General features: G+C 42.8%; 1 protein-coding gene across 1 annotated transcript; it reads right to left on the bottom strand.

The window, feature by feature from the left end:
- Positions 1-26,331: 26,331 nt before the first annotated feature.
- Positions 26,332-60,536, bottom strand: mrpl23 (mitochondrial ribosomal protein L23). Its single transcript, XM_083974472.1, has 5 exons — positions 60,416-60,536; positions 58,621-58,743; positions 49,692-49,774; positions 44,420-44,493; positions 26,332-27,334 (listed from the first exon to the last, which is right to left on the bottom strand). Exons 1-5 carry the CDS (start codon positions 60,433-60,435, stop codon positions 27,170-27,172), a joined length of 465 nt encoding a protein of 154 aa, XP_083830598.1. The 5' UTR covers positions 60,436-60,536; the 3' UTR covers positions 26,332-27,169.
- Between the last annotated feature and the right edge of the window lie 11,553 nt (positions 60,537-72,089).

Raw genomic sequence — 72,089 nt, 5'->3', positions numbered from 1 at the left:
TGTCTCATAGCTTCTGGTCCAACAGATGACAACAGGCACTTATCTCCATAACGTGTATCTGTGTGTTTCTTCCAAACATTTCTTTACTGGTTCCTTCAGGGATGGGAGGAGAGGGTGTTTACACAGACAGTGATGAGAGGAGAGGAGGGGTCCCCCTACAACTCCCCAACATCATCCAGTTGATGACTCTGTTGTGACATCGCTGGACCTTTCAGCGCCAAAACAAGAGCGGGGCTGCACCCAGAGTGATAAGTGCATGATGGACCCTATAGTTTGATGTGCATCCAGATTCATCTACAGTCTTGTGAGATTTTGATCAAAACAGGGAGTGGTGGAGAGGAGTTGTTGATGGCCTGGCCTCCCTGTGAAGTGGATTGGCCCAAAACAAATAAATCCTAATATAATCTCAGTTGTGGTTAGACACAGCATGAAGAGACTTTTGATCTACCCCTGAAATAAAACACTACTGTACATCTGCCTCAGCGAATGATCAAACCCCTAGACATTGACTAAATGCCAAAAAATATCACACTGACCACAAAAACACATTGTCGGCTTTTGGATCCTATGTTATCCATAGTGGGACCCGCAGACGGGGCAGTCTGGAGATGAACAACCTCTCGTGACATGAAACACCCGCTTAAATGTAGTGAATATGTCTTGTTAGCCTAGATTCCTTCTGCGGCTAGAGAGACCCTTGCTAACTCTGAGCCGTTAAAACAAACACGGAGGTCCCTGAGCACAGCACTTTGGACAAAGGTTAAAGCAATATCCCCCAGCACTATTCATTTCAGAGAATCCATCCCACTCACTGGCTTTGATCCTCTCTCTTTCTCTCTCGCTTACCCTGAGCTGGTGAGGAGGTGGTTCTGTGCGTGTCTGCGTGAGTGTGAGATGAGAAGCAAAGTTCATTGTGAATCCTCGAAAACATCATCTCACCGGCTGCAACAGCCATCGGCGCCCGTACGGCACCATGGGACCTTTCATCGCAGAGAAAAGCCCAGAGCTGAACCCGCAATGATAAGTGAAAAACAGGCGGCGCCTGCACCCAGATTTAATGGCATATGTGTATGCACGTGCCTGTGTTTGTGCGTGTGTGTGAGTGAGCGTGCATGTGTGTGTGTGTGTGTGTGTGTGTGTGTGTGTGTGTGTGTGTGTGTGTGTGTGTGTGTGTGTGTGTGTGTGTGTGTGTGTGTGTGTGTGAAGTTCAGCTGCTGAAGGCCCCAGAGGAAAGCCTATCCCTCAGGCTGTTTACCTCCACCAGAGCTGTTTACTTGACCCCTGATGATTTAGATGCACAATCAAATAAAAACAGCCAGGGAAGTTCAAACAGCTAGTGACGCATAAAGGGTGCATGAGGTGGGACAGCACTGTGTTCGATGATGGCTCACAGCTGGACCTCCCCACGTCACCTACAACATTAGAGATGAACTTGGACAAGCAGCTACTCATAATCCTATATCAAGTCCCTTTTCAAACACTATGAGCTTCTTGAGGTCTTTATAAATTTTCATAACACATAATTCTTAAAGGGTTCCATGGAAGTCCATGGGTGCCAGCCAAAAACTTAATTTCATGGAGTTCAGCATTCATGGAAGTGGACTATGATTCATAAATTTGCAAAGAAGAGCCTTTTGTAAACTAGTGCAATCTTCCCTCGTGTGTATACATATAATCATGTATACCACCTCTGGGGTGGATTTCATCATATTTCAACATTGTGAACATTTGGCCGTTTGTACAATGTTGTTTATGTTTTGACAGGAGGAGCATTGTTGTGTAGCAACGGATCCATTTACATAATTTGTCGATGTTGTAAGCACTTACATAATGCCCCCATTCATTTGGATTGAACTGCAGCTCCCTTGAAGGCCCCTGGACCTGCAGACTGCAGGACACACACCCATGCACTCACTCAGGTCTCACAGTTTCTCACACATATACAGTTGGATCACAATCAAACAGTGCAGTGTGACGTCAACAGAGGGTTGAAGGAATTAAAAGAATAAGATTTTAAATCCATAAAATTACACAAAAGATATCACAGGTTCTATGGTTAAAATAAATGCCATAAAAAGGAAAACCTCATTCATTTAGGCATGGAAACGAGCACTACATTGTAATAGGTGTATCAGGCATGCACGTATTATGCTATGGATCAGATGACGCACTGTAGAGTCAAGTTGCTGAACTTAGCCGAAGGAGCATATGCCAAAGTGTAATTTGTGGCGACTACTGCAGCAAGGGAAATATCTGAGAGGGTATAGTTTAGATCGTGTTCTCACACAGGATGATGTCACCCATTTCAAATTAGCAGTCTTCACTTTGCACGTCACCTACACATTTTGACCACACACCCACTCACAGATCCTTTCTAGAAGACTTTTAAGAAAGATTTACATTTGCCTCCAAGGTATGGATTAATTTGTAGTTAGCGCAGGACTGAGTTCAATGCTGTTCCACCACAACATCACTTATCACCAGGTCACATTGTGAATGTTATATATACTCAGTATACTTAACTACTGGCAAAGGCAGGGAAACACGTGCAGGCGGCATACGAGGCAGCAGGTATTACACTGTATCCTTATCAGCTGATAGTCAAGGAGGAGCAGACAGCACTGTAACTTTCCCATTTGGATTCAGTCCCAAACCAGATTAAATATCTTTATCAGTGTATTGTTTATGACTCTGCTCCTCCACGTGGCATCTTCCTTAAATGCCACATGGAGCCATCAATTGAGGTTATCACAACTGGTTTGGTGTAGTGTGTGCCAAATTGAAATGGAGTGGAAACCACGCCCACTGGTGTCAGCCGGGTTTTTGGAGCGCCTGCACTTTTTTTTTTTTCTTTTTTTTTTTTTCAGAGAGAGAGGGCAACAGAGGGAACAGTGGGTTTCCTCTGGAAATTCCACTGAATCACAAAAAACAAATTTGGCTGGCCACTGACAGAGAGACAATTACTCAGCCAAGTAAATAAGACTTCATTTACTTGTTTTCAGTCGCTTTGTGAAAAAACAAGCAATGATCTAGGTGGACTGGAGAAATTGAAAACTGCTGCAAATCACAGATGAATTAACAATTACGTCTTTTAAAATTAGTAAGCTCCTCTTCATAACACACAATCTTATCATAGAAATATCTCAACAAAAACACAAAGCAGCCTAACTTCACCATTCATAAATTTTGTTATCACCACGTGGTATCTCCATAGCGCCTATGGCTGTAGGAGGTGTAATACATCTGTAGACTACTTCATGTGTAGCCTCTGCAAAACCCTGACCGAGACATAAAAACCTCCGGCCTTACGCTCACACAGTGCTTCTCTCCCAGTAATGGGCCTCGGCTGTGGTAAGCTGCTGGAAATAGAAGAAGGAAGGAAGAGAACCAAGGAGAAGAGGAGTAAGACGAGGAGGAGATAACAAACACGTAGTTACAGATGCATTTAGCAACCCAAGGTCGTGTTGTTTCACTCTGATAGTAACCCCCCCGTCAGGAACAAAGCACCATCAAAAATGATCAGCCAACCGTAGCAGGTGGCTAAATTTGGACATGCGTGCGTTGGACACTGACACAGTGAGAACCATTTCCACGGAGGCAGCAGGTAGAAGAGACGAACTGCGAACATTATGAATACGAACCCTCGTAATCCCGTTACAGACCTCACAAAAATGCTCTCGTGGTAGGTGATGAAAATGATGTGAAAACTGATATATAGGCAACGCTCCGCTGTCTCTAATGTGGTGATAGAAACATGAGAAGGGTGGAAGAGCCACTAAAATGGTTTTGAGCTTGAAGTGTGTTGAGCCCTGTTCCATGACTGCAGCGGTGACCTTACAGATGAATCCTGTGTAAAAATCTGTCTGACATCACTCACCGAGGCTTTTCCATCGCACAATTTGAGCACTGTTTTATTTGGAGAACGTGATAGTCTCGCACTCTATTTTACTTCCACACACTCACTCTTTTATACCATAATGTGCAATCACACAGACACATGCACACTTGTGCACGCACTCAAACACACTAAGTGCTCTCAGACAGGGCGAGTGAGTGATATTCCTGGTGTGGTTGAAGGGTGGAGTGGGAAACAGTGGACCAAACCTGGTTTAAAGTTAGAATCATGTTGCCATATGAAAATGACCTCACTTCTAAATTGAGGGAAACCCTGATGGATACTTTGGAACACAATACAGTGGCAGGGCACCCCAACATCTCTGTCATGCATGATAATAATCTCATAACACTGAGTGATATGATTTTACAAAGACTTGGCAAAGGGGGACGCCACATGATGTCAGCTTATGACTCCATGGCTCCTTTTTGGTGCCAGTGAGTCCGCTAATCACATGACACTGATGGATTTAAGCAAAAGGATCTCGTTGCAGGGCTCCTATCACAACACAGGCAGTGTGTCTTACTACAGTACAGTACTGATGTCTCATAGCTGTTTTGACTCAAACTATATGATGAAGGAAGGAACATCTTTGTAATGGCTGTCATGGAATAAACCAAGAGTAATCAAGCAGATTACTTGGCTCTATATTGTCTTGGCCTTGCCAGCAGTGCGGCTTTTGTGCTGGTAAATATTTGCTGTGAGTTGAGTAGCATGGCATCGGCACATCACAAGGACATTTTGTCTTTCCCAAACATTAGGCCGGTGACGTCAGGAGGCCCTAATGATGTTTAACAAGCCCACCCAGTCCAGCATCACCCCATAAACAACCCTGATATACCCTTAGTCCCCTGTCCAACTGCTTTGGAGCACAATAGAATCCAACACCCACTTAACCTGGCCTTCCTCCATGTTGTTTTAAGGTAACAAAAACAGTCACTGGGTCCCGCGTAACCTTTCAGAGCCTCATGTTGACGTTCACACCTTTCACCTGGTTGCGGGCAAAAAGGGCTCTTCAGTGACGACCTACTGAAGTACATGGCTCAGCTGTTTTGATGTGGGGAAACCCTGTTTGATAATTGCAAAAGAAGAAAAACGACTGACTGGAAAACCCATAACATCACCACTCCAAATGTGAGAAAAAGAGAAAGTGGACACACCTTAGAGAGAGAACTGGCTGGAGGCAAATAGGATGAAAATGAGGAAGGAAAAGTGACAGTAAAAAGTCATAATTTGTGACTGATTAGCAACCGTTTCCAATTAGAACACAGGAAAGGACAGGAAAACCAGAGGGAGGGAGGGACGGGGTCGGTGGGGTTCATTTCCATCCGGCAAGCCTCAAAAACACACACACACGCACACACACAAACAAGAACTTGCATGGAGCAGAGTTTTCCAGCAGGAGCCCAATTTGTGTTTGGGCTCACTTACGCTATTATATTGGTCCAGTATGATCTCAGCTCAGACTGAGGCTAAATGTCTGTGTCTGTCTGTTTGTAGGTGGGATTTTGTGTTTGTGTGTGTCTGTGGGTGCGTGTCTGAATGAATGTGATTGCACTGATGTGCATGTGTGCATGCATGCAAAATGTACACGTGTGTGATATCAATGTTTGCATGTGTGGCGGGGGCCGTGCATATATATATATGTAGGCGTGTGTATGTGTGTTTGTGTGTGAGTGCATGGGGCTGCCAGTGTGTCTGACAGGAGAGCAGAGGTCATGCTAAGGTTGGGATGAAGTCAGAATGTAATTATGCTTCAATGAACCAAAGGGGAAGTAATAAAGACCAGCTGCATGTTGTGTGACTCTTAAAGTTCCACTTAAAGCAAGCTGCACATTCTCTGTGCTCTCCCGCACTGTGCTGAGAAAGGGAATACACGGTATGCTAATGCTTCTGCCACGAAAAAGGGATACAAGGAGAGTTTAGAAAAATACACACACGCTCGCACACACACACTCGCACACAGAGACATTATTAAAAAGCACAGCGTCAGCAGCAAATAAAGAGATAATAAAAATGGGCAAAATATTTCCTCTCACATTCTAATGGGGCAGGGTTGCCAAGGTGACCTGGCGTGCAGCCAGGGACAGAGATGGTCACTGAGTGCATATATGGGAGGAAAACGGGGGTAGGAAGGGAGGGCGACACACCAGGTGGTTTCACTCGGGTGATCCAGTCTCGACTGCCTGTGTCAAAAAAAAGAGAAGTGAAGGTAAAGAAAAAACATCAACTGGCCCGTCAAAAACAAGAGGGAAAAAAGGGAGAGCTTTATCTTCCCCTGAATGAGCCTCCCTCTTTTCTCTCTCCCTCCTGTGAGTTTTCCCCCTCTTTTCTCTTGCTCTCTGGTTTGCTTATATCCGAAATTGTTCTCATTCTCTTTCGCTTCTTTTCCTTTTTTGAATTTTTCTCTTTCTCATCCTTCTCTCCCCATCTGTCTCGTGTTTTCCAGGGCCTGCCATCCATCGATACGGTATCCACCAACAGTAGCCCGCCAGTGCCTTGTGGAGAGCCCCATGAGGAAAGGTGGAGAGCAGGGGGAGGGCCTCCAGGGGGGAAAGCCTGCTGGGTACAGGGTGATACGGGTGAGTTGGAGGGGGAGGTCATGAGCCATACTTACCTGATAACCGCAGTGGCTTTATCTGGAGATGCATAGATGGAGAAACACATTGACAGAGTGGTTAAATTTAAACACACGGATGGTCATAACAATTAAATCAGGATTATGTAGCAATTGTCTTTTATCTCAAAGTCACTTTACAACAGAGAGAATAGAGGACAAATAGTGATGATATAATATATTTAGTGGGAGGTATAGGCAGGAACAGTATTTGAGGATTACTGATGGTTTGCCGTCTCCCCCGTTCAGTCATTATAACCTGAAAGTATGTGGTTTGACACTGATTACATGTGAATGGAATATACTATATTTCCAGTTTTCAGCTGCTTTTAGACATCTGTTGTATATCACATGTTTCTGCATTTAAAAACAAGCTCCATATGACTTCAGTAGGTGGGGGTTTTAATATAATCTCCTTCTTACATGTAATGTTCCTGTTAAAGTGTTACAAGTTTTTTGTTTGTTGTTTTATGGTTCATTTTCATGTTAAAATTTTTACATGACAACAGTTAAACAAAAGTCATGATGTGTGCCAGTTACTCTTTTAATTGTATTTTTTTTTTTTTTTTTTTTAAACAAACTAACATTAAACACAAGTAGAGCAACAGTAGCTTTTTTACTTCTCCCAGCTTAATGCTTACATTGTTGTGTAAAATCTCCTCGTAATGTGTGGCTTATGGGGTCCCATGAAAGTATTTATGAGTTATTGGGAACTTATATGAAAGAGAGCGAGAGGTACAGCTTGGCTCTCACAGCTCAGCTTCCCTGGAAAAAAAATGCCTGGATTCCATGAGCTTCCCAGGGAAAAACAAGCAGGACTTTATCAGGGAAAGTACAAGTCACTAGGTCCTGATGTGGCAACTGGAGGCTGCTGTCAGAAGTGAGCTACATTAACAGATACTCAGCAGTCACCAGTCATCCACGAAACATGTGGTTCCTGTAAAAACAACCCACAGCCCCCCATGAACCCCTGCCACTATCCAGTCACACTGCCCAGAGAGGGATGTGTTTTTTCCTGAGGGTGTCCCCCTTGGGTATGATGTATGCATGAGTGAGGGTGTGTGTGTTTGAGTGTGTGCACGTGTAAGACCGGGGACGTTCATTATTTTGGTGTCGAGGCCCTCACCACAACACAGCAACTGGTACTCATTTAGATGAGCCCCAGTCAGTGAGTGGTGCTGTTTGTCAGACAGAATTTCATACCAGTCTCGTCCGACTTCACTATTAAATGGAAACATTTAAACATTTATATTACAGTTTTCAGGAATGTTCCTTCTATTCTTCATCCTGTACAGAAAGGCAGGGATGACTGGAAATGAGGGGGATTGCATGCAACAAAGGTCCTTACATGGGACTATAATTTAGACCGACCGGGAAAAGCACTCACAAAAGTGTCAGTTTTTCTTTTTTGTTTTTTAGTTAGAAGAAGAATCTCACATTGATTTTATGAGAATTATATAAATTCAGACTCTAATCCAAAAACATTACGAGCAGCCAATGAAAACATAAGGTGACATAGCTATAATCAGATAGAAGTGACAGAATTTTGACTTAATTTCCAAAATGGTCCTAATGCAAAGAACAGCAGCATCAAAACAATATTTACGTGGCTGTGGTTCTAAACAGTTTTATTGCATAACTGATCAAATATTCTTTTATCCAAATAATTAAGAGAGTCCACAAGGAAACTGAATGCTAAGCTGTGTAATTTGAATGTAATTTGAATAGGCACAAACTGGGTCTAATAGACCAGGAATAGATTAACCTCATCCAGAAAAAAACATAAAACATAAACAAGGGCAATTAAATAGATTTTACAAATGCACATTTATCTAGTATGAAGAACAACTCTTCTATTATCTACTATTATATTACTATCTACCACTATCGTGAATATAAAATTAGTCAAAGTTAAAGGTCCAGTGTGTAATATTTGTCAAGGTTTATTGGCAAAATCTGAATATACTACCCATGAATTATTTGTACAAGTGTATACTCTTGTTTTTTCTTGTTTTTTTATCCTTATAATTATTATTTCATATATGCATATGGCAAGGGTCTTGCTTTAGAGAGTGTTGCCATCTTGCGCCGCCATGTTTGTACGGCAGCCTGAACAGAACATCCAGCCAGCCAGAGAGCGCATTCCGCGAGTTTTGCTTTCATAAATAAACCAACAAAGAAGAAGGCGGAAGGAAAGAAGAGGGAGGAGGAAACAGCAGAGAGAGTGAGTTATCAGTAGAGAATAGTGAGAAGGGTTTTACTCAAACCATCACTATACCTGAAAGTTTCCAAATGTATTTGTCCTCGCAGGCCACCGTCACTTTGCCGACGGGAGGGTGCAGCGAGTGAGCGCTGCAATGTAGAATCTGAACGCTAGATGTCACGGTGTTCTCCCCATTTTACATACTGGACATTTAAGATTAATGCTTTGTTTGAGTTTGTCATTTGAGTTTTATATCTTTTTACTAAGCTTGAGTGTGAGTGTGGCATCGTGTCGCATGCTCCACTTCCAGTACGTCAACAGAAATAGCAGTTCAGAATACTTTTATTACATACATAATAACTTCTCAAACAACTATTAATCTTAATCACATGACTCGCAGGGCAAAGAGTGAAATAACAGGTGTTGATATTCTCTGTTGCAGGGGTGGGGTTTCAGTTCATGCTGGAGGATAGGGTGTGACTCGGTATGCCTGAATGAATTTTCAAGGTCATTTCAAATATTATAGGATATCAGGGAGAAGAATTTGTCAAGGCCGGTGGACCAGGAAGTGGAAGCGAAAAGCTCAATAGTAGCAATATGAATTTAGCAACTATTATGTCCATGGTTTTCCATTTAACCTGTGACACTGCTCCGGCAGGGAACGTAGTGGCGTGCCAGAAAGTCACAAAAATACATTTCATACTTTGTCTTGGCAGTGATGTTTCATTTCACAGCTTTCACTTCTCTAAGTACGTGACAATCCAGAGCCATGAAGTAGTAAACACATCCTTTTGGAAAACTCAACACCTCTCTGCACAATAGAGCTATATTAGAAAAAAAAAACAATCCTGGAAAGCCAAACAACAGACAGGAGGAAAAAAACACACCTCCTGAAAAACACATCAGGCTTTAAAAAAAAAAGAAAGAAAAAAAAGGCACTGGACAAAAACACATCCTGTCTCATATTTAAACCTCATTGACCCAGCGGCTGACAAAAGCACATGGCAGGTTGGTGTCAGGGTTGGCATCCTGGGGTGCATACCCAGGGAGGGAGAGGAAGAGAGCGGATGCAGGTGGGTCTATAACCCCTGGGCCACCCTATACCAAAGAGTTGTCTACAAAGCGGAAATCCTCTTTAATAACCACGGGAAATCAGACTGCCTGAGCCCAAAATATCAAATGAGTGCATGGCTCAAGCCTGTGTGCACTAAGAGCTCTTTTAGAGTGACAGTGGCACTGCGGCAAAAAGCATAGGCTTCCTTATTCATGTCAATCAGACCACAGCTTCAAAGAGCCACTGCAGAAGACAAAAAACACACCGAGATGAAGAGGATGCTCCTGCTTCGCTTTGTCCACAGCACAATTAATATCAACAGGCATACTGTATGTGTTAAGATAAACCATTAAGACAGAGCACAAATAATTATTACTTTGACATCTTTGTGGTGTTTTTCAATCCTACAGAGCATTAATAACTGTGCAGTGTCATTTATAGGGCTTTAGACTTTACCTGTATCCTGTGGCAATATGCTACAACAATGCAATCCATTGTGTTGTTACCTGTTCTCTGATGGCTATAAGGTGACAGTAAGAGACACATGATCTCTCAGACGGACAAACCAAAACTTGGGTTTTCACCTTAAATAAACTTCCCTATGAAGGGAGGTAGTATACACACAAGTGATGCTCTCCTCATCCACACTCTAACCATTTGCTCTTTATCACACAAACACATTCACATACAAAAACTGCTACAACTAATAATCCCGCTCCTCTTCCACTTAATGGGCCACATTAATCAAAAATAGCCTGTGTGTTTCATTCAGGGCCAAAAAACATATTTAATAAATGAACCAAGTGCCAAGTGTTTTCATCAAACTCTCAATTCAACAAAACCTTGCAGCTGAAATGTGTTTCAGTGCATACATTAAAAATCCTCTCTGTATAAATGTGTTAGTATTTTGCTTGACAAATGGAAGCCCACTGAGCGATGGTCCACACCACAGCCGAGTTAAGATGAGGACACAGAGTGGCTGATGCCTAAAACCAAACAGCGAAACCCCTGAGAGTCCCCCAACTCCACTATAAACCCTGTCAAAGATTTGTTTGATGAGTTGTGTGTGTGCGTGTGTGTGTGTGTGTGTGTGCGTGTGTGCGTGTGTGTGTGTGTGTGTGTGTGTGTATTTGTGAGTATGTATATGTGTGTGTCCCACCCCACATTTTAGAAAGTTCTGCCAAACACAGATCCATGTAAGGTCATTCGCCCACCTCGGACGTCTCTGCTTTGTGTCTTAATGGCAACTTCCCAAACACTCAGCTCCTCTCTTCAAGGGCTTCCCACAACTCACACGAACACACTCTGTTTCATGTAGACACGTACACACACACACACACACACACACACACACACACACACACACACACACACACACACACACACACACATACAAATACAATACAACCTGGCTGTGATAGTGTAGGCAGCCTGGAGGAGCCTAGATGTCAGTCTATAAATAGTGATTGGTATGATTGTGTGGTGCCCAGAATGAGAGGAGTGACCTGACTTCCTTTGTTGCAGACTCCAATGGCCCACATTTTTAAAAAATTCCGTATTTTATCTTTATTGGTTGAATTACATGACTATATACTGTATATTTATCTTTTTACATCATGGATTTGTATTTTGAAGTCCCAGTATGTGTCAGCAACTTATATTGAATATGTTTGTGTGTAACTCTATAATGTGGTTGTGATTCATGTGCAACCACAAATGAACTTGTGACTGGTGATCTTATTGTATGAATGGGTCCAAGCAAAACCAGGGTTTGGTCTCAGTCTCACTGCTGTCATCAAAGTTTGTATTATAGCCGTCATTTTCGGCGAGCACCGTTAGCAGCTAGCTTGTGAAGAAAGTTGATCATCGAGAAAACACAGATGAGAGTTCAAAACAGAGCAACAGGATAGCTCAGTAAATACTGAACTCATGACTCCAACACTATGTTAAAACATTAGCTACAACAACTTTAAAATGCATGTCAGTAATGGCGACTTGTTTTGGAGTATCTGTACCCTCTAGTGGCCAAAGATATTTTGCAACAGAAATTGGGCTGTTACCAATTTGGTGTGATGTCAGATAAGCTTTCAGTTATAAAAAGAAATAAACCATTTGTACTTTCAGTATTCTAAAATGACCCTGGTCTTGAGACAGTGCAGATCCCTTCATGTTTATTAGATTTACCCTGTCTGAAATAAATGGGGGGGACTTACTGGCTCTGGATAGGGGAGTTAACTGTCTTGCCTTTACGGTCCTCTGATCTATTGGACAGGAATACTCAACCCCCATGAGCTGCATGTTACCAGACTGATCGATGTAGGCCAGACCGGCCAGTTCCTCTCACCTGCCACCAAACAGCCACAAATACTCAGAGGAGTCTAGTAAAGAGGACAAGTGTTTGGACAGTCTCTGTGTGTGGCTTAAGGTCTGTGAGTAACAGAGTCTTGTAGCACAGCTCCCCTCTCATTCACGATTGTCCTGCCCCTTCTTGTAATGTAGTAGGAGCTGACCACGTCACTATCGATAAGGCAATCTGCTCTGAATAAGAGAGATATGCTGAGATGAGATCACTTTCGGAGGAGGCTGTGGGAAGGTTGTGTTCTTCCTCGGAATCCAACTATTGAGACAGGAGCCTGCTGTTCCTGACATTCCTGCGTGTTCACACCTCCTTCACTGCATCGACCTATTTCATTCATGTCAGATATATGGACGCCATTTCACTGACGTAATTGTGGTTTCAACTCTTGTACTGAACTGCCGCCGCGCGTACTGTAGCAGCGGCTGTTTTGTTTCCAAATTGATTAGGGTTTGAACCACACAAGGTTCCTCAGTGGGAGATTATCCTTGATACAGAAAATCAACCCGTTAATCCGCCAGTCTTAACAACATACCTATGCAGTGAAACCAAATGGCAAAGTTGTTTTCGAGTGTTGCTGTTTTAGAGTGCAGCGCTGCACTCATCACCTGCAGTGAATTTATTAGACCCCTGCATGGATGAGGTCAGTGTGTTTAAGGCAAGGGATATGCTGGGTATTTTAGTAGCCGAAGTACACACACAGTCACGTACGCAGAGGAATACACAGCATGCATGCACAGAAAACATGCACGGAGACAACTTTCACTTATTGCTTTCACACATGCTCTCTCTCTCTCTTTCTCTCTCTTACACACACACACACACACACACATGGACACACAGTATGACTCAGGCCAGCAGAATGTGTTTGCTGCCTGCTCAGCTCTCATCTGGAAGCTCCAGACATGAGATAACGTGGATCCAATGATGACTGTTTGTCTGACCGAAGGAAAACGACCCCCTGGGCTGAGTCCTGTTACCTACTCCATGTCTCATGCACACACACACACACACACACACACACACACACACACACACACACACACACACACACACACACACACACACACACACACACACACACACACACACACACACACACACACACACACACACAGATGTACACAAACAATCCCCAGCCAGCTCTATGGCATATTCCATTTAATCCCAAACAATCACATGAGGTGGTGTGTGGTTGATCCCTTGCATATGGCCGAGGGGAAATTTAAACACGGCATTCATTCATGTACTTGTTGTTTATCTATGATTTATCAGGACACTTCATCCTGCCACTCCTCTACATAACAACTCATATATCTGCTTTGATGGAATTAAACACGGAAAATTTCAGAATGGGGAAAGCGTATAAAAGTGGATCCCATGCAGAGCACCGCTGATGTGGAGGATGTTACGCCACGTGTATGTCCATGCACACGTTATTTGTAATCAATGCAGCAGATAACTTGCATGTTGCAATATTTTAGAATGGTGTGCTGTTCAATGATAGGAAAAGCCATGACTAAGATCACAGAAATACTTTGAATTTTACCTCAGCAGGATTGTCATGCCTCATGCACCACATGTAGTATACACCCACATGCACACACACACACACATAAAGATACAGTAAGTACTTTCTGGGGTAATGCATTGCAAGTTACAGCAGTAGTACATAGCAAACGACTACACACAAGCACCTGTGTTCTGAAATCGCACACATACTGTGTAAACCCTACATATGCAAGTGTCCCATTACAGATATAGCCATGTTATTTTACCCCTTTGCAATTTTCCTCCTCGGCCAAATGCAACACAATTTGGAAACTCAACATGGATCAGTTCCCATCATTGCCATAGTTGCCATTTTCATAGCGTTAGATTTTTCCAGAGTGGAGAACTTCTGTTTGTTTTTACTGCTACTGTCACACATTCAGCTGCCCTGCAACCTGGTTCAAACTGCCTAACCTGACAGAGCTCCTTTGTATCATAAAACTGGCACAAAAACTGTACATACTACATACTTCAAGACACACGCACATGGATACACACTTTCACCTGAGCTTAAGGAAAATGTACATTCTCATGCATAAATGACAGATAACAAAGGTGTCTCCTAAAACACACACACAAACACACAAATGTGCACACATGCACTCCTGACAGTAAGAAGGTTGAGGTGGTTCCTTTACATCAGAGTTTCCTCCAGTCTGACTTGTTGGGAAATAATAAGTAGCATTTAACAGGCACAAAAGGAAACACACACACACACACAGAAAGAGAGAGAGAGAGAGAGACAGAAAGATGGAGTGAGTGAGAGGGAGAGGGAGAGAGAGAGAGCAGCCGCTGTGTCCACTCACACAAAGAGTGTGTTTGAGCGCCAGCGTTGCAGATGGAGCAAGTGAGTGCGCAATAACAACGCTGATGACTGATATTTCTTTAACACTGGAGCCTTTCCTCCACATGGAAAAGAGCAGCAGAAGAAGAGGAGGAGGGGGAGTGGGGGGGTTGGGGTGGCTGGGGAGAAAAAAACACTGTATTCACCTGATGCCAGACCATAACATTATGACCCAATCCCTGTTATGTTTACTGGTGGGGAACACTCAGTGGTGCAGGAAGCAGCTATAACATTGTTTTTCCCTCCTGTTAAAAAGCCTGTGTTCTAGTAAAACTTTGGGGGGTTCGAACCCACAGCTCCCCTCAATCTGCTTCCAGGGGGAAAGCTGAGTCACCTGAGCCCGCCTCTGCCCTCTAGCTCTCTCCATCTATCTATCCATCTTTTTTCCTTCTTTCTCTTTGTTTCTTTCCTCTCTCTACCTTTGGAGGTATAGCCACAGAGTTCGGACAATCTGAGCCAAAAGAAAGAAGACAAAAAAGGACTTTCTTTTTTTATTATTATTATTGCAAATGCACTGGCTGTAATGGATCCAAAAATGTAACTCACAGGAGAATCTGCTTTCACACATCTCTGGCCCACTTAACTGCTGTTAAGTGGGCCAGAGATGTATATAGCAGATTTACTTGAATGGGAAAGTGATCTCACACTTTTTGGACCCCACTGTACATTGAAATATAAGCACAGGTCTATTGTGATTTTGCCTATACAGCGCTGTTATGTAAGATGGTTTTAAGACTCTGAGTCTGACTAAGAGAGAGGTCAGAGAAATATAATAGAGTGGCTCTTTTGTTGAGTCACTTGGTGGGTCATGGGCTGCCTTCTCAAGATGCCATCAACACAACAGAGGGATCATTCATACAAACAGATATTATGTTACAGGAACAACAACCAAGAACAGAAGGGGAAAGGAGGAAAAAAAAAAAGGAAAAAGAAAACAGGCCATGATCATAGCAAGGCCAAGGCAAGATGGATCTGTTGTTGTCTGGACTGGGACGACACAGAGCAAACTTTTTAATTACAAATAGATTAGACCACTGTTGTTGTGTGGTCTCTGTGTAAACTCCCTTAATATTTTGTTTTGAGACTTGCGTGGATTCCTTCCCTTTTGTTTGTCTTCAGGAGACCCAGGAATCTCTCTGCAATGAGGGCCAGCGCCGATTTGTGTACAAGACAGAGAGACAGAGAGACAGAGAAAAAAAAGGGAGGGGGGGGGGATTTCATCGCTTAGGCCTGAGTGCACATGTGTCCTAGACTGGTCTACTTTTGCCTGGACATTACACTAACTGTACACTTAAGTGTTGAGTTTAAGCGCCAGCAGCTAGTTCCAGTCACTTCAGGACCACAGATGAAGTGTCCGACTGGAACCACAGTGTGCAACATTAACAGGGCATCTACACAGCTCTTCCCCCCAACACACACACACACACACACACCCGTCTCCCTCCCGAACTGCCTCTGACTCGGGTCCAGCTCCCAGGGCTGTGGGCTGATGTTGTTATTGTTGTTTTTCGTGCTGAGAACAGGAGTCCCAGCCAAAACGTACTCCTGTTACAATAACAAGACCTGGAGGGCCCCTGCTCTGCTCTATGCTGGGCTTTATTGGTACAGGGGAGCACCAACAATGATGTCTGTGGACAATCAACAACCAATTTGCTAAGAGGTGGGATGGGAGATCAGCCAGATACTGTTCTTTTTCTTTTGTCTTTCCTTAGGCGCTGAGTCTCTGTCACTGCTGCAGACAATGATCTCTGCTCACTTCCTCTTGTGTGTCATCGACCACCAGAGGAGGTTATATTAGCGGCTATCTAACATGCACGCTAGAACACTGTGGCCCATGTCAGTCGTGTAGGGAAAAAAAACATGGACGTGGGGAGAGCAAAGCACTAACTAAATAGACACGAAACACCCACAGCACACATTGATGTGCTATCCACACAACGTATACATATTACACACCAACATACCTTAGAGGTGGAACAATGTGCAAAAATTCACAGTTGGGTGCATATCATAATCTTTGGATCATAAATTTGACATCATAACCAACAGTGTTTCCTGGGTTATAATTTTTTATTATAAACCTTGTAAATATCAAGGCAGACATTGTAGCTCAGAGAATATGTGCATGTGAAGGAGAGCGGGGGCTCAACCATCATGAGCATGTATTGAGTTCTGTTTTCTATTGGAAACTCAAATTGGTTGCTGCTTTGGTCTGCGTTACAGCTGAAACAGACATCCTAACCTTGGGCCCTGACGTTGACACACAATCTGCTGCTCATCTGTATGAGTTGTTGTAACAGCAAGCAAACCAATCAGAAAGACAATGGAGTCTTCAACCCCACCGTATCAAATTAAAAACATGGTATTTCCAGAACTTCCATCACCACGTTACCTGACCTGACTGGTGTCTGACTGTTTGGCCACGGAGGCTCTGGCAGGACGTTTCATGAGACATATTAAACCTCAAGTCCAGTCAGTGTGAAGTAGGCTTTGGGAGACACGCGGTACACGCACAAGCTCTCTGCTAAGATGGTTGACAAAAGCGTTACTGATACAGATGGCAGGGATTAGGACGGCAGTGGAACCCCTCAGACCCCGCTATGCCCCCACATACTGGGGAAAGCCCGTTCATTCCATCAAAACTATTTACATAACTCCATGGAGAAAATTGGCCCGTAGCAGTTAGCTTTTCCATGTGCGCCACACAGTAGAGACGCTGTTACGATAATTGTCCTCTTACACGAGCAGAGTGCATATACAGTAGAATATTTACAGTAAGAAAATAAAGACAGGAGGGGATGGTGAGAGGGCGAGAAGAAAAAAGGAGAGGGAAGGAAAGTGAAAGAGAGAGAGAAAGAGAAAACTGCTGATCTGGATAGAGAGTGGGGTTCCACGGATATTCCCCCAACACAAACACATCCAGTGTTGATTTTTGTCATTTTCTTGGCTCTGTGAAGTACAGTAGTTGGCAGAACAGTAAGCTCTCTGATGGTTTGTATGACTGGCTGTCATAGTCTTAGAGGTGGCTTCCCGCTGCCTCAGCGTATGCCCCCTTCCCTCCCTCAGTGGTGACCCTTGCTTCTCTTCTACCTACTCTCTCTTCTGTGCTTTTCCTCATCCACTCGTCCGCCATTTCTTCTCTTTCTCTCCTCAAGTTGAAAAAACAATCAATCTGGGCCCAGTTGTTCTGCCTGCTACACCTTCTGCCCAGCTGGCATTCATTGTTTGCAATTAGTTCCAAGGCGTGTGTTTGACAGCGTGCTTACTTGTATACGTGCAAAGTTGCTTGTACATTTTTGCAGCCTTGCACATGCGTGTCAGGGTGCAAATGTGCCCGCACATCTGAGCATAAACACATTTTCTTTGCATTTTATGATCAGCAGAAAAATCAGGCAGCCTGGGAAAACCATGGAAGGACACGAGTCTGAGCAGGTCCAATTATTGAGAACAATCCATCAATATGCAGAGCAAGTCCTGGAGCAGGCTCAGCAGAAAAACATGGCAAAAAAAGTGAAAGCAGAAAAAAATGTGGTTCTTACGAGGAGGGAGAGAAAAATCTGTCTTTACAATCCCCCTGTTTCGGCTTGCCAACTTTCTGCTGGCTGTTGGTAGTGCGGAAATGAGAGCGTGCTAGATTCTCCCCTCCCGAGAATAACACAAACCCCTCAAAGCTCAAATCAAACACACAATCCACGTCACAGGAAACCATTTTGAAGCGTAAAACCTCCCAATGGGAGCTCCATTTGAATGCTGCGGGTATGCGCTGCCTTCCTCGCCCCCTGCGCCTCCCCCTCTCTCCCCTCCCGCTCTCTCAAGGCTTCAACCACAACCTAACCCGAACCACACCACCTCTCAGACGACAAGACTCCCTTTCTCTCACTCCCTGTCCATTTCCCCCTTTATTCCTTCCCTTTTTTTGCTTTGTTGTTCTTCTTTGCTTCTCTCTCTGTCACTGCGCTACAATTTCATCATCGACAAATTATAGATAGATAGATAGATAGATAGATAGATAGATAGATAGATAGATAGATAGATAGATAGATAGATAGATAGATAGATAGATAGATAGATAGATAGATAGATAGATAGATAGATAGATAGATAGATAGATAGATAGATAGATAGATATTTTTGTGGTGATGGACACAGTTTAATCTGGTTAAGGGTCCTGAGCCAGCTCTCTGTTGAATCTCCCGCCCCCCACCTCCACCTCAACCACAACCTCTCGTACCCCCACCCTGCTCTCCTTGCCTCTCTGAGCCACCTCTTCCCCTCACCCTCCTCTTTGCCTGGCATTTGAAACGCAGAGGTCAGGAGGGCATATGGGAGGCAATCACAGTAGTTTGTTTTGGCTCTCTCACCCCCACACCAAGTCCTTGGCTGTGCAGGAGCAATGCCGCCACCTTGCCTGCTTGCTGCCTGGGAAACAAACACATCCTTAATCACCCAGAGGCCCTGTATCCGCCAAGGCCACACTAGTAGAGCCCCGTCTGACAAGCTCAGGCCAGAAAAGTTGGACTCCATCTGATGAACTCAGGCCATACAAGTCAAGCTCTGTCTACTGAACCCAGGCCACATCAGTGGCAGCCAGACAGTCAAATCCAGGTCGCACTAGTTGAGTACCCTTTGTTGAAACCGTGCCAGTGAGGACATACTCCTCAAGCTCAGTGTCTACTCAACCCAGGCCACTCTAATCAAGCTCCGATGGTCAAACCTAGGCCAGGGAAGTCAAACCCCATGGAGTAAATCCAGGCCACTAAAGTTCAGCCGTGTGGGTTGAAATCAAGCCAGAAAAGGCTGATCTATCTTTGGCTGGCTGAGCAGTTCTGTCATTATGTTGGCTAAGTGTTGGCTAACAGTGGGATTGTCTGACGTAAGCGCTGCGCAGCTGAGGGCTGGCAGCGAAACAAGATGTAAGACAGGAGGGAAGATGCTTTAAATGAGAGCCAGTGGCCAGCAGCCATTCAGACCAGAGATGAGTTAAACGAGTTGTGTTACACCATCCATCCCCCCTAATCCCTAAAACCAAGACCTATAGCTTCTAAATCTCACTCTATTTTTCTCCCTGTCCATCTGTCTCTCACCAGTTTCACCTTCTAAAATATTTTCCTAAACACTCACTGCGTTACCACACTTTCACCCCTTACTCACACCTCCCTCGTCACGTACACGGTCTGAATGATCAAGATCAACAAATTGAGCATATTCGAGTCTGAGAATGTGTTTGTGCAACTTTCAGTGTGTCAACAATACTAAGGGTACGAGAACCAAGCCAACATTTTTGCAGCTCCCCCACCAGTATCTGTTTGACAATAAGAGCTTAAGGCAGGGCTTGAGATCTGTGTAATACTGTAAACCACAGCATTCTCAGACCTTAAAGAATCTTCTTACTGGGATGTTATTAGCATGTTCCTTGTTAGCCTGACACACACAAACACGCACTATGTCACGCTCTGTCTCCATCAGGATGTCGGACAATTAAGCTCAAGACTCCGCTCCCTCTGCGATATTTAGAGATTAGTGACCCCGGTTTGATCGTGGGTGATGAGAAGAAACTTGTGTTAAAGTACATAAGATCTCATCGCTCAGAGGAAATGAATTCACCCAATCTCCAAGGTTCATTATTCCCATGGTCTCTCCTCTCCTCTGTTCTCCTCTGAACCGTGTTTCAAGTCAGAGTGACCTGGAGGCAGGCAGAGAGCAATGATAGACAAACTGATCCCCATCCAGCCCACCGTGCAGCCAGGCGGCAGCTGGAGCGCTGAGCAGGTACATGAAGCACTGAGAGCAGCCGGGACTTCCAGGAAGTTCAGCATCAGGGATCAGTCTGTGTTATTGACTTGGCAAAGCCTCCAGCCAGTACAATTCCATCAGCTAGGGGTTCACTGGCTGCACAAGTGCACATATGTGTATGTGTGTATGTGCGTGTGCAGACCAGGGCTCAGTGCTCTGTGGTCCAGATGGGTGGCCAGGCCCCAGTTGATTTCTGTCATGACAACTGAACCCATTTGAACCATTCAATCCTTGTCTTTCTCTCTCTCTCTGAAATGCACGCACACTGTGTGAATCCAACAAACTCTCGTTGGTTGTTTGCTCCTCTAACGTACGCATGTATCACTATTATTATGTTGTTTAAAATGCTAATGTATGTGCTGAACAGCTGGCAGGAATGGGGGACCACCCAGCCGCTGGAGAAGCATTGTGTTGATAGCAGATAAGCTGAAATGGAGTGTCGGGATAAATTCTTCCCCTCTTTCAGACAGACGGCTGTGCATAAGCCTCACAAACACTATGCCACAAAAAAACAATGTGTAATAGCTCCTCCCCCTCTTGGTCACCACAAATAAATCTTTCAGCGCAAACACAGATCAAAGACCCTGCCATTCCCATTCAGCGATGGCTGGCATGTGCCATCTTCTTTTGTCAGGACTTCTAATTGATCCTAATTGATGTTGTGACAGACGAGGAGGGGAACGATCTCCGGAGGAACACAAAGTCAGAAAACAGCATTCAGTTTTTATTAGGCACCAGAACTGCAGGAAAAGCCTGAATTAGACATGGCTGGCTTTACTGATGGATCCTTTTGTGTTCTACTCAAAGCCAGTGGATGAACATGGAAGCAATAAGATGCTTCACGCAAACCAGACCGGGACAAGATGTTGACAAATTGTACAAACAAACAGTGGAGAAAGAGCCATTGAGATCCTTAGCAAATGTAGAAATACCACAATAAAAAAGTATGAGTGGCAGTCGAGCTAATCATATGTGTATCCTATTGGGTCGACTAATTAAAAGAATGCTGTGAGATTTGTACATATATGTCTTCCTAATCTGTAAAACCACTTGTTACTATAGCTGTTTAATAAAAAAATAAAAAACAAAAGAAACCCTGTGTTTCCCTATAAAATGTGGTGGAGAAATTAATAAAAACTGGCAGGCTGTGGTGGAAAATAAGTAAATACTCTACTTTGAAGTATTTGTGTTTGTATTTTATGCGACTTTATAATTTAACTCCATTAAACTTTTACATAGCTACAGCCACTTGTAACAATACAAGTGATAATTTTCTCAATTGCATTGTAGATTCAACAATCCACCAGTCTTTCATGTTGTTAAAATTAGTTCCCTCTTGATGTTCTTCATTTACTTTTACTTGTAACTGAAATGTTTTACAGTGTTGCCTTTTGCCTAAGTAATTTGTTTTTTAAAGAGATCAACACCTCACTCAAATAAAGTACTAAAAAAGTTGCACTTAAGTATCGAATAACATTTCTGTGGCTGTTAACGCTCTTGTTAACGAAATTGAATTTTAAGAATAGCAACAATGGCATCATCAAATTCATTTCCCTTCTTTTCTTTCAAGACAATCAATTAATGCAGTTTACTGGTGGACAACATTTTGAACTACAGTTCACATACTAGCACTGATTTTGTTTGCAAAAAGCTGAAATCAATGTTGTGCTTGATATAAACCGACAATATAAGGTCATTTGTCATTGACTCTTTATATTAGAAAATAGCTGTAAAGTAAAGCACACTGATCCTTCGTAATCTAAGCAACAATAAACAGCCGGTCCACATGTTTTCTACAGTGTCCTCCTTCAGTTGTTGCTCCTGGCTCTGGGCCAACATGTGTATAGATGTGAGTACAGTATGACCGTGTATATACACTGGGGGGCCACATCAGGGGGCATTTTAAGTATGTGTGAGTGGTTCACAAGGAGGCATGGACACGAGCATCATGTGTGCATGTGTGTTTCTGCACATGTGTGCGTGTACGGGTGTGTGTGGGTGTGTGCGTGTGTTGTAAATTCTTGGAAAAACAGAAGATGTTAACTTTTTTTTTATGTAAGGGTGCGTACAGTACATGGACTCACACTGAAGCAGACACACATGCACATATATACACACACTTATGGGGTGACAGAGTGCACTGGCTGAGCTCAGATGAACCAATGGCAACCTGGGGAAGGAGGAATGTGTATGGCTCTAGTCCAAGAGAGGCCGTCAGAATCCTCAGCAGGCAACCCCGGTTGTCTTAGTGAACACAAGTGTGAGTGTGTGGGAGTGTGTGCGTCTGCACAAGAGGGTGGTAGAGGTAGTAACTGTGCAACTATGAGTGTGTGCAATTTTACAGACAGTTGGTAATTAATTGTGTGAATGTATGGGACAAAGCCTTCAATTTATATCCTCTTTTGTTATCACTCAGGGCAGACTACAAACTACTGTACATGAAGCTCTCTTGCTCTTTTGCAGGCCAGGCCCGGTGACCACATAATGATGAGATAACGTACGTTAACAATGTTACTGTGAGGTGCTTCATCTAAATTCCTTTAGAGCTTCAGGACGCAGAGGGGCATCTGTAGGTGAAGAGCTCTCTTTTGCAAGCAGCCAGTTACTACAGGCAGCAAGGAGGAGATGTGCTCCCTAGGGAGGCCACAGAGAGTCAGGGAGGACACTCACTACACCGCCACTCTTCCAACTGATCCCAAAAATACAGCATGATGTCATGCAGCTTCCAAACGTGGACTGCAGTAGCAGAAACAGGGTCATGTGTGCACTTGACTAATGCACAACTGAACAAGAAAAAAAAAGGGGAGGGAGAGAAGAGTAAGCAGGGAAAAAGGAGGAGAGTGAAGGCTGTTTAAAATATTCAACCCTCCTTCCATTAACCAACCGTGTAGGGATGGGAACACGACCTGCACTGTACATCTCATGAGAGAGAGAGGGAGAGAGGGAAAAAAGGAGGGAGAGAGAGATGGTGCACTGTGGGAGTAGACCTCTTCCATCCAGTAGTCCTTAAATCCAGCTCAGCATTTTCTCAGTGATGTCATCTCTTTTTCACTCTCACTTCACCCTCACCTCCATCTGCTCTCTCGCTCCGTCCTTCCTGAGCTTTCTGTCTCGCACGCACATACTCACATTCCCTCCCTCTGCACTTAGACGACATGTGATGCATTACAATATACGATGCATCTTGTTCAGCACACATAGATCCCTATAAATCTGCGGCTGCTTACTCTCATCCTGAGATCGGCTCAAACAGGACGTGTGGGGCTCGCTCGCTCCCTCACTTTCACCGCATACCTCTCCATCCCGCCATTATCCTGTTCCTTCACACTCCAGCCACACAGCATCATCTGACTGGCAGGGAGAACAGTGTGTTAACAAACAGGGAAATGGCTGCCAGCTGCATGGACAGGGCCGGACAAGGGGGGAGACACATTGTGCTTGAGCTTTTTATTAGGTATGAAGAGAAGGGAGAGGTATGGAGAGAACATGCAGGGCGAGAGAAGGGGTGTACATAGCTTTGGAAGAAGGGAGAGAAAAAGGGGGGCTTTGAAGCTATTTAGCAGTCATTATTTTTTACAGCAGTGAAGTTAGTGCAGTACATTACTTACTGAAGAAAAATACTAAGACTTCCATTAGGGGAAATTTTAAAATCACTAATGACTCCGCAGTTAGCTTTGTGACATAAGGTCTGATCCCTCTGCAGGAGACGGCAATCTGGCCGGTCTCTGCCAGCAAAGACTGGTCTGATCTGCTCTGGCAGGCGCTCCAAACACCTGCTTACATAAACTCAGCTCCTCCTTTAAATCCTCCTTTACTACTGACATTATTCATCTACTTTTTAGTACTGTAATTTAGTGATCAACAACATATTACTGTGCATTTAAAAAGAAAAATGATTTATATTCATATTATGTTATATAATGGTTCGATAGGAGCAATCGCCGGAGTCTGGTTACATTCTGGGTCCAACCTGGAGGACAGTCAAATGCAATAGACTCTGGGTAGAAAATTAATTGAAATGTGGTTTTGTTAAAATATTTGTCTTGTTTTTTTTGACTGAGATCATCTCGTCAGTTGCCAGAGACACAAAGATCAAAGGCAACACCTGATGATCTTCAAGTTTGTGTCTCACTTCATGTTATACAGGCAGGATGAGTCCATCTCTGCAGAGCGCACTTAAAGGCAGCCAAGACACCAGACTACCTTACCGTATAATTAAGGAAAAATCCCTGCTGATATATGTGGCGAACTGCCGGGTGGGGGTGGGATCACCTGGCGTTCCCTGCATTAATAAGTTGAGGCGAGGACAACAAAGACTCTAGTTTTTCATGTCAGACCTGTCCTCTAAACTTAAAGACATACCTGCAGTGTCCATCTTTGCCATTACTGAAGACAACATCAACATCAACATCATCATCATCATCATGGCATGGCTCCAGGGCCCTATGCTTCTGACCAACTGAAATACAAGAATTTCAATGTCTTTTAAGAGCTAAAAAAAAAAAAAAAAAGACAGTATTAACAGATACAGCTAATGTAAAACATATAAACTGTTCCTGTCCTCTAAATCTGAAGGAATGTGATATATATACAGTATGTGATACTTAATCTTGCCTCATAAGTTTTAAGGTAAACATTGCATTTTGAGGTCAACCCCTGTGTTCTTCTCTGGAGAGAGAAACAGTCATCCGTTTTATTCACCTCAACTTTGGCAGGCCCTCCACAGATGTTATCACTTAGAAATCAAAGCCTTCTTCAGCTCATGTAACATTTTTATTGATTAGAATTATATTCCAAATTATATTGTCAGTACATCTATTATCAAGGGAGGGAAACTATCATATCCTGATTTTATTTTAAGTAAAACATGAATGATTTTGAGAAACATTATTTTAATCACTCAGAGACCAGTCTATTAGGATAAAATCGTTTAATTTTATGTCTCGATCAGTACCTTCTTCCGCCCCCAAAGTGTTTTATGTTTTTCTTTTTATCAGTTCATTAGTTGTTGCTGTTTACTTGGTATTTATTGAGAGCTACAATGAGTAAGAGACATTTATGCGTGTGAGCAACAGATGAGCTCATTACCCAAGTGTGTCTCAGTGTCTGTCTGTGAACTATAAAATTTGTCATCTTTCTGACTTTAAGCAGACGTATCCGAAATGTCCACACCACCACATAACCACCACTGTCAACAGGCCTTAAACAGAGATATAATATCAGAAGCTCAGAGCCAAATCAATGCTATTAGAAATGGATGCAGTAGGTTTTGCATAAGTCTGTGTATCTGACTTTAGAGGGAACAGGGTATCCCCATGATAAGGAACAGAGGGAGAACAGGGACAGATTACTGCTTGGCAAAAACCAGAAACTTGATTTCCCAACTTCTATGTGGGGTCTGCTGAGGCCAAGAGGAGAGCAAGAACAGGAATTTGTTGGTTAAGCAGCTGTTTCTCTAGAGGATGAGACTGGGCAACAAAGAGAGGAGGAGCAGAGAAAGAGAAAAATAAAAAGTGAGAACAAGGCAGACAGAAAAGAAAGTGGCTGTGTAACAGGAGGCTTGTTTTCCTCCAAATCAGATTTCTTTATAGCGACACAGGGGGTGAATGGTTCCAGGCAGCAGACAATGGGCCAACAGGTTCAATATTGACATTCTCCTTAGTGATAGCTGAGTTGGCTGGGTGAGGTCAGGGACTGGACCTTTTGTGTTAGTCAACCAGCATTAGTGGTCACGGCTGGGGGACACTTAATGTAACCTTGGCCTCTCAGTATAATGGAGGGTCTGAGCGAGGCCAGGAGAGGTCCCTCCCCTTTATGGGCCTTATTACCGTAAGAGAGCTCAGTCCTCCAGTGGCCCGATTCAAACACAGATCATTACTTTGTCAAAACAGCTACCAGACCACGCTGGCACACTCGCAAGCCAGCTTGTGTGGCAAACACAGTCTCGAAAGTGCCAGTTGTTGAGCGCAGCAGCCGTGGGAGATGAGGTGAGGAGAACAGTAGAAAAAGTAAGCAGAGCACTTTTGGAGAAGTGACCGTTTATTAGTTCTTATTCCAACAGCACTTACAATTAGACAAATTTGCTGGCAAGTCTTGGATGCTAGGCAAACACACATGCACACAAACACTGTGCACATTCTTTTCTCAGCGTTATGGCAAGACGTGCTACCGCAAAATAATAAAACACTCCAGCAAATTCCATGTCGTTGCTTTGCTGAAACATCTCTATTGTTGTTTACCTAAAGTGGTCAATTAATCCAAGGCAAACTCATAAAAGAGGAAAGGATGTGGGTTGTCCAGGTAGGCTGATCCAACTGGCTGAGAGTCAGGGCTACTAGGGATACCACACTGTACCACTCCCCAGTGTGGCAGAGGAAGAGAGTAGGAGAGGGACAAGGAGACAGAAGGGAAGGGAAGGGAAGGGGGAACTCCTAAGGGAAGAGGAGAGACAAAGGAGGAGGAGATGCTGAGGTGCTGGTGCCAGAGAGGAGGAGTAAAGGGAGAAGGAGGTGGAACACAAGAATAGGAGGAGGAAGGAAGGAGAGAAGGTCATCCGAGGTGATGGAGATTCTGCATGGTGGGCTGGTTTCATGAAAGATGGAGCTGGGCCACTCTCCTCCTCCTGTGATTCTGTTCTGGCTCGGGTTACTGGACGGGAGCCTTGCAAACACACACACACAACACATGTCTCCAGTCTCCCACACACATGCTCATTCTTCTTTACTACATACTGAGTGTTTCTTACAGAAATAGAAGTGACATCACAACAGTCGCGTTGTAAATCAATACATGTTGCTCCCAGTGAAACACCCACGCGCACACATACGCGCATAGAGTTCCCCGTCAGTGGGCTGTCTCAGAGTCCGAACCACTCGGTGACCCCTCCTCGCCTGGGGTCGAGTTTCTGCCTCTGCTTCTCGTCCTCCATGAACTTCTCCTGCATCTCGTCCATGGAGCCCTCCTCCGGCGTCTTGTCCTTTTCCGGGAAGATGTTGGGGAAGGTGAACGTCTGGCTCTGGGCCTGGGATGCAGAAGCGAAAAAAAGAAACAAACAAAAAAAAAAGCAAAATGAGCTAAGAAACCACCATGTCCCTACCTAAAAATATGAGGAATTCGTTTTTTATTATCCACTTAAAATCGATTCATAAGCCAATTTTCTGTGCAACGCAAGAATCGTGTCAAACTGCATTTTCCTTTTCTTTCCAGAGAAGAAGTGAGATACTGATTTGGAATTCAGGACACTGTTTCTGCCTCTATATCCCTCTTCCAGTTACACAAACGCTCTTTTTCTCTCTCTGGCATTCAATTTCTCCAACTCTCTCCCACATTTAATCTCTCATCTCTCTCCATTTCTCTGGTCTTGATTTATTCAGAGGGAAAGGATGGTATCCATTATTTATTCCATACCAACCCATCTCTGGCCATGGCTAATGCATCGCTGGCCCAACTGTAGTCTGTGTCAGGATGCCGTAGAGTACAGTATTAACACACATGCATGCTTGTACACCCACACACAGACACACAAAAATAACAGGTCAGCGGGTGCATGCATGCACACATATCCATAGCCGATCCCTCTCAGCCTCTGCCATGGACACCTGGCAACAGGAATTTATCGTTATCAGTCTCAACTGGAGCCAGGCCATTGCCGTCCTTGAATGACTCAACTTCATTTAAAGCCTGATCGTAACTTGCAATGATGAAACTGCACTGCACAAGTGTCATTTTCATCACTGTGTTTTGGATTTTGAGCCAACTGTTAATCTTAGCAAATGTTCCCAAACTGATTAATGGTCACTAATGCTGTAGTTTACAACAAACAACAGCTTCCCGCTGAGAAACAGTCAAGTGTCATTATGTGACTCATAAACCTCTCAATTATATTATATGGACGCATAGAACTATAAAATGAATTGCTTCCATGAACACAATTGTCAATCAACTACAGTACTCAGTTTGAATATGTGAAATATTTTGTTTGGGGTCAGTGTGTAGGCGTTAAGGAATGGTCTGGCTCTGATGTGAATGTTACTTTGTCTGTCTCCAACCCCCAAAATACCAAGAGAAACATGCATATAATTACAACATAGCATGGTTTAATTCCCAAAGGGGGAGACAACATAAAGCTCACTTAGCCAAAGATGCAGAATGGATTTGGCCTCATCTACTCTACTTGACTGGGACAACCTACAGCAGGAGCCTGAGGTGTTATTACTGTATGTTTACACTTGTGCACATACAAATATGTTTTCTCAGGTGCATGGTTGCAGGTGTTTTTCATCTTAAAAGTGCAAGGTTATGACCATCTATAAACATTAAGAAACAGTTTTTCGATAAGATACAGATGCAAGATGGACTTCAGCTGTCACACACAGTCATGAGATGCTCGATACCTCATATTTAAAATCAGTAGTCACTAGTTTTCTGTCTGGTTTTTATGTCTCCATGGATCCAAAATTTGTGGTGTTTGCTGTTTTGAGAGGACACTGTTAACTACAGTTTACAGCAAATGCAGTTATGACATGGGCTTAGTTTTAGAGACCTATGATAATAGAGAGTGAAGAGAAAAATGGGGAGGAAATATAAACGTGTCATAAATTATATTAAAGCATCCCACAAATTCAACAACAATTAACAGTTTAGAAGAACACATTTCATCCTGCTTTTCCTTACTGTTTTAATATTACATTTTAAAAACCATCAAACCCCCAAATATATTTGATTTTCTTTTTTAAAAGAAAAACCAATGAGCCAGTCCACCCTCCAGTATTTCTTAGTTACTAACTGATCCCAATTTGGAGTTTGCAGCGAAAAACAAGACACCCTGGTGGGAGAGGCTGGCTGGTTTATAGCCTCCACAGATCCAGAGGTCATTGCATGAAGTTATTAAGCGTAACCCAGTCTTTCTGCATGTGAACTGCAATCAGACCTGACATGTCCAATTTAACAAGACTGCCACGTCCTGGGATCAAACGCCATCAAACCATTTCAAAACATTACTGTGATGGAAAGGAGTATTTTGGTATCATCCTTTCAGACTTGAACTGATGTTACTCTGTAAAACCTGGCCATTTGAGTCTAAACTCTCTGATACCAGCTTTAGCAAACAGGGGGAGAAAAACATGCACAACCTTCAATCACAAGGAAAGCCACCCTGTTCATGTGTTCCCGTCCTGTGGCACCACCTGTGCTGCAAACTACAGGAGGGTTTTTAAGTGAGTGCAGTAATGCAAAAAGACAAACAAGAGTGCAGACTTAGTCAGGAGGAGAAGGCTTAGTCAGGCAGAGGCAGAGAGCTGCCAAACACCAAAGAAGCACCTGGAAACCAATGGCCTTGCCAAGGACCTCAGTGTCTCTCTGCACACACTACCATCGAGGAACGCAGAATCCAGAACACAAACACTGGACCACGCCAGGGAGAGTTTGCTGCAGGAGTCCGAGGAGCAGTGAGGACAAGGACCCAGCAAGGAGGGAAAAAAAACTGGAGGATGTAACTGGGAGAATACAGTAGGGGTAACTGAGGATGGACTCCACCACAGCACTATAAACACCAGACTTGGCAATAAGAGGAACAAAGAGGCTGTAAGCCAAACAGGACTTCATCCAACATGAACCGAACAATGTTGCATGACAGTTCACAGTTATACGGCACTGCACTGGACACCTTGTGTATACACATGGCAAAGATATTAACACTAGCCTCTGAGAGCGCGATTCACTCGCACACCAAAAACAAAAAAAAATTGAAAGCCCCGAGACTGAAATCAACAAAGCGCTGAGACTCGTTAAACAAGTCTTACTGTTGGCAACAGGCCACACCCTGTGAGCGTATGAGTGTGTGCACTTGTGTCAAGCGTGTGACGGACACATTTCCGTAGTGAGAGAAAGTGCTGGCAGACAGCATTCAGATTTTTGCTTGAAATACATACATCACGCCACAGCGGAGGCGAGGCTCATGTACACCGTGTCTCTGTGCACTACAAGCCAAAATGATCTCTCCTGTGCGTCTGTCTGCTCTCTGTGTTAATGTGTGACAACAGCATGGAGGAAATGTGTGTGTGTGTGCGAGAGTGCACGCTAGGGCTGCACGATTCTGGAAAAATGTGAATCACGATTTATTTGCTCAGAATTGAGATCACAATTCCCTGGGAAGATGTTTTTCACAAATTGAAATGTTTATCATTTATTGTGCAGGGTTTCCTGCAGAAAACATGTCAAGCCCAGTCGCAGGCTAGCAAGCGTGTTTTTTGCGATGGGGGCCCTATACTGTAGGTAACAGATTCATGAATGGAGTGGTAGCATTTAGAAGGTGTGATTCCATGAGGCCTTGCATTAGATCAATGTTAAAAGTTGACTAGAAATTTGAAAATATGATTATGTAATCATTTGTTATTATAAGACATTTATTGAACATATTTTAAACACCAACTCTTGCAATGCTGTTTTAACAACCCCCCCAAAAAAAGAAAAGAAAAAGAAAAATACAATTAAAATAAATAATATCAAGTGTTTGCACTAAAAACCTTAAGTAAAATTCTGACAGCAAGTGAATCAAGGGTGTTTTCACGCAGGCAGTGTTAACACTGTCAGTGAACACAACTCAGGTGTGCACCAAAACAGCTGCACCGAGACGGCAGCTACAGTCCAACCCTGGTGTGGTCCGTCCGCTATGTGAATGCGGCTGGACCTCGATCGGCTCCAACTCCCTGATAACTCAATTGTTGAAGTTTAGCGTTACTTCTCAGAGTTTCATTTTGACAATTGATCATGTAAACATGACATACCACACGTCTTTTTCGCTCATGGAAACATGACGCTCCGCCAGTGGTGCAGCGTTTGGAGCAGGGTGAAAACAAACCTGTGTGAAGGACTAAAACCAATGGTTCGATGTTTACTATGTCAGCTCGCAGAACACCTCGGCTGCTCTGACACTGCAGTGGTCGGCGTGCTAATAAGACAACGACAGTGCAGCGTTTGGGGGCACTTGAGAAATTCATAGAGGAAAATAGGAGTGTTTGTTTGTGATGCAGCGTTGTGGAATAAAATGCAGAAGAATCGTTGCCTTTCAGAAATGAGATCATATTTAGGTGTAAATCGAGATCGCAATTTTTTTTTAACTATTTGTGCCGCCCGAGCGCACACCAAGTGATTACAGAGGAAGACCAAGTCCTGTCCAAAGAGGACAAATGTCAGGAAAGACAGTTAGGCATTATGTGCCACCGAGGGTTTTTTCTTTCTGTAACCTAGTATGCTTCCTAGACGACAAACAGGAGGAGTGGATATTTTCCCTCAATCTGCCACGAGCTCCACCACGCTCCCAACTGAATCAAGATGCCATCCAAGAATATTGGGACGAGGCCCCACACTGCAGCGATGTAAACATACTCCTCTTACGCACATGAACAACCCATTACACCCACAGTTTCCCCCTCAATGGGAAAAGAAGGAGAAAGCTGGAGGGTGGGGGGGTTAAGAGTGGAAGGCAAATGTTGTCATTGACTCACTACCAACCCTTCTCACTTTCTCCATCTGTGCGTATGTGTATGTTTCCTTATTAAACTCTAATCCAATGACTTGTTCTGTTCCAGGAAGTGTGCATTTAGCATGTCGATCTGCCCTGTGTCACATTTGGGGGACCACATTCAGCCTTTTACCCAGCTGAATGGGGACAGCTGTCAAATTAGGGACAACAATCGAGAGTCCCCTTGTTGTTTTCACAGCAGTTACATTCACCAGAAACTGGTTTGTGTCTTTATTGGCATGCAGTGCTAGCGTGTAGCTTGTTTAAGCCTCCAGGGTATAAATGTACTTCAATGAAATGCCTCCAAATCAAACCTGGGTTTGTGCATTTGTGTGTGTGTAGGGCTCATGTGGCTACAACAGTCATACACAGACCAAAAGTAATCCTGTTTGAAGCCCCAGAGGGAGAAGGGAAAGAGGAGAGTGAAGAGAGAAGACCAGGCCAGAGATGGAAAGAGACACACAAAGGACAACTGTATTCTATCTGATTGACCTTTGCCTCTGATCTGTGACAAACTGAGCAAGCAGTCGTAACTCAAAAACAGCTGTAAAAAAAAGAAAAAGAAAAAAAAAGTCCTGTTGTGTTTCTGTGTAATAATTTCCTCTTACGAGAAGTAGAAAAAAAAAAGAAAAGAATGAAGAATGCTGACAAAAAATGGACAAATGTGTGTCCGGCAACCGTGGAATGCATGTGAAATCAATACAGAAGAAATGTGTAAGGGAAAGGGGAAGGGGGGGTTGAGGCTTTTATTATTCATAAGCTTAGATTTAAGTATGAAATATGAAAGCTTTAGTTATTCTGGCTTGATGTGTTAAAATGCCTTTGATGAAAACAGGAAGGTGCCGGTGCACAGTGCCTTTCCAACCTGGAGCTGAATAGAACATTATGGAACAGTCACCAGCTGAGGACACAAAAGGCTGATTCAACCTGCTGATCTGAGAGTTAAAACATATGGGACACGACTGGACCAGATTGGAGGGGGACAGATGAGATACACATCAGCATTTAAATGCCTCTGACCAAGCTGCACAGTAAGCACAGAGTAAGAAGTATGCTACAAATCTGTAGAAAAAAAACAAAACAAAAGGAGGCTTTCAAAGATGATTACTCAACCCCATTGAGGTAGGTTTGACTTTATTTTCCAATATCCTCAATCCACAGAATAGCCTTCGTGGTATCAGATTTTATGTCCTCTGGACTAAAACAAGTTTGGAGCAACATTTTATTACTTTGAAGACTGTTCAACAGCTGTAAAACTACTTGAGGTCAAATGGCGACTTCCATTCAGATAATCTAGACAACTTAAAAATTGAATCCATCAGAAAATACATTCTAACCACTCTTTTACGACTTGAGATCAGCATTTCTTTTGTGCTCTTTGAAAACCTTGAGCACCTAGAGTTATTGGGGATCTAAATAGGATGTGACTGAGGGGTGGGGAGGAGGGTGGGGGCAAGTACACTGACTTATTGGATGACCACACTTGACCAAATTAGAGTACAGAGGAGCTCTCAATGTGGTCACAGCGTCTGAAATGGCTTTAAGTGGGCTGATAAAGTGAAACTGAACCATTCACATAAGCCCAAAGAGACAGGCAAGAGTCAGACAAACTACATATCTCGTATCCCCGTTGAAGGGCAACCGATGGGGGCATCAGAAGATAGAGCCATTCACAAAGCCAGTCAATAAAAATCGACCAGATGTTGGCGGCTGTCATTAGAGGGGACCGCATGCTGAAACAAAGAGGTGTTGACGATGCGGTGAGAAATCTCATGAGGCTGCGGCTCATGCGGCTGCGGTGGCAGTGTGGTGGTATGGTGGGGTAAGCCGTAGCAAAGCACAGAGACATCTTGAGTACTGGTGGTGGTGCGTGTGTGTGAGTACGAGGTAGAGAAGACAGAGAGGTGTTCACGTTGCGGTAGAAGAGCCTGGCAGACTACAGAGGGAGAGACCACAGTGGTGAGGTTACCAGGATTAGAGCTGAGGGCAACTCCCTGCTGAGTGTGTGTGTGTGTGTGTATATAAACGCTATTTATCTAGGGAAACATTGACTGAGCATGCATCAGGCTCTTTTTCAGCAGTTCATGCAGCTGTACTCATCAACACCCAACACCGAGTTGGCTGGTAACCAGCTCCACTTGTCCATTTTGAGGTTATGTGCCTTGCTCAAGGGCAACTCAACTACAGAGAAGGCCAACTACTTGCACTTGTTCAAAACAAGCCTCAGAAGCCGGACTGCGAGTTTTAAAGGTGTGATCACACCTTTGTGAGTCCGTTTTCTTTGGTCTCAACCACAGATGAAATTTTCGTTTCTTTTTGGTTCATTTAAGTTCACACTGCCCAATTACAAGTGAACCGGGCCTTGTAAAGGAAAGTCAGATGGACTCACAAGTAGCTTGTTTACTGGACAGAGTTTTGGCAACCTGTCGCCCTGCAAGATTACGATTTTGGCGGCCAAGGAGCAAAGTGAATAAAAACAAATTCGACACCCGTTTGTTTAGGTTTAACAGAGCTCTGTGGACGTGTTTGTGCTTTTTTTTTTTTTGCCACAACTTACCATCTCTGGTCGGTCGTAGGTAAAAATGAAATAACCGACTACAGTGATCAGTCCAGGCTGTGGTTTGCCTTTGGTTCATTTTGTTATACTAGGCAAACTTGAGTAACTACTGGCTATCCAATGTCAACATCCAGCTCCTTGTACCCATAAAATCATATGAAAAAATGACCAAACAATGGACGACATGTTCATGAGAATGTTTTTTTGGGCTGTTTCTTGTAGTTAGTTCAGATTACATTCTGACAAACCGTACCGAGTGTTCGGCGAATTGTGAACGCTTAAGCCAAGCAAAGAATCAATCAAAGCCCTCCACAATGGGCCCAATCAATAAAAAATCGGCACTGTTCCTGTAGCACTAGAATGATGGTTCAAAAATTGTATAATCTCTTTTTTTGTTTGTTTAAATCATTTGACCTTATTGTGTTAGTATTAGTAAATTGCTCATTTTAATGTCCAGATGAGAAGAAGAGCTGGTTTAACTTCACTATGATTATTTTCTAATATGATGTGTTACATTTATATGACAATACTGTGATAACTTGAACCATGTCAGGCAGGCCTGAAGTACAGTTTTAACAGAGTATTGAGTACACAAACTAACCTAAAGCCACTATGACAGGCTAAAAGACAGGAACTCTATAATCTAGACCAAATTGGCAAACACCTCGAAAAGCAACAGATTACAACAGTATCAGTTCAAACATGCTTTGCTACACACTCTTGCTGTTGATTTTAGGTACTATACCCACATTGTTGACCTCTGCTCTGCGGTTTCTTAGTCTAAAATTGTGTTGTATAAGAGTGCTTTTTTTTATCTGCAATTACAAAGAAAAAATCATTGAAGACAACTGGGAGAGGCAGGAAAGACGATGGACGAGGGCAGGAGAGGAGAAGAGATGTAGCCTGATGATTGTAAACAGCTTCCACTGCCAGGCCCCTGGGTGGGCTACACATTCACTCTCACTTTATGTCATTAACAGACACACACAGACGCACACAGACACACACACACTTAAAGAAAGTTGATACCAAAACATAGATAAAGCTGGACTCTTGTCCTCAGGAAAGACAGCGAGGTGAGGATGGACGGGCTGATTCAGATTGAAGACAATGAAGCCAATTTATACAGCATGTCATCTTTGTTCAGCCAGCTAAAACAGAGCTAAACAGTCAGGTGAAAAAGTCAACTTTTGAGATGACATGAGAGCCGGAGGGAATGTATCAAAATAACAGCTGAGCATGAGAAACAGAGCACAGTGAAATCATCTCTCTCTGTAAAAGACAGTTAAGTGGCTGCGAGAGTAGACCACTAACCAATAGTATCCTGCTGTGGGTTCATTCAGGGTCATGACCCTGGCCCTCCCTCCAATTACAATGACATCTCTTCCACAGCCCGGCAACAGCCAAATAACTTGGTCAGCTTTGGCGAGCAGCAGTGTCTGTTTGTGTGTGTCTCCATGTCATTCATATTAATGACCTACGAGATGGATATTTTGGACAATGTTTGCAAACAGTGTTTTGTGTGCATTATTGTCTCTTGTCTCTTACAAAAGGAAACATAAATTTCCTACTTGTACACTTATAAAGTTATAGTTATTTTTATATAATATTTTAAACAATTTATTATATGATCAGTTTTAAAGAGGATGTTGCATTATACAGAAGATCAAATTTATGGATGATAAATATCAACAGTTATGCTTTTGTTAATGCAGTCATACTGTGAGAACTAGTTTTCTCACTTATATTACAAAAGATATGGTCACAGTCTCCCCTTCTGTTCTTTACTTACAGCACTGTAATTGTCAGGAGTGTTTTTGCTGGACATGGAAATAAAACATTAGCACTTTTGTGTTTTTATTAACCTATAAATAACATTGAATGGCATGAAACACACTTTGTGAAATCACACTGGCCTTGAATCTTTGACCAGCTAATTCTGACCAGTTCATCCTTGAGTCCGACTGGAGGTTTGTGCCAGATGTAATGAAATTCCCTCAAGGTGGTCCAAACATGAGGTCACAGTGACCTTGACTTTTGACCTTCGACCACCAAAATCTTATCAGCTCATCCTTGAATCCAAGGGAATATGTGAACCATTTTGAAGAAATTCTGCTGAGGCGTTACTGAGATATTGTGTTCATGAGAGAGCGATGGACGGTCAACATGAATACATAATGCCTCCGGCTATGTCTATTGCCAGCACAAAGGATAAGATGTACTGTGGGGAGGGAGGGGGGCACTCAAGGCATTAAGGTGCACACAGACTCATATCTATTAGTGAGGCACAGAGTGATCCTCAGCCCTAGTGTGTACGTGCTTTATGGGACAAAGAGCAGGAGTCAGGCAGGTGGACGAGCAGTAGCTCTGGTGTCAACTGAAAATACTTTAAGATCTATCGCAGGGAACCTCTGACATACTAGTGCAGGGCATCCAGTGATACATGCACACATACTTCTGCCTAGAGACAAACAGAGGGTGTGTGCGTGCGGGTGTGCGCACGCACGCTCATGATAGTTTTCAAGTCTGGGCATGTCTTCTCCCAGCCTGCTACTGGAGACATTGGACCCTAGTAACAGAGCTCTCAGGAAAATATCATCACCATCTAAATACACACCCTGCCAAAGACATTTACATCCATCTGGTCTTGAACTGGACACTTGGAAGATAACAACAACAATAACAGTGACGGCAACAGCCAAGAATAACACAACCAAATACACTAACCCCATATTAGCGGTAATGACGAACAAACAGTGAATCGTAGTCGTATAGTCAATACTCTTAGACATCCACCCATCCACTGGTACCTAACACCGAATCACACCTAAACCATCCACCCCCCATTACACACACGCACGCACGCACACACACAAACAGCTGTTCACTATCATTATCCCCTCCATCTATGTCATCCACCCCCCAACCCCCACAATGTACCCCATTTCTCTCTCACCAACGCATGTAAACAACCCTCACATACCCTCCCCCCCAATTTCAAGCATCCCCTCCACCTACCCCGCCCCCCTCTCAGCCCCAGACCCAGCTATCTAGGCTACCAAACACACACAGAGAGTTAGGCCCTTGCACAAAAACACACACACACACACACGCTCACCCCTACATGCACATGCAACATAAACATCCAGGCAATGCCCCTGCCCCCTCCCCAACTCTGAGGAATGCGGGGACCAGCTGGTGGAGAAAATAAAAAACGAAGAAGCATACCAAAACAGGAAATGCATCAGCAGGGGCCTATCAGAGGGCTTTATCAGGCTAGTGGCAGCCCTGTTGAGAACCTGGGTGGCGCCGTATGCTGATTGGCTGATCAAAGTGGCAGCTGTGTCATTACAGGTCAGGAGGTCAGGGGTAATCAAGAGAGGTTATGAGCATGTGAGTTTGTACGTTGTGTGTGTCCCTATTGGTGCGCGCGTGTGTTGCCATGGCTATCTAAATAAGGGGAACCTGGAGGAAATGTGGGAGGAAATGAGGGTGAGGAGAGAAGATGCTGCAGAGTGAGATAATGTAACGATCAGTCAAAAAAAAGGCAAAAGGAAAGACGGAGAAAGACGTAGTGGCAGAGAGAAAGAAAAGTCCCGCGGATCCAACTGTGTATTCACGAAGCTGAGCTACGTTCATTTATTGTTGCGTCACGCTGGATTTCTTTACTGCCACTTGTCTCCGTTTTGTTTTTCTTGATAGATATCACCGACATAAAATTTGTTCTGGGAAAACATCTACCGCACATGTCATTAAAGCTTATATCATCTGAACTCAACTGAGTACAAAAGTCAGACATGTGAGAAAGAAACAGAGAGCCTCGACTGAATCCATTCAAAAAAAAAAAAAGGTTTGCGTGTGAGATTCCAAACCGGATGGTTAAGACCCTCCTCTGTTCTCTATAATTCATGTTCTCTCTCCACTGAGCTCTTATGAAACCTACACGTACACTCATACACTCACACAGCCACACACACACACAGGATTTTACTTAGGAGTGAATTTTCCAAATCAGGAGACACATAGGGAGATGGGGGCCTTTCAGTGTAGCTTGATTGCCAGGAAAAGCTTCTCCTTTTATTAGGCTCACCACCGGCATACCCGCACGTGTGTGCACACATATGTATGTACACACACTAATTAGTGTATCAACCCATTCCTTCCTTCTGAGGATTTATACGCCTAGAATGCTGACAGATACATTTAAGTGAAAGCCCGAGCTGCATGACTCTGGATAAAAGGCTAATCTTAATTTTCTCGCTCAGAACTGTGAATAAAAATATATAATAATGTTACTTCTGCAACTGAAAGCTGAATCATTAAATCATGCTCTTGTTAAATATGTTTGTGCAATTTTGATTTTCTGGTTTGGTCATGGTATAATATATCAATAAAACACAGCAATTAGAAGATGTAGATGTACAATTAGAAGACGAGCATCCTTTGAACTCATTGCCTTGTCCTGAGTGTTTTGTCAAATTAACAAGAATAAAGTTAAATAAAAGTAAAAGGACAACTCTGGAAATCTGTACATTTGAATTCTTTTTAATTAAGTCTACTGTACCATCAAGTAATAATGAGATGCCTGTGATTGTAGATTTTTGGGTGTCTAGGACATTTAGTACGTTATTCACTCGTTTGCTTATTTTGATTGGTGTGCTTGCTTTGAATCACATTAAGCTTTATAACACAATAGGCCTTATTAGCTATTGTGTTCTACGTAGGAGCTCAGCATACAGGAGAAATGCGGTCATACAAGAATTGCTGGTGCTGAAAATTGAAACTGCAATTTTCATATGATGAATGACTTAGCCCTAACAGTATGTGAAGGAGAAAAACGAGAGAGACAGAGGGGAAGACAGCACGAGGGGAAAAGTGGCAGAAGTTAAAAATGTTAATTGGTGTGATAAGCAAGGGTGAGGCAGCACAGGGAAAGGGAAGGAAACAGAGCAGCAGACAGACAGACAAGGCTGTGTAAGGAAAGCCTGTGTTTGCGTGACAAGGTGAAAAGGAGGAAGAGGGAGGGAAGGAGAACGGGAGCCATCATGATCCAAATAGTTGAAAATAATAAAATTCCACACAGATAAGCAAGATTTCCCTCTCGGCCTGACCGCCTGATTCAGCACCTCCAGCTCCAGAGAGCCGGGGCCTCGCTCAGAGCGGAGAACAGGAACGGGAGGAAAAGGCAGGGGGTCACGGGGGTTTGCAGCCCCCCCATCCTGTACCCCTCTCCACCACAACCCCTCGGCCCAGCCAGAAACACACAGTCACACATATGCACACACAACCCCAGAGGGTCTATTGTTAAGCAACAAGGAGTCAAGAACAGATAGGATACAAGCTAGTGAGGCTGCGCTGAGCAGCAAAACGTTGCCATCTAGTGTCAGTCAAACAGAGAGGAGAGCCGGAGTTGGCCACAGCTTCTCTCTTATAATCACTCTCCATACAGCTGTTCCTTTCTCTCTCACCCCTTTTTCAGCTGTGTCACAACTCCTCCATGTTTGCCACTCAGTCTCTCCCTCTGTTTGTTTGTCTCCCCCCCCCCCCCCCCCCCCCCTCTCTCCCACCCTCTCCCTCTCTTGCTGACTCCCTGTTCTCTCACTTCGAGCGATGCCTTCCCCTGTGGATCGAGCGGGGGTGGAGAATGCGACAGAGAGAAACATGGGAAATGAGCAATTTCAATGAAGCTACCACTTATTCTGCAACTGTTGCTCCAACTCCGTATCTTGTTTTGTTCTGTGGTCGTCGGGTCAGGACATTGCTTTGGGGCAATGTGACGGGTGCATCTGGTTTGTTGTACTGCCGTCAGCGAGCTGAGCCCTGGAGAGAAACCTTGACACCTTTTTTTTTTTTAACTACTTTTAGGAAAACTCCGTCACCAGGCACACAAACAATAGTGCAGACATATTAGTGGCTAACAGAGTCGTTTGTGTGTGTGTGTGTGAAAGAGATCTAATTTTAATGTGCCAATGTCCCCACAATAATAGAACTTATTAAAAAAATTAGAAAGACAAGATCATGATTTTTCAAATCTTGCTAGAAAAAAAAAACCTCTTAAAATGCACAAGGATACATAATCACACTGAAGTTCTGTAATGTTTTAATGAAAGAAAATCGTAGTTTTACTGTTAGACATGCATATAGTTTGCTATGTGAATGAATAAGTGTATGACTACTTTTTCAACAAAAAAAAATGACATCACTGGTTGTATGTGTAAACAAAACTAGCTGCTCACTTCATGACAACTAAAGGTCGGTATTGTGACAACACCTCGGACCATCTGTGTGCCTGCTCTCCCATCTGCTGCAAACTTCTCATTCATCATACGTTCACTGCTTTTGCTCTTACGCACACTGCTCACACTGTATGAAGTGAGCTTTTGTCTGCAGATAAACGCTGTTGAATGGATCTTGTGTGGGATTTGTGCTACCACACCCCACAAAAAGATGATGATGCTTGACGTCTCCAGCCCAGATGACTGTACAGTATTTACACATTGACTTCTCATCTCTCTGTGCTTTTTTATTAGGTGTATACTACTAACTGTCAAACAACAGTTAACTCATGTGGATTTTTATGCTAAATGGTAACAAGCATCCCACAGGTGCCTGGACGTGCCGTGTGGTGCCGAACACGCAAGCAACACAAGCTGCTGCTGCTCCTCCTCTCTGACCTGCTCTGAAAACAGCTCGAGGAAAATGTCTGAGATTCCTTCAATTACACAGATACTATCAGTGTTTTTCAATAACATGATGAAGTCTCTTCACTTTCTCACAAACTCACCTGATCAATAAAGTAATCAAGTTAGGAATGTGTTTGTAATCCTTATACAGAAGTCAAGTTCAATATTCAATACAAAAATCTTGTAAGCAAAGTTTAAATAGTACATGTTATCAGATGACTTATCAGCTATAAACTATATATTGATTAGTCACTTTCATCTCTGCTGCCTCCATTTATTAATTTATGGTATAATGTGGCACTAAACTGGATCATTCAGAAATGCTGAGACCAGTCAGACGTCCCATTCATTCAGCTTTCAACATGCACTCTGAGCACTAAGCACTCAGCCCACTGAAGTGCAACAGCTGGCACCAGCCAGCAATGCTCGCTTGCAAACTAGCTGACACTCCAAAGAGAGAAAATAACTTCTTAAACCAAAACTCACCACAGCCTTTTCATTTACGAGCCAGGAAGAGAGTACTTTATCAGAAATGTTTAAATGCCAATAATGCTGTCAAACACTGACTGAAAACATTCAAAAATGACTATAATTTAAGCAGTGGAGTGCTTTCTCCTTTATGAAAACCACTAGAGTGGGTTTACAAAGGTTTAAAACAAAAGCAACATTGAACTGGAAATGGTGGCATGGTGCACTTGAGCAGTGAGACGAGCCAAGAGAATTTATTAGGGGTAAACCGAAGAGAACTGAGAGAACCGATTCTCTTAAAAAAAAGAAATGCTAAAGATTTTCCTTTTAATTAAGATGCTGTGGCTTAATTAGTCAGTACTGGACCGTTCATAAAAACCTGAGGAAAACAAAGGGATCGTGGACCAGACAAGAAATCTAATTACACCTACTGTATATGAAGTAATGTCTACAAGAGGTTAAAAAGTGCGGTGCAGGATCGTATTTTCCAACATCGGCCCTTACAGCATCAAATAGATGGAACAGTATGAGTTGACTGTGAAAATCAGAAACAAGTGTTACCCCGAGCGTAGCCGCTAGAGTTAGCCCTCAGCTAGTCCTAGCGGTGCATGAAAGCAGTCTGACTCTAAACACACCAGTCCCATTAAAGTGCAGCCAGACCTAAAAGCAGTCTGATAGACTCAAGACTTTTCATTTTGTACTGCTGTTTTTGTCACCCCCCCCCCCACCCCCACCCCGTCTCTTCCCCCTCCCCCTGATCGCTTTGCCCCGTCTCTGGACCTCCCTGCTCTGGCATGACTCCATCATGCCCTTAGTCACCTCCCCTGCTTACCCCTTGCAGCCCCTCACACACATACACACTTTCCCACACACAGTGTACATTTCACACATGCAGACGCTATCTCTTCCCCCCGATACTGGGGTCCCCCCTAAGCCTGAGGAAAATGGCCGTCACGGAACCCCGCTATCGGGAGGCCTCCCCCAACCACAAACCAAGGAGTAAGGAATGAGAGAGAGAGAGCAAATGTATTACTGCTGCAATATTAGCTGATGGAGGGAGCGAGGGGAGGGAGAGGGAGATGGGGAGGGGGAAGGATGAGGGTAGAACGGGGGGACCGCGGTGTGAGCATCGACCCACAGAACACCCTCCCACATGTGGAGTCAATTAGGAACAATCTTGTTTTCTACCCACCCCTGCAAAAGAAAGGAGTGTTTTCTGGGGCTCTGTGTGTGTGAGTTTGTGTAAGAGTGCGTACGTGTGTGTATGTGTGTGTACACAAGAGAGAGTGAGGTAGGGAAAGGGAGTCGAAGAGAGAGCATGTTTTTCCGAAAACCTGCCAGAGAAATAAGGCCGGATATTCAGTTTTATATCAAGCCATTTTAAGCACAAAGAGCCTGCATCTCAGCATTTCTGCCCCGCTGTTCACCGTCAAATGAGCATGACTTCAGAAAACCACGATGGGATTACAACTACCGAGCGAACGACACTGAAGGAAAATATCAGTCCTCCAAGGGCTCGGCACGCATGGATGGATGATGCACACATGTCACAAATGAGCCTGTGCGCGCTTGGGTGTTCCGCCTTCTCACACCTATGACTGCACGTCGTCGTGTGCGTCTGGTGAGAAGAAGCATCACCGCTGACTCCTCTGGGAATTCTAGTTGAACACACACACACACACAACAAAAAAAAACAAATCACAGGCCACTTCCCTGGTGTCAGACAGGAGGAAGTCTCCCCTTTAAAAGATTCATGGGTGCTTCAATTATGTATCCTCTTTCAAATTGTCGTGTTTAGACAATTTTCATTATTCATCCGTTTCAAGATTGATGGCTCCCAGTCGGGTGGGCGGCACAGCGTAAACAAGCGTCTACACCGCTGTTGATTTATCTCAGCAAGATCAAAACGGCAGGCGCAAAACAAAGGCCCCTTGCTTTTCACATCTGCATCAAAGGTGCATTAAAACAGTGGCTTTTTGGACATTTTGATGGGGAGGTGGATTTAAAGTTTGGTTTCAAAGACTAACAGACATCAAACATTGGCAAGACGTGCAGGAAATGGGCCTTCCTGACCCAGAGCTCACCTCAAGCACAGGTGTGAATGCAACAGCCATGATGCAATGAGGGAGTTTGGGCTAACATGCCGCCATCATGGAGTGACTCTTCAAAACATGCACACAGTAAGTGCACATGATTGCTCACATTCCATCTATGGTACAATGCACATGCACAGAAAAGAGCTGTACCAGATGATAACCATATCTCAATATCCCCTGAAGGAACCCATACTGCTGCCTTCTCAAGAGGGCAGCCGGAGCGTGAGAACGGAGAGAGAGAGGTGCAAGGTAGAGGTGTGTGATTTGTGTGTGTGCTCGTACATCACAGGTTTTATCGTGTGAGCAAGAGAGGAAAAAGCAGGTAAAGCAAGGATGTTCTTGAGTTTAATTCTGAGTGTGTGCCTGCTGGTGTGCATGTGTGTGTGTGTGATAAAGTGCTCACTTGGGGGAACATTAACGAGCCCATCTCACCTGCCTCACCCTAGAAAATTAGCCCATTACACAAAAGCTAAAGTGTCAAGGCCTCCAAAAAATTTACTTTCCCCTTGAGTGTTGCATTTAAGAATGTAGCATCCACAATGAATAAAAAAAAAAAAGTGGAGTCAGTCGAGTGAGTGTAAGAGAAAGTAATTGTGGAGAGGTCTCCACCTCCCACTGTGTACTGCACAGGAGTCGACAAGATAATGCTATTCAAACAACACACTGAGCAGAAAATTCTGGGAGTAGGAGGATGTAAGATGGAGTGTGTGAGTGCATGTGTGTGTGTGCGTGTGTGTGTGTGCGTGCGTGTGCGTGTGTGTGTGTGTGTGTGTCTTCTCACCAGCTGAACATAGGCCACTTTAAAGTCTGGCTGCTTGACCCTCTGGTTCAGGTGATTCCTCTTCTTGTTGGAGCCTGAAAAACACAAACAACAGCAGGTAAAGAATTGTTTGCAAAAAAAAAAAAAAAACATGGAGCAGAGAGTGTGACAATGATGATGACAACATGGGCAACATGATGATATAGTGAAGATGGTGAAAAATTGTCAACTGGTAGAGAATGTGTTATTCTTCTACTGACGTAGCTTACTCTCTTGGTGAGCAATGTTGTAAATGATCTTATATGAACAGTTATGATCTTCTATATGCCATTATAAGAACTGCCGCAATTAGTTGAGGGTCAGTCAATTAATTCAAAGCTATAATGATAATCAATTCATAATTTGTCATTTTAAACTGCTTGTCCTTGTTTCAACATTACAGCTAACTTTTTTGAAGAGTTTTTTTCCCCCCATCATATCACTCAAGGCTCTAGAAAATAGTGATTGTTCCCCTGGTTTTAGAGTCCAAATGAAAAACGTATTAATCCAGAGTAATTGATGTTTTTCAGTTGAAGCGGTGACTGCTGTGACCGTCCATCCGGTGGTGAAATTTCTAAAGCACAATGCTGCTGACATCAATTTACCTGCACAGCAATTATCACATTATGTTTCACTCCAATCTGAACAGAACAGAAATTTTACAGCACGTCTCTATTCATTTCCCTGCAGATCAGAGAACACTCTGTGTGTATGTGACGTGTGTGGTTAAGCAGAGCCTGATGTTGTTGACTGTGGAGGGCAGGTTAACCTCTTCCCCAACTGGAGATGATGATGACATCATCCTCTCTCCTGTCAGACCCTTCCAAGTCTGGAAGACAGGGGACTGCTGAGTGCATGTGTGTGTGTGTGTGTGTGTGTGTGTGTGTGTGTGTGTGTGTGTGTGTGTGTGTGTGTGTGTGTGTGTGTGTGTGTGTGTGTGTGTGTGTGTGTGTGTGTGTGTGTGTGTGTGAATGGGGGGAAGGCTGGGCGCTTGACTTCAAACAAATTAGAAGCTCGTACTTAGCAGATGTACAGGCACTTTGCACAGGTATTTAAATCTTTACGTTACAACAGAACTCCAGTTTTAATGACAGATAATGACCAGAGCATCAAACAGTACATCTCTGCTTTCGAACTCTAATCTCAGCGAGACCCTGGTGGTCAAGTCAACAGGCCCTCTGAGTAACTGCCATTGCCATGGGAACGGTTTATGACATGAAAAACAAGGGAAACATTCCGCTGTAATGAGTCATTTGTGTGTGTGTTTGCGTATGTGTGTGTGTGCGTGTATGTGTGTGTGTGTATATGTGTGTGTGGTGAATGTAGCTAGTAATCACTAGCCAGGCAACCCACTGCTCAGGGAAAGCCCTGAGCAGGGTTGTAAAACACCCCCCCTCTACCCCCCCCACCCCACACACACACACACACACACACACACACACACCCCTTGGCTAACTGGAGGCCCCTGTGTGGGTGGGAGACAGAGGTAACAAAGTGCCTGTGCCTATGTGTGTAGGCTACCTGTGTATGTGTGTGTGTGTGTGTGTGTGTGTGTGTGCGTGTGCATGGATGAGCGAGTGTGTGTTGTTGTGTAGTGTGCACGTGTGTGTAGGTTGCTGAGGAAATCCAGAGGGAAATGCTACAACCTTTGAAACGGCAAGGTAAGATCCTTACCTGCCCCCCCCCCGCCCCCAATAAATGAAAAAACAACATACAAGACACACACACACACACACACACACACACACACACACACACACCTTGAAAAGCTACAAAGTGTGTTTCTCTGACTTCGTGTAGCCCTTTCCTAACACATACAGACACACAGACAGACCTTTCATACAACAGTCGCAAACGCAAGCACAATTTCTCCCACTTTGAGATTGCGGTTTGGCAGCCAGCTATCACGTTACAAATCCCAGGCCGGAGGGGTAACCATGGCAACTCCTTCCAAAATACCCCTGCCGCCCATGGAGGGGAAAAAAGGGTCGTTTGCGCCCCTCGCTCCTCTCTGACTGTTCCCGTCTTTATGCTGCCAATGGAGTGGAACTCCTGACGCAGACAGTGATACCTTCTCTGACGCACCTCGGGATCACCAGGGGCCCCGAGCTGCCCTTTCTTCTCTATCCCCTTCTGTCCCCCAAAGGCTCGTTGCTTTCCTTACATCCACCCTCCTCAGGGGCTTTCCTTTTCCCCTCGCTTTTAATGACACAACCCTAATAAACAGTGTTAATGGGTCCTCCACACCGTAGGCTAAGGCTAAGCTAGGCACCTCTCTTCCTCCCGCCCCTCCACGTCTCTTTCCAAGTGTCTCCTCCAGAGGTGGAGGGGGCTCCTCGTGGCCCTTCAGACGCAGCGTGGAGGGGGGGCACATGCCTCCTTTTTGCAGCCTGTTCCTTAGTGTCTTTACAACCTCAAGCCACCCATGTGTCCCCTTCTGTTCTTCCATAAACTTGCAAATTCCAAAACTTGTAACATGGCCTCAAATCAGTCCGTGCAAACTTAAGTCGTTTCCTCCCCCCATAAAAAGCCAAGAGGATTATTAAATCAATGATATAACACTGTTCCTGGCTCTGTGATCATCCTTGACGAGGGTGCAAGGAGGGGGGGGGGTTGAGGTTGTGATGGGTGTAAGAGGGGATGGGGCACTTGAGGCCTTGAAGTTGCAAGTTTGTAAGTGAATAGTATGTGTTTGTGTGGAGGGAGCGTGGGGTGTCCTGGGACAGCTGGAGGCTGGAGTGCTGCAGCAGCAGATTGTCAGATAAGCAGCTGTGTGTTAGGGAGAAAAGAGAGCCAGGCACGCTAACCACTACCGCAACTAGCCGCTGGAAAGCACTCCTGCTGCTGCATGTCAATGGGAAGACCATCTATATTGCAAGCTGGAATTGCTAATCGCTCCTAACCACCACTGACAGTCTCCAAAACAGAATCAATCTGACTTCATGCTTCCTAAAACAAAAATCATCTTTCTGTGAATTCCATACACCATAACCAAAATTTTATTGAAAAATCTGACAACTGTTAAAAGACTACTGAGATGGAGAGAAAATCATGAGTATTTCTTTTTTTTAAAAGATATATTTTGGGGCTTTTTATGCCTTTATTGAGATATGACAGTATGAAAGACACAAAATCAGGGGAAAAAGAGACCAGGATGACATGCAACAACGGCCCACGAGTTGGATTCGAACCCAAGCTGCTGCAGTAAAGACTATGCCTACATGGGCTGCGCTCTATGGGCTAAACTAACCGGAGCGCCTGGAAAAAAATATATATATATTATGGTGGAAATAAGCATAATATGACCATGCTATTTTCATTTTAACAAAAATATTAGTTCAATTTATTATTTTTTTATCTATCACAAACCTATTAGGAGACTGAACTTTGTATTACATATGAACTTTTCAAGGTAATAACTGTTTCAAATTTGTCCATGACAAGTGAGTTTTTGCAGTGCACTGAACGCAGATTAGTTACATGCTGCAGAAGTAGTTATATGAATTCACTGTAACCTTAAGGTATATTTTAAGCCAACAGATGGTTAATGTTTGATACTTCTACCATAACACTTATTTCACAGTATATGCTCAATATTGAACTCTGGTGTGCAGTCTTGTGTATCACCAATGTAATTGTTTCATATCAGTGTGAAATGTTCCACATCAAATTACAGCACAATATGACTTGCAGGTAAATGTACAAAGCTTTTTCCCATGAAGATATAAATATAACTATTCATATTATTTATATATAACTATTTATAATAATTGCAAAGCTGCAGAGTTTAAGACGTGGGTGGAAGTTAACAGCTTAGCATAAAAACATTGTGTGGGTGTGTGTGTACCATTTGTTCAAATTATTCACAACAGCTACAGTACAACTTTGGGATCCCAATTTGGATGAAATGTTTGTGGTTTGGTTTTGCATACCATGAATCAAGTGTTTTCCCCACTGCTTTAACACCACACCCTCTTTCTCAACAATTTGGACAGACTCAACGTCTTTACATAGATGTACACTCGTGTTTTGTTTTGTTTTACTCTCAAACACTCCCCATATTCGTTTATCTTACGCAGATAAAATGCATTGCTCACGTCAGTTCCACCCACTCAGTCAGCTTGGAGCTCAATCATTTCAAGCCAGATTGAACCAAAATTAAGATCGGACTGATTTAATTAAAAGACTAGACTCAAACATTGTCTTGTTTTAAAGTAATCTGTACCACACTTTTCTGTATTGGTCCCCGCAAAGGTGCAACAAAGTGCAAGATTAATTTTGTGCACATGCACTCATGTTCATTTTCAAAACTCAGTCTTTTTCTAGCTGTGATTTATATGCATGATTGCCTTGCCTCTGTGGTTGTTCATCAAATGCAATAAAATATTATATTTCACTCTCAATGTTCTGGGGCACAAAGCGACAGAGAGACCTCGAGACACATTTCCAAGGTCATGAAGCAAGACGGACACAGTCAAACATGAAGAGACTGAGCACCTGGGGTGACACAGGGTCATTGTGTAATTTGGGTAGTGGGTGAGGGCCGTAAAGCTCTCTCCGATTTGTTTATTTCAATTCTATAAGACTTAAGATCAGGAATCTGCACTGCTTTATTTTGTCCAAATTCAAAATTGTCCAAATGACACAGGTAATATCAATAAAATAAATTAATGGAAACATTTACTTTTCAAACTCTTTGGACACATAGGTTATTCACATTTGAAAAAAAAAACTACTAATTGAATATCTTGTAAAATGGTGATTAAGACATGTTACAGGCCATAAAGTTAGCTACGGTGATTCTTTTAAATACCTTTTAAGACCGCATCATCACAGGATTTCTCTCCGGTGATGATGATCAGATACGACTGCAAGCCCACATGGATCCGTTCTGGTATTAGATATATTGGCACACAGGAACTTGACTTGAGGATAAACAATGGGATCCTACCAGACTTTGTTAGACTAAATATAATTTGGACTCATCGCCGAGTTGGGGCCCAGGTCGGGTCTCAGTTACTAGGCCCAGAATGGACCTGTGAAGACCTACAGTGTGAGATCATCTAGAGCTCACACTTCTCTAAATACTAACTGCTAGTCTGGCTAAGAAAAGAATAATTATCATTCAGCAGACTACATCATCAGTAAGTATATGAGAAACATTAATATTTTATGAGGTAGTGTCAACCACTCCAAGTTCTTTAAATTTTCTTAGCTCTCTGTATGTGCTTGTGCAAAGCACTGGGGCACTCACCGTACTGTATCCTGGTACGGACAGCTCCCACTGGGACGTTATAGATCTTTTCCAGGTAGTTCTTTACGTCGTACTTGGTCATTCTGTGCAGACATATCCAGAGGAGACAGAGAGAAGAGAAAAACACACAGACAGGGAGGGAGAAAGAGAGAGAGGGAAGATCAGGGGTTATGTAAGGCATCCAGCATTAGTGTTTGTGTGAGGTAAGGCGTGGTTTTGAACGTGTGCGAGGTTGTAATAGCAGTTTTAACACTTAACTGACAGCAACACAGAAATGATACAGCCTATTTCCACACTGCATTCCCATAAACTCTGCTGTTATATTACCTACTGTAACAGCCAGGACACTCCCCTATATCAACCCACATTCAGCTTTTATACTCATGAACCATAAAGTGGAGCGAAGAGAAATGTGAGTGTCAGTCTTCATCCAATTAGCCGTCTGCATGTATTGATCGCACCCGGTGAAACCCTACACAGGAAGTGAGCCTGGCACCAAGTGATCCGGTGGGCCAGCCAAGCTAAGGCTAGCCCACTGGGCAGCATTTGGAAGGGATTGCTCCGGCCAGAGGAAGAAAGGCTTTTAACTGCTAATCAATCTAGCCAATTGGATTACCTTGGTAGAGAGCACTTCCCAAATGCGTCTGACAAAGTGCTTAATAGCGACATTGTGGTCTGACATGAGTGCCTCGGATATGGCGTCTTCTATCACCTCATATGTTTCTTTGATAGAAGAGGATAATGTAATATTCTCTATTTTTCAGAGGACACAGCACAATATCTTGAGCCGTTGTAACAATAATAGGTGAGGCAAACATTTGCATGAGAAAATCCCATCTGTGAATACAAAGAGTCTTTGTACCAAAGAGTGATGTAATATATGTTTCCATGCTGTACAAACAATTGCTTTTTCCTCTATAATAGGCTAAATTTTGGCAAAGCTGACACTGATGTAGACCTAGAACACTTCCATTTGACCTGCTAAGTTGTGTTTACCGAGAGAGGTTAGCTTACATTTACGATACTTGTGTAACTATTTCCACATTTGATTCCACCATTACTAAACGTAGCACGGTTTGATGTGGTGACTCTTGAGCATGATAGGGTTTTCCTACAAAAAGCCGACTTCAGGCAGCTGCCTTTGAGAGGAGAGAGAACTAGGGCCTCATTGAGCTTTCTCTCTCTCTCTCAGAAGCAATAATGGTCCAGGACCACTTGGAGTTGGGGGGTGGAGGGGGGGGGGCTGCATCACTGTGTAAAGAAAGGTGTAAACAAACTTGTTAAGGCTTCTTTAGGCCTTTTTGTCTCCCTTTACCCCGCCAAGAGGAGAGAGATGTATTTCCTAAGATGTGGCATGCAGATGCGCCTTTCTGCTCCATTTGCACCCACCTCCCCCCAAAACCCCCGTCTCACAGTGTGTGTGCCAGAGGGCAGTGAAGCGGAGCAGAGTGACCGGGGGTACTTGAGATCAAGAGAGGAAGAAAGAGAGAGTTATTGCGCTGAGAGACGGATTTTCCTAGAAAGCAGCAGTGGGGAACTGGAAGAGAGGAAAGTGGCTTGGGGACTGCGAGGTCTCCTCTGGATCATTAGCAGTGGGAACACTGATCCTGATTAATGAGGAGAACATTTTCTAAATCCCTCCTGCTTTTACGACTCCAATTATCCTGCCACCACAAACATACAGATAGCATACATGAAATGCACACAGAGTCAGGCGCTTCTCTAAACAAGATGCCCATGCAAATACAAATGTGCTTAACGAGCAGCTAGTCGACCTTACAATTTATCTATAAGTCAAGTGGAATATGTAACAATATAAAAAAACAAAGAAATATAATTAGATGATATAAAGCTTGTCCATCCCAATTTATATAAATATTTATAGATACAGTATATATGACATAATAATAGTTTATAAGCATGAGACTAACAAAACATCCTCCAGTTTCTCAGTCCCCACAGTGATGTCGTCAATTTGCGTGTTTTAACTGATCAACAGCCCTAAATCTCTTTTTTTGTGTTATCACCAAGTCAATATAGTACGACAAACTTGTGATATTATATCACAACTTTATTCTATATTATATCATATAATATAGAATATTTGGCATTTTTGCATGAAAAATATTTGACTTAATTTGTCAGTTATCAAAGTGGTTGCCGATAAAATTCATAATTGACTGACTGAATAATAAAATGTTTGGCTGCAGCTCTAACTGAAGACATTCACATACATAAATATTGTCCACTACATTTACACGGGGTTACATTAGGCAGCTGTTTTCTCTGGGACCTAACTCAATAAGACATGAGCCCCATCTCAGCTACAAAGTGGAATCCAGTCTAAGAGAAAGCCTTGGGCTGAAAGCTGAGGAGAAAATGTCAAGTTAAGTGTGTACATAAACAAGGCTAAACTTAGACAAAGGGCGTGGTGTCTCCAATAGTGATGCAGACAGCATCTGATCATCATCCCAGTATAAACACCCATCTGACTCCACAAGCTAACCTTTCACACTTCTGCCTCTCAGGAAGAATGAAAACCTGTCTCCAGCAACTGGCAAGGCTAAAGGAATGGTTCCTCAGCAACTGGTATATATTTATACGCAAAAACACATGCTACAAAGATTCCTTGCCCAAGATGATGAAAGAACTCTAAACACAAAACCTAGAAAGGCATCAAATGACGCAGACGATGGATTAGTTTCAATTATGGCTGGTTGTTGCCGAGCAGGTTTAAAAACAGGCAGGCTGGCATCACTGTCAGAAAACATTTTTAAAAGTTATATTGTTCTGTATTGTTCAAGGGGAGGTGTACAAATGAGATATAACACGCAAATCTGATATCAAGAGGTACAAAAAGCAACAGGTGTCTGAAGGGATACAGGCACGGAGGAAGAAAAAGGGTAAACTTCATCTCTTTGTTGTTCTCCGCTCTGACATAGTTGTGTTTGTGTGACAATGGAGCAGATTTGTCAGTCTACAGATTAATCCACACACCTATGTCAACTGTTTTCAAACATAAGACCTCCTCTGCAATCGGCCTAAATGCTGCTCAATGTCCTATTCTCAAATGTGGGCTAACACGCACTCAGCCAAAAAGATTGTGAGTATCAGTTCCAGTGGTTGAAGGCGGGCCGTTTACACCTGTGCTCCAAAAGCATACGAGAGAAGTAGGTGAAAGGGCACAGTTGGAAAAGTGCAAAACAGGACAGAGGCAGCTTTGACAGAGTTTGATAATAAGGACGGTGAATGAATTCTGTGAGCTCAGACACTACTGCAAGACACATATCTATTAATGTGCTGGCGCTAATAGAGCATCTGCCAGGTCAAGGGGTAGTGTCTAACGGAGGAAAGGATGGACTATACAACCACTGACTCAATGATCTTCAGACTCAAATAATCCACAACAAATATTGACTGAAACAGTACAAGGATATGGATTTTTTTGCAGAAAAAACCCTCTTGATAAATATTGCTGTTAAAAACAAGAAATTGAGGCATCCTAGTTGTCCAAGATATGTATATAAAACCACAGTGACCGTTTTATAATTTCACTGACATATACGGTTCCAGAGATTGTCTTTGAATGCAGGGTAATGACTAGACATTATACGCACACGTATTCCTGATATATAATATGGGGTACCCCAGGGCTCTGTTCTTGGCCCTCTGCTTCTCTCTTTCTTAGATTAGTCGTCTTCATGGTGTGGCAAGGTGAGTCACGCGGTGCTTGTGCTCCTTTGTGTAAACTGAATGATGTGCTACAGCTGCCATGAATTCGCAATTAACATGACAATTCCTATATATATACTGTATATACATACACAGTTACACAAAGTATAAGGACATACTCTATTTTTTTATGTTTAGATTTTATCTTTATCTTTTTTATCCTATCTTTATAATCTTACTTATTCTCGATCCCTTTCTGTTACATTTCCATTCTTGAGGGAGCAATTGTAACCTAATTTCCCCCGAGCAGTCCATAAAGTATTCTGATTCAGTTTGAACATCTGATCGAAAGAGTATGCTGCTGCTACCATGTCCTTCTTGTTTTAAGTTGAACATCAATGATGTAGTGACCATAATGCTTCTTGTGGCTAGCATGAATCCTCTTTGGAAAGGTTGCTTGTTTTAGCAACTTGACTTGGCAAACCACTGGAAGGCTTTTAATGTGGCTCTTTGTTTGATAGAAACTGGGCTGCATGTACATTCGGGCTTTTTTATGGTGCCTTTTTGGTTGGGCAGATCAACTTTAAGTATTGCAGGGAAATGGAAGAGGAAGAGGATGCAGCCACACATCGGGGTGATGCAGAGTTGCAGATGACAGGCACTTACTGCAGTCTAAAAGAACCTCACCCCTTCAGCACATCCTCAATAACAATCTGGACTCTTTCTTATGCATGCAAGTTACTTAATGTTGCCCTGAAAACCCAATTTAAAAATGTTAAGTGCAAAACCCTACAAAAACTGAGGAGCAACAAAGGATGCTAATTTGTCTAAAGTCTGACCTTGCATCACCACTTGTACACATAACAATGTATCAAATTAATCACTTTATTTATTAAAAAAGAATTAGCAAAGAAGACGGGGGCACATTTTGATTAGTAACTGAAAGACAGGATGAATGAAACAAACAGTGGTCTCAAAAGAGCAACAGCAAACATCAGTAATAGGCGTCTGATTGTTTATTATATCGTTATTAACTTCCGTAGTGCACTAAAACATCCGTACTCACTCTCTCTCACACACACACACACATTCATAAACAAAACATCAAAGTACATTGTGTTACAGCGGCTTAGTGGTGAGAACGAAACAGGAGAGTTGTTTTCTGCGATGAGATGAAAGGGAACAGAAAGCCGCTCATCATTGTCAGCCTGCCCCATTGTCAGGTTTGGGTTGAGATACGCACACTCACTACTTTAACCCTCCCATCTACACAGACAATACATGCACAGAAGTTGCTCAACACTAAGTATCAAGATCATAATAGCAGGCTTTGTTTAGAGGAAAAGCCATTGAGGAACCTGAGACTTCGAGAGAGAAGAGACAGTTGAGAAGTTGAGAGTATAAGAGCAGCGTGTGAAGGATTAGATTTATTGTCCGGGTTTTGGTCTGACAATAGAACAGAAATAGATCAAAGACCAGGTCACCAGGAGTCACTAAACTCCTTACAGAGGGACAGGTCAATAAAGACTCGACAGTTCGTTACATTCCTCTACTGGCTCGCTAAATTACTTCCTATGACATAAACTGAAGTTAATTAGCGTGAAAAATGACCCAATTTCCAACTTGAGCCATATGTTTGTGAAGTGGAACAAAAACAGATTGACTGCCCTGGCACTCGTGACATTGTTTGATCCGCCAGGTAATGTACAGCTGTACGAATTGGAATAAAATGTGAGCTTACAGAGAGAAACCACAGTGTGGACCGGTTTCATAGTTATTAGACAGAAGAGTCGCATAAAATATGACTGCGTAGTAAACTGAACACAACGTTCAGTGTTGTTTCCTTTGCTTTGTGTCTATCAGTGTTGGCCTCTAGCCATGCCAGGTGAGGTACAGTAGGTGTGTGTGTGTGTGCATGTGGGTGTAAACCAAGAAATTTGATGATGTTCCTTCTGGAGCAGAGAGGAAATACTAACATAGCACAAAAGGTTTGAGAACAATCAAAAAGACAAACAAACACTTCTTTCCAGCATGGTAGAAAGAGAATTATGAGAGAATACAGCCCAGGTGTGTCAAACAACAAGTGCCAAAAAAAAGGGATTGGTTTTGGATGCGTTGCAAAGTGTGAACAAAAAGCACAAGAAGCAGCAGAACCCGGGGTGGGACAGAGGGAGAGGACAGAGAAAGACGTATGTAGGTGATAGCAAATAAGCGATAAAGCAAATGAGAAAGGAAAAACTAGACAAAACTCCAAGACAAACAGTCAGAGAGACAAACATGAATATCTTCTCCCAGGTGTCACCGAGATAAAGGCTACGTTGTGTTACTGCACTGAGAATGTCAACAATACCACTTCTCATTAACAGCTGCTCGGTACTACAACTTACCCACGCTATAACACCGCCTACCCTCGAGAGTCATGACTACAACAGCTTTCACTGCCGTAGTGACTCAGACTCATCAATAAGCCGGGAGTGGGAGTGATATTTAGTATGTGTCACTGTCTCTCAATGTGTGTCCATTTACTAAATTGTGTGTATGAGAAGTAAAACATAACAGTGTTTCAAGCGCACACTGAGGCCTCAGCAGTGTATCAGTCAGCCATGCACCTCTCCCAGGCATCAAAGACTGCGAGAAAAAAAAACCTTACACACCCTTATAAACACACAAGCACCCTGCACTTACCCACTTTTGTGCATATATACACAAAGACACACACTATTCACACAAACTGACTCACCCACACTGACAAGCGAGCGTGTGCGTACATGCACGCGCGCACACACACACATACACGCACGTGCGCACACACACAAAATTACATAAGCACCCTAGGAGTTTGGCAGAGAAGAGGCAAGAATCAGAGTGGGAGGCCAGGCACCTGGATGAACAGATTATGGTCTAAACCCCACCAGAGACACATAGATGATCTGCCTCAAACTTCAATTTTTCTCCCCAGTGTGGGCTCTGGGCCTCTCATCGCCTGAGGAACGCTGCGAACCTCGGTGACCTTGGCTCTCATGGATGTAGTCAAAGTCAGCTCATCACTACTAAGCGTTGACTGGTTCCGACCTCCTGTTGCGTTTTATGACAGAATGCGTACTGTCCAAACCCACCAAATTAAGTGGTTGTATATGTATGTATATATATACATATATACGAGTGTTCATGAACATCATTAGGAGGCAGTAAAGTGGTAATATATAGCATACGACATTGGACATGAGTTTCGCAGAATGATCAAAAACATTTAGCATTTATTATAGGTGTAGATATTAATACTGGCCCCTCTAAGTGAATAATGGCTGAATATCTCACTGTCTACAACACAGCCAAAATCTCCACTGCAGCACCGCACAAAAGCACTTTTGACCCTACCTCCCACCCAGCTGCCCATGTCAGCCATTTACAAATCATCATTGCAACTGAACTCATTAAAAAGGCAGCCATAAGATGGTTAGAACAGTCTATATTACGGAGGACTGCCAGGCTTATACTTCTGTTCTTGAGGCAGTCACACCATCTGGTGGCCGTGATGCCCAACTCCAGCTGCATATCACCCATCTAGCAAGACTGCTCCAGTGCCAATAAAAACTAATTATTGCACTATAAGCACAAAACCTATAGGCTCAAAGTATAATAGATCTGAGTGATACTTAATGACTACTACTGTCTCACAAAGTAACAACCTACTATAACTTTGATACCAAATATAACTGGTTTTGAAGTCTCACAATAGTCATATTTATGTCATACACTGGGCAAACCTTCCATTTTATGGCTATTCCATAAGCTGCTATAAATGTTATAAATATTGACCAGGATACTGTTTTTCATTCTCAATGTCTAGTTTCAGGTAGAGGTGATAATTACAGTATTACACAACAAGTTGAAAACACAGGGGCAACCAAGATCATACCAGCTTTTAAAATTAGGCTGAGCAATATTGTGAATTTAATTTGATGCAAGTTTGCAAAGATGACACTGTAGGGGTGTTGTGACAGAGTAAAGACAGAAAATTTGACCAGATGCATTTGATAGGATTTGACATTAATAATACAGTAAGTAATAATAATGACAAGAGCTGTTATCAATGGATCACTAGTGAGAAATGTGCAATATATGTTCAGCAAAATTTCACAATGAAAATAAATGATAAATGTTATTAGAAATATGTAGAAATATTCTGTTATGTAATGACATTTCATTATATTTGTGATAAATTATGTAACAAAAAATCAGCACACTTATGGTGTACCTTAGTGAGGGATATAGAGAGAAAATAGTGGCATCAGACTACCAAAATGTAAGTAACAAACAATTTCTTGTCATAGTAAATTTATGAAATAAGGAAATATTACTCTTACTGCTGTAATTATGTTTCTTTTTGGTTTTCCAACTCAAAAAAAAAAAATTCAATCAACCGTTGTAAAAAACAAAAGTTGCTGAACACTAAAAAAGGTGTCCATAGCAGGCATTAGTGTCGACTTTTTCACCTTTTACTTAAAAAAAACAACTTAATTTTATGTGAATACCTGTGATATTTTAGTGACATTTTGACTAAGCATGGGAATGCATCAGCCACAAAGTACAGTCATGTTTTTTGGGGGGCATGGCAATATGTAGTACAATGCACCGACCTGAAGATGGTGTAGTAATCAAAGGAAATGCATGTTTGAACATACATTACTTACATCACATAAAACCTAACATCCAGCAGCTATAATATATGAAATAGGATTGAAATAATTCATTCAGATACTTCACCTCACCCATTCAACCCCTGAGAGCTTGAAATAACATGTACGACAAAACTCTGACCAATCCATGCTTTTTGCTCCGAAAAGGTAAAACCAATCAGATGCCTTCGTGCCTAGTTCTGCCTACGCCCAATCAAGCTGCCGTCTCTCTCCCTCTCTCCCTCCTCTCGCGTGCACGATCAGAGTCTTCACCTATACGTACACTCCAGTCTGATCGATGGCAATGTAGCTCTGGAAATGCGCATTGGGTGTCTTTACCTACATCCGCGGAAAGGTGAAGTCGTGGTTTCAGAGAGCAGTCTGAGGAAAGGGGCTGGGACTTTTGACTTGTGCATTTCAAAATGTGGCCTGCTAGAATCTCCAACCCTACCTTTAACAGAATCCTGCTTACATTGAGGCCTAATACAGCTCGTGTGGCTTACATGTGAACACTAATAATGCTGAACCAATAATTAGTTTGACCGAGGAGTCAGTCAAATGTGTAGATAAAGACTTACTCCATTGGGACACGAAACTGGACAGTGTCTTGAGGCTGTTCTTTTCCCGGCCTCACCAGGGTCAGGAACCAGTTGGGTCTGAAGATCCTCAGCTGGGGGTTGCCCAGCTGGTAGAGCGGGTATCTAAGAGGAGAGGAGGAGATTCTCGTTATCTATAGTTTCATTCTCACACACCCTGTAAATACTATGGCCACACTATCAACTGATACAACATTACTAGAGCTGTAATCACACTGAATTGTAAGTAATTGTGTAGAGCTGTGCTGTCACTGACTGCTGCCAAAAGACGTTAAAAGCAGAGATTAAAAATAATAATTTTTGTGATGGAAACCCACAACATGTTCTAAGTCTCAATGTGACATCTCCCATTGCAGTTGCTACTCTTTAAGCATTAAAGTGTGCTGCCTATATGACAATTATACTGGGGCACAGCTCATTTACTGGGTGTAGAGGTTTGTATAGCTGGGATCTTGCAGTGGCTTACTCTACAAAGCACTGACTGCCTGCTCTCCAGATCAACAGAAAATCCAGCACACCTATGCGTTCCTAAAGGGGAAGTACACTTTTTATCAACATACCAAAAATTAAATCATGAATCATTACACCCCTGTATACTTATACATTATTAAATAATGCATCTTCTTAACACATTTTAATCATATGAACTGTATTTCTCCCCGTGAACTGTAGCCTACTTTTGCCTCTACAGTGGGGCTTGTGGCAGTAAAAGGGGTCTGGTGACACCACTGAGCTGGAGTATTTTTTGTCATCTCTTTACATATCCATCCAGGTCACATGAAAGCACAATATGGGATGTTTGTGGGTCCTTTGGTAGCCATGCAACATAGATGCCACATCTATCTATCTTCCATTTAAATTCAAATGCCAAACTCATAAAGAAAAAAGGGTGATACTTAAGAGTTTTTTAAAGGCATTGCAAGAAGACAAAACATTTATAAACCTGTCAGCACATAGTTTTCCTATAATTACAATGAAGATTTCTACAGATCCTAGTTGTGTGCCTTCACTCTGGCGTTTTTTAATCACTGGTCACCCAACAGTAGTTCACTGTAGAGATGCTGCTTATGTTAAGTAGCCTACAATTATTATCAATGGCAACAGAAATGATGGTCACAAAAAAATAACAAGAAAATAAATATATTTTAACCTGTTGTTACGCCTGCAAAGCAATGAAAGCTTCAAGATACTGTAGGCTAATGTAGAGGGAAATGACCCTTGACATAGCAGCACAAATGTTGACACATACAAACCACAGTTTGTTTTCTGTGGACTCAAACATTCAGGTGAAATCACAAATCTGCCTAAAATGGCTTCGCAATCTGAGTATAGCTAAGTAGTATAACTAGAACAGGTGAGTTATTTCTCTGAGACTTGTACACAGCAAATCACAGATAGGCTACTCTACTCCGACTCTAGATGTATGCTATGTAGCCTATGGTAGTTTGTTTTTAGCTTAGCCAGCAAACGGTTGCTACATTTCGGCTGCGCTACATCCCTTTATGTTTCACGGGTGGGACACAAGTCACTGCTCAATACGCACCCAGAGTGTCATAAATAACTAAAAACAAACAAACAACCTGTGCTACAGTGACAGCTACAGTGAGACACAGAGGAGAGTTGGAAGAACTGAGACTGAGAGATGCTAACGTTAGCATGGTTTTGCCAGCCTCTCCAACCTGACAGAAAAGGAGACCAGTGAGCAACTAATCCGCAGCTGAGGTGTTCACACGCGTCTATAAAACTACAAAGAACTAAAGAAAGACTCGACACTTACAGCAGACGTGTTACTGGCATCGCGGACACGATGTGTTGTGAGACATATGCTAACAGATAAGGCTCTGTTTTGTAGTCTCTTCAAGGTTGTCAAATGAATGCTACACGTGTATGGATGTACTTCCGGGTACAATAGCCAGCGCGCATGCGCCCTTGATTTGCTCTATGCCCTTGAAATAAAGTTCATGGATGCAGCTAAGACCCGAGGACTCAGAGTAGTGGACCAAAGGCTTTTATAAGACAGTTAATTTCTAAAGCTGTGATATAACTGTAACATTTAACTCTTAAGAATTTGTCAGTGCTTCATTATGCAACTGACTAGAGTAAGTTGTGCATCAGAAAATCAGTAAAATCTCCTGTTATTTTCCTATGAAGAGATGTTTTCTATTCTGAGCTATTTTAATCCTTTCTTTGGAAAACATTAGAGTTTGTATTCATTTTAAGAATGGGTTTCCATTTTGAAAATGTCATTGCTGTGATTATTATGAGTATTTTTCTCAGGGCAGGGGGCACATATGACGAGACAGCAGCAGAGGGAAATCTTGCTCCATCAATCCCTCAGACCTTGTGCCCCATCATCTGACCTCACACCCAGCTGAAGAGGGTGGGCAAGAATGATTGAAGGCCCCTTGAGTGGAACATAAGTCCCTGGCTCAGCTGGTTCAGGCCTGGCAGGAAATGGACCACACTGACAGCTACACTATGCCTGGGAGGGAAGTTTCCATCAGTTAAGATGCCATGGAGCGTGTGTGTGTGTGTGTGTGTGTGTGTGTGTGTGTGTGTGTGTGTGTGTGTGTGTGTGTGTGTGTGTGTGTGTGTGTGTGTGTGTGTGTGTGTGTGTGTGTGTGTGTGTGTGTGTGTGTGTGTGTGTGTGTGTGGTGCTGGAGGGCAGTTAGGCATTTGATTATTATGCAGTTGTTGTAATGGTCGCCAGCTGGCACATGTATTTGTCCTGCCTTCTCTACAGTTGTCCAGTTGAGTAATTTGCCTCAAGAAAAAGAAATGTTTGCTCCAGTGAGATCATTAGTTGTTTACTTGTTTGTTGCTTTGGCACTGGTTGATGTGACAGCTGATATGAGAGTGTACTGGACATTCATAGAGTTGGCAAGGCACAAATAAAAAGATATCTGTGAATGCATTCAATTAATTTACAAATAAATGAGAAGTGTCTGTAAATATCTTATATCTGACATTTACAACTTTTGTGAATCAATTTTGTGAACATTTATTTTTTTTATATAAAGTAATAGGACCCTGGTCTGTGATAGTATGACTGTTGGTGTTGGTGTTTTTTTGGTTTAGAAATTAATTATGATGATGATGATGATGATGATGATGATGATGATGATGATGATGATGATGATGATGATGATGATGATGATGATGATTCTTTGTAAATACATCACATTCCATGCTCTTGTCTCTTACAAAGCCTGTAAAGAGATCACTGGTGTAATTTGTCTAACCAATGATTTTATTGTAATTATTCAGTCACACACAGAGACGGTCCAACTGTTTCATAGAAATCCCATTGATAAAATGACAGTTTCAGGCACGTTTCTGGACCTTTCCACATTTTTACACCAGCTTACTGTACATGTATGAATTGACAATAGCTTTTCAATTTTCATTTTAATATGTTTGTAAATTTTCCCCGGGCGGCACGGTGGTGCAGTGGTTAGCACTGTCGTCTCACAGCAAGAGGGTTCTGGGTTCGAATCCGCCGGCTGGGGCCCTTCTGTGTGGAGTTTGCATGTTTCCCTGTGGGTTCTCTCCGGGTACTCCACTCCCCATGCTAAGTTAATTGGCAACTCTAAGGCCCCGTCCAGACGAATACGCGGCTTCACCGAATCCGATCTTTTTCTTAATCGTTTTGAAAAAAATCTCCATAAACACGGCATCGTTTTCAGAAATACCTGCGTCCACATGGATCCAGTGAAAACGACCCAAAACGCTGTAGTACATGCTCCAGGCCTGTGTTGAGCGGGTGGAGTGTGGACAAACACTTACGACAGAGAAGAAGACGGGAAGTCCCCGCTGTAATTCAATAGAAGAAGAAGTCCCTTCAAACTCAAACATGGGATTAAATGTTGACACTTGACAGGGAGTCGTGTCAGAGTAAATATGATGATCAGTGATGATTAAACAGGCGCGATTCAGCCGCAGCGTCTGAGCGACGCGACGTTAGTCGGCCGTTGTTGTTGTTACGTGCATAGACTGTCAGTGTGCAGCTGCTGCAGCGGTGTGTGTGTGTGTGTGTGTGTGTGTCTCAGGTTACAGGTAGAGCGGCGGGGGGCATGACATCATCGTTTCAGAAAAAAGCCGTATTGTCCGTCCAGACGAAAACGCTGGGGCGGCGTTTTCAAATTTTCCCACTCTGGGACCCGTTTTCACCCCCTGAAAACGCCGTATTCGTGTGGACGCGAGGCCAATCCAATAAAGTATTTATCCGGATTCGAAAAAAAACTGATTCGTGTGGACGGGGCCTAAATTGCCCATACTGTAGGTGTGAATGGTTGTCTGTCTATGTATGTTAGCGCCCAAAGTCAGCTGAGATAGGCTCCAGCTCACCCGTGGCCCCAGTGCAGGATACGCTGTATAGAAAATGAATGAATGTAAATTTCCCACAAGTGATGAAATAAAATAAAAAAATGGAATTGGTTAACTTGCATCTTGTTTCATTTTATCTCCTCTGCTGGGCTGAAGAGCAGCAGGAGAACAGGTCTGGTGACTGGGCAGCTCACACAGGCGCTTTAAATGCTTTTTTTGTTCTGCATCCTGAGCTCATGTTGTCTGTCTATAAGCTGAGCTCCATCATTGCATTTTTGTTCCAGAGTAGCCTACTTTGAGTGAGTTGTTTATTTTATCATATTTCCTGAAGTCATGTGTATCTTGTTTTTAAGCAGTAGCCTACATCTAATCTCTTGTACATGTAAAGAAATTTCATTTGTGTAAAAGAGATGTGTATTGTCATGATGGTCATTACAAATTGTATTGTATTGAGACTGATTACATTAGTGGTGAGGTAACACAAAAACACTAGTTCATGGGGTCAATGTCTATGCACAGTTAAAAAACATAAAACTGTAAAACTTGGTCCTCAAAGTTCCCAAAGTGTGCGTCATTCCTCCACATCACCATCATTAGCTCTGGTGATGTGGTGATCGTTGAATTGAGGCTAAATTAGCTCAACATCTTTGTACAGGTATAGTCTAAGTCTGACTTTAGTCTGAGAAACCTGGAAGGATATTTGTTACAATTTGTCACAACTGCTTAATTGATTAAATCAATTCGTAGTTGTAGTCCTAATTAAGAGCTACATAAACTAAGCAAGGGGAGATGGGGACTCACTATCGGCCTACAGCTCATATTTTTTCCCTGGTGCCCACTAATTTACCCTAACGAAATAGGTATCGTATTGTTGTTGCTACAGTATATTGGTAAAAGCAAAATAGGTAAATGTTATTAATATAGGTTTAAAACAGGGTGTGCATTTAAAAGACATGACTGTATCTCATGTTGTGAAGAGATTTGTTTTATTTCAAGACAAAAAAGAAAGGAACGGCTCAATAAAAGGGTGTTTGGGGCTGGTCAAGTCCTGTCATTTATGTCATTCACTTCATCCATATGCTGTTTTTGTGTAACTTGTAAACTTGTAAGCTTGAAACCAATCTTTTGTTTGATGTTAAATGGGCTAATGAGATATGGGGACTCACTATCGGCCTACAGCTCATATTTTTTCCCTGGTGCCCACTAATTTGTGCATCCAGCTCTGATCTAAACATACGTGCTTTTGATGATACGCTTTGTGAAACATTATCAGATGCATGCAGACAGCCAAGCGTGATGCTACTGTTTTGTATTTACGATTAATTAAAGCACGTGTTTGTGCATAAGGTTGATTTCCGCATTCTTGTGGCCCTTATTTCTCCCCTGGCCTAGGACCTGGAGATGGCCATGGGTGCAGCAGCAGTAGCTGCATTCATTTCCTCGGTAAGGATGCCAATGTTTAGCAAAGCTCCAGCCAGTGCAGACCAAGCCAGGTCTAGGGGGAGTGGAGGGGGCCAGCAACATGAACCGATGCAACCTTCAGCCAAAGGTCCGGTCTCACACTGTTGTCCAACTCTGCCATTTATAGATGTGATTCAAGCCTGTTTGTTAATGCACACAGTTGGGCTCTTTATGGAAAATAAAAGTCAACTATATTATCTAGTTTCACTGCCATAAGAATATAAACCCAATTACTGTAATGAGGTTATGTAGCCTTTTACTGTAGTAAACTTTTTTTTTATTTTGCTCTTCGTGAAAATTAAAGTTTCACTTCTGCAGAAGTCATATTGTGTTTAATGGCTTTGCCACTTAACTGCTTACCCTTAATGCTACACTACTTAGTGGCAGACACTCCATCAGAAATCAGTCATTATTCTCTTTAATTCAGACACTTGGCAATGCCGCTAGTATATTTGCAGCTAGAGATTGAACTTGCACCAGAGACACAGAGAGAGAGAGAGAGAGAGAGAGAGAGAGAGAGAGAGCGGAATTAAGGTTCAGGTCTGGGGCAGTGGAAAGTGGCTGTTTGTGTGACATTACAGTACAAAAAGGAAGAAAGTATGGGGGGAGGAGGAGGAGGAGGAGGAGGAGAGAATGCTCTAACAGCAGAGGTGCATGGACGGAAACAGTCAGTCTACAGCAAGATTGTCCCGCCAAGAGCGGGCGCTGGGACTGCATGGAAACTTTCCCCCTTCGACTCTCAGGCAGCCGAAGGAGAAGTTGTCGGTATTGAATATCCTAGAGAAGAAAAAAAAAGGAAACAGTAAATTGAAGATCCAGACGTGAAGATGGAAAAGTTTGTCAGTTGAAGTGAATAGTTTAGCATATAAAGGCTCCCACTGTTTTCATGCTTCTCTCTGAAGCCCCTTTAGCCTTCCATGAAGAATGGACCATCTTGATGCCTTGAATCATTTCCCCCAAAGAGTTGCCTCACTAAAAAATGTATAGCAATGACATCTTGAGTTTTCCCCAATATGTGCAAAACACCTAGCCTCAGCAGCAGCACCACCACCACCAAGCAGGTACAAGAACAAGATGGAAGAATGAGAGAGAACAATATATGAGAGGCCACTGAATCCAGATTTGACTCAGGGTGGTGTGGTGGGGTGTCAACTCAACTACTGCCACAGGCAAGGCTCCTGTAAGCTTGGACTACAATATGTTATGTGTGTAATGTACCACAGTCAGGGATGAGGAAGAACTGTGTCGGGGGAGCAAATTATCATTTTTGGCAGCAGTTGTTTTTAAAACGTTCTCATCCCCTGCCGACAATCTGTAGCAGATGTTTCATAGATACAAAACTGTGGGATTCAGTGGCTTATCATCCGTTAGGGGTCACTGAAAAAGACAGTCAATCTATACCCATGTTTTTGGTTACTTTGCACAATGGCTCTATGAAAGGCAATGTCGTTGTCAGCCCAAATTTGATTATGTGTGATTGTTATGAGTTGTGCTACAAATGTTTACAGGTCCCATAATGTCATGACACCAGCTAACCTCTTCAAAGCTTTTAATTCTACTGGGCGAAATAACTCAGCATCCATCTGATGGATTCACACAAAATAACATTAAAGCAGAAGTAAGCGGAATATTTGTGTTAAAGCAGAAGTGAGTGATATATTTGTGTTAATATAAGTCTTAAATAGTTATATCTTCCGACGGCAATCACTTACATAGAGTGTTTGGTCTGAAACACGGGTCTGTCAGTCACTCTGCTCTGCTCTGAGCTGAGGAGAAAACTTTTATGTTATTTCCTTGTATCCTACAAACTTTATCCAATGAGGAGAGAGAACGGCATGAAGGGCTGTGTGTGCAGCCAAGGGATGCACGTGAATGTGGTGACGTAGGGACGAGGACCAATAGATCCATGACGAGGGCGGGGGCTGCTAACTCCATCGGCTGACAAGAAGTCAGAAAAACGACCGGATCGCTTACTTCTGCTTTAATGGTTCCCAGACAATGAATCCCTCTGACTCTTGACTGATTAATTTAGCACCATCATCTGAATGTAAAGCATGCCAGCATGTTAGCATTGTCTTTAAAAGATTGTTAGCATGTTGCTAATAGCTCTTCCGTGCTCAAGTAGCCCTTTGCAAGCATGACATCAAAATTCTCAGTCTTGTTGGAAAAATAATTAATCAGCCCTGAATAAATACCTACAGGGAGATCTTCCTGTAATGAATAGTTAGCTGATACTGAGAGAGAGAAATAAAATGTTTATTCATTTTATTGTGATAATTCATCATTGCATGGGGTATTTAGTGTTTTACAATCTTCAGAACATATGTGGTGGTGAAACCTGTGAGTGACAGGTTTGTGCCAAATTGAATGAACGTTTTCAATAACTGCAACTTAGATTTTTCTGCGGTCTAAATGAATCAGAAAGCCCACTTGACACACAAAACATAAACCATTAGCCCCCCCAACCCCACACCTAATTAAACCCTTGCCACTTTGCCATCAACACTAAATGAGTGGTCAGAGGTAGTGGCCAGTTCAGGTCAGATTCCTCTGTTTTTTCATGTCCCATGTTCACACTCTAGGAGGAAGCGGGTGCATGCCACCGAGCAGTCCTCTGCCTATTAATAGCTGCGAGGGATGGAGTCAGGGGCAATCTGGATGGCGTGTAAATTTAGACCCTCCCCCCTGGATGTTCCGTTGATGTCATAAGCGTGATCTCTGACCCAGGAGCCCGGCTGCCACAAGGCCCATGTTGAACTTGAATTTCAGAGGTCCGAATGCAAGCGTGCACACGCAAACACATGCATACACTTATTCACGCACACACATGCACTTCTTTTTTTTAATGCAGTGTTGAGCACTGTTTGAGGCAAAAGGTTATGTGAATTTGTCACCACAAATCTGAACCCTGCACATTTCTCACTGTGCATAGCTCAGATCAGCACATGTCAACAACTGACACAGACTGTGGAGCTTCATTGACTTTCATGCTCCAACTAGTTCGGTGCGTGAATATAAGCTGTGGTTGTTTGTTAACAACAAAATCATCTGTCTCATTCTAAGACACTGATTTCCAGAAATTTTTTTGCAGTTGGAGAGGGGCGATTAGGTAGAGCGCTCGCACAGGTTCCCACAGCCTTATCCAGTGTCTCTGCCCCTGCCAGAGTTATGTGATGGACCGGGGGAGGGCTGATATGCATAAACGGGGACGGGGGGCAACTGATCTTCAAGGTATGTCAGCCGACAGTCTTGGGATATCTTGTGCACAGCACCGCGGAAGACCTTAACCTACAAACATAACAACATTGTTCAAGTTATGATTCCTCTTGTCTTATTTTTGGTGGTCCGATAAAGTTGTTGTTGGATACCAAATAGAGCCATGACCATGTTACAGTAAGAACTGTGTTGAAATAAATGGATAGCGACACTAAATTACAATGAGCCAACATGATCAGTGCACAGTGTAGGTTTCAGAAGGCATGACAAAGTACACTTCTGTTAGAGCTAAGAGTTGAGCAATTGGTTTTGTTTTATACAGCACAAGCGCATGCATGTACGTTGACTTGCAGTGCGGACATTCATTGTCAAAGAGCGTGAGTCAAACAGTAGCACTGCCATAATACATTGACATTACGACTCAGACAATGGTTGTTGACAGTCCACATGCCAACAAAAGCCACCTTCAACCAATCACACTGCCACCCACCAGCCTTGAGGCACTCATAAACAACATTCCTGCCCTCAAAGGTCTTCTGCACACCTCATGAGACACAGCACTTCAACTTCACATAATCTATAGTACAACATATTTTTAATTTATCACACCATGAATCCATCACACATACTTCAATTACTTTACATTACATTCTGTTCTTTGTTGTCATTCTCCCCTCAAGCAACGAGCAATTACATGCCCAACATGTTCTTATAAAACTAATAATAAACTGGACAAACATCATACAGGCCATAAAACACATCTATGTTAGTCATACAATCTTTGACTCTGTATACAGGTTAGCCCTTTGACTGAACTAGTATATCGAGGCCACTCTGTCCCTTATGCAGCATGTTGAGATTCAGATTTTTTTTGTATTCAAGGCTAAATAAAATCCCTAGTTTAGCTGCATAGTGAGGGCTCCTGAAATTGTGACTACACTACAATAAATATTTACCCTAACAAAATAGGTATCGTATTGTTGTTGCTACAGTATATTGGTAAAAGTAAAATAGGTAAATGTCATTAATATAGGTTTAAAACAATGTGTGATTTTAAAAGACATGACTGTATCTCATGTTGTGAAGAGATTTGTTTTTATTTCAAAACAAAAAAGAAAAGAAATAAGAAAGGAACGGCTCAATAAAAGGGTGTTTGGGGCTGGTAAAGTCCTGTCATTTATGTCATTCACTTCATCCATACGCTGTTTTTGTGTAACTTGTAAAACCTCTATAAGAAACCAAGCTTTTGTTTGATGTGAAATGGGCTAATGAGATATTTTATTCTACATTTGTGGATTTAAATGACTTGGCAAAATAGAGGTTATTGCAAAGTTGTGGTAGAAACTGAGGGAAAGGTAATTTAAAATAGATCAAATAAATGGTAGGGGAGACTGGGGACAGTTGCAACACTTCTCACATTTTTCTCAGACTATTAGGACTAGGCTCACCAAACTAAACATACAGTATACGTGTCTGCTAGTTAGGCATGCCATTTAAAGATGGTTATATGACATATCAATCACAATATTCATTTGAATGGAAGAATTCAGACGTTGCAACTGACCCCAGACCCGGGGACAGTTAAAACATGGATCAGGGACGTTTGCAACATATTAAAATTAAAGCAGAAGTGAGTGATATATTTGTGTTAATATAAGTCTTAAATAGTTATATCTTCCGACAGCAATCACTTACATAGAGTGTTTGGTCTGAAACACGGGTCTCTCAGTCCCTCTGCTCTGCTCTGAGTCGAGGAGAAAACATTTATCGTATCCTACAGTTTTTATCCAATGAGGAGAGAGAACGGCATGCAGGGCTGTGTGTGCAGCCAAGGAACGCCGTGAATGTGGCGACGTAGCGACAAGGACTGTTATGGTGCGTTCAAGGAAACTCGTGTTTTTCCGACCTGTGAAGTCGTACCAGTTCGATCTGGTACATAGACTGTACAAAAAGACGTACTGGTACGATTTCACGGGTCGGAAGTTACGAGTGGCCGTTATAGTGACTTTCACCGGTAAAACAGGTCGGAAAAACACGAGTGGGTTGCCTGGAACGCTACAAAGTCGTAAGTTGTGACTTGAAGCTGTAATTTATGATTTCAAAAGCCTGCCTGGAACGCAGCATTAGCGAAAACGACCGGATCACTCACTTCTGCTTTAAAAAGAAAATTGAATTTGCTCCCACGATGGGTCTTAAAATTCACTCATCTATACGATGTAGCCCAAACTTTACGCAAAATTATATTTTCTTTTTCTTTTTTTTTGATCAATTTTTTATTTTGTTTTATTTCATTACATTACATTTTATTACATTACATTTTATTTTCATTACAGTTCCATTTATCCATTCCCCTTGACCCCCTTGTCCCGGGTCCCGGGGGTAACATTAGGTTAGGGTGATTACAGGGAAAAACAAAAACAACAAACAAACGTAAATAAATAAATAGTTATCCATAATTATCAACAGTACATAGCAGACATATTCATGAAACAGAGAAAAACAAAACAAAAAAAACAAAAACAAAACACGCAAGCCCATCAAAACAACGCTTTGACATTCTCAGCTGCCGCTTCTAGGTTATGTATAGCTTCTACCTTTGCCTTTTGGGCACGAGCACTGGAGATTTCTAGTGACAAAATTTCATAAAATGATAATTTCCACAGATACACATTTAAAACATGTGGTGGTTTCCATCTTTTTATCAACATCTTTTTAGCAGCAGTTAAACCTGCAAACAGTAGTAGGGGAGAGCGGGGTAAGTAGTGCCAATTTTTACTTAAACTGCCTTTAAAGCAAAGGGATTATAATAATGCCCACAACTAATATTTGTACATATAGTTTAGGATGTTGTGCATCCCTGGGAACAATCACTTTGAATCTTAAATCAACCGTTTAAGAAATATAGCTTTAGAAAAAAAAAAAAAATTCTGGCACAACTTGCCCACGGTGAACAGATCATTTTAATCTCACAAATGTTAATGCTATATAAAAGCAAGACATTCAATACAAAATTAAAGCCAGAAGCGGCGATGATCGGGCCCTCGCTTGTCCCCATGTAGTCGCGGGGGCCTGAGGCACGCTGGGGGCTGTGGCGCAAAGAAACGCAATGTTTTGTTCATCCACCAGGCTACGAGCACAACCAGACTGGGCAGGTGTGTTCAGGGGCGGTCCCTCATCACACATGTTAAGTTTCAAGCAAATCCGTGGCCCGTGGCCATGTTTCTGCTATACACAGACAGCACTGCCACTGGCACAACTTAACCCAGGCCCTTTGGCACAGATTACCCCAAGCCCAGCATTTTGAGAAAAAAGGATTCCCCAGCTGTTTTGAGCTGGCATAATGCTAACTGTATAGACTCATGGTGTAGCTTAATAAAGCACTAAAACATGTGTGAACTGTTTTCAAAGTTATCTATAATTGTTCAAACATGGCAATCAAAAAACCTTGATCATAGAAATTTTACTTTGGAGGGCAAAAACTTGTTTTTTGAACATAAATGTGCTTTCCTCTCAAGCCATGTGTCTCCCTTCTTGATAGGATGAGTGAAATGGATGCCCCTTCAAAAATATGTGGTCACATGACCAACTTCTTCTATGGTTTTCTAGATAACAGGGGTGGAACTACTTGCCCCATGGCACAAATTACCCCACTCTCCCCTACTCTCTTCTTAAGAAATGATAAATTCAGAGGGGTGTCATCATTCAGAAGCAATATACTGTATGTGGTAAACAAGGTATATTTGTCTGAATTAAACGTGAAAGAAGATTCGAAATACTGAGCCAAAAGGAATAGACTCCAGGGCATTCCCACATCATGTGCATGTATGTGCAAAATTATATTTTCGAGTAAATCCGGGGTGAAAGTGGGGTAAGTTTTTTTTTGCATTGGATAACGCAGGCACACAAATTATGCGTCACGTTGCTCACGATTCATCAACCAATGATATCAGGATCCGTCATCCGTCTATCAAACATCTGAGAAAAACTTGCCTAGAGCGAGGCTATAGACTAGAATTGCATATTTCATTGTAGGAAGTTATTTGGGTTTTGTTTATCTTTATCATTAGTCTCTCATGGATTAATATAATTGGCTGCTCTGTTCATCATGAGGAATAAAATAGATACACTTATTTTAAGCTAAAAATTGTCAGTTGCATTTGCATGTGTGCTTCCATATTCAAATGGCAGTTGTTGCAACTGTCCCCACCCTAACAGCCATGACAAAACACCATGACACTGACACATGCTAACCATGTCACTCAAACTAGGTAGGTTTGGATTAATTCATACAAAAGCTCAGGACAGTATGACAAAAAATACAGCTCATGAAAAAAGGTACTTTCATACCTCTAAGGCTCTAAAACAACTTTGTCTCAGTACAAGAAGGAGCAGAGGAGCAATATGTCTTCTCTATTCTTGGTGGACAGGGTCTAACTGTGCATGTGCAG

Source organism: Trachurus trachurus (genome assembly GCF_905171665.1).
Source record: "Trachurus trachurus genome assembly, chromosome: 6".
Lineage (NCBI taxonomy): Eukaryota > Metazoa > Chordata > Actinopteri > Carangiformes > Carangidae > Trachurus > Trachurus trachurus.
The sequence above is the reverse complement of the archived record's forward strand: the minus strand, read 5'-3'. Positions and strand labels throughout refer to the sequence as shown.

What these genes read in the sequence shown, in the direction of transcription:
- mrpl23 (XM_083974472.1), bottom strand. Translation starts at nt 60,435, where the DNA reads ATGCCAGTAACACGTCTGCT. An exon ending in ATGCCAGTAACACGTCTGCT is followed by an intron (nt 58,744 to 60,415) that starts GTAAGTGTCGAG and finishes CTCTCCTCTTAG; the next exon opens with ATACCCGCTCTACCAGCTGG. An exon ending in CCGTACCAGGATACAGTACG is followed by an intron (nt 44,494 to 49,691) that starts GTGAGTGCCCCA and finishes TGTGTTTTTCAG; the next exon opens with GCTCCAACAAGAAGAGGAAT.